Source organism: Pyrus communis, chromosome 14 (genome assembly GCF_041283825.1).
Source record: "Pyrus communis isolate YQ-2024b chromosome 14, ASM4128382v1, whole genome shotgun sequence".
Taxonomy (NCBI): Eukaryota; Viridiplantae; Streptophyta; class Magnoliopsida; order Rosales; family Rosaceae; genus Pyrus; species Pyrus communis.
In genome coordinates, this window is record NC_142578.1 from 19,601,718 (window position 1) to 19,666,124 (window position 64,407).

The 64,407-nt window shown below is 37.0% G+C and overlaps 4 protein-coding genes and 1 pseudogene across 5 annotated transcripts; 3 read left to right on the forward strand and 2 right to left on the reverse strand.

Annotated features, from left to right (window-relative positions):
• Positions 1–22,700: 22,700 nt before the first annotated feature.
• Positions 22,701–27,001, reverse strand: LOC137712628 (S-formylglutathione hydrolase). Its single transcript, XM_068451740.2, has 7 exons — positions 26,782–27,001; positions 25,916–26,033; positions 25,079–25,126; positions 23,989–24,185; positions 23,694–23,792; positions 23,541–23,609; positions 22,701–23,040 (listed from the first exon to the last, which is right to left on the reverse strand). The coding sequence occupies exons 1-7, from the start codon at positions 26,926–26,928 to the stop codon at positions 22,858–22,860; spliced, it is 861 nt and encodes a 286-aa protein (XP_068307841.2). The 5' UTR covers positions 26,929–27,001; the 3' UTR covers positions 22,701–22,857.
• A 6,154-nt stretch (positions 27,002–33,155) lies between these two features.
• On the reverse strand, positions 33,156–34,136 carry LOC148691352 (uncharacterized; annotated as a pseudogene).
• Positions 34,137–41,817: 7,681 nt separating this feature from the next.
• On the forward strand, positions 41,818–45,608 carry LOC137713186 (glycerol-3-phosphate dehydrogenase [NAD(+)] GPDHC1, cytosolic). Of its 2 annotated transcripts, none has more exons than XM_068452453.2 (6): positions 41,818–42,177; positions 42,668–43,325; positions 43,493–43,714; positions 44,393–44,640; positions 45,041–45,180; positions 45,305–45,608. In XM_068452453.2, exons 2-6 carry the CDS (start codon positions 42,668–42,670, stop codon positions 45,462–45,464), a joined length of 1,428 nt encoding a protein of 475 aa, XP_068308554.2. In that variant the 5' UTR covers positions 41,818–42,177; the 3' UTR covers positions 45,465–45,608. The 2 variants fall into 2 exon arrangements, with proteins under 2 accessions (XP_068308554.2, XP_068308555.2); XM_068452454.2 differs by lacking the exon at positions 41,818–42,177 and adding an exon at positions 42,347–42,526.
• A 986-nt stretch (positions 45,609–46,594) lies between these two features.
• Positions 46,595–47,107, forward strand: LOC137712153 (increased DNA methylation 2-like). Its single transcript, XM_088684127.1, has one exon. It carries the CDS (start codon positions 46,595–46,597, stop codon positions 47,105–47,107), a length of 513 nt encoding a protein of 170 aa, XP_088540253.1.
• Positions 47,108–47,720: 613 nt separating this feature from the next.
• Positions 47,721–50,725, forward strand: LOC137713874 (uncharacterized). The gene has a single exon (XM_068453227.2). The coding sequence runs from the start codon at positions 49,282–49,284 to the stop codon at positions 50,425–50,427; it is 1,146 nt and encodes a 381-aa protein (XP_068309328.2). The 5' UTR covers positions 47,721–49,281; the 3' UTR covers positions 50,428–50,725.
• Positions 50,726–64,407: the final 13,682 nt, after the last annotated feature.

A 64,407-nucleotide genomic window follows, 5' to 3' on the forward strand; every position in this document is an offset into this window, starting at 1 on the left:
CAAGCGCTCCGCGTGGGGCGCGTTCGTTAGTGAGCAAGCCGAGACTGGCCTTTGGGCCAGCGAGTCCAGTCGCGCGGGGGGGGGGGGGGGGGTGGGAAATCTGGGGGGTATTTGGCCCAACTTTAACATTTGGCATTTAGCCCAATGTTTTAGCATGAGTTGGAGATGGTTTGGGGGGGAAATTTGGCATTTAGCCCATTGTTGGAGATGGTCTGAGAAGGAAACAAAGCCACGTGCAAAACTATTTTTTTTTCTTTTCTTTCTAGCCAATGCCCCTGATTGCAGCCCCATTATGTCATTCCAATTTCATCAGAAAAACTTGTTATAAAAATAAGATCCTACAGCCACTTAATACTACGCTTTATTGGTATTCCTCTTTATTTGTAAGTAAGAAGTTTTAGGTTCAATTATCGCAAAGATAAATTTAAACCACATTATTACTAACTTATTGTAAGCTAAATCAACCATTTTTCTTTAGTATAGAAAATAGCAATTAATTTTTTCGTTCTCTCTGTCAACATCTACCTTCAATTTTTTTCTTATCCCTGCTGCATGCTAGCTTCGCTGTTACTAGCCTGTTTAGCAAGTGGCACAATTGGCATAATGTGCATGTACTTTGAATAATGAATTCCCCCCTTCATCGAATTTGTTTCCAAATAAAAGAATTGAAGACGCCATTATTTGTCTATTGAGATCACATTGAAGGCCATAGACTGACCATGTGAATAAATAGAAAACATATAAAATACAAATGCTGGTAAGACAATGGGTAGATATTGGACAAAGGGCATTGCTGATGAGACAGAGAGATCAGGGAAAAGGATTTCCTAGGATTTCAGGAGATTCCATAATCGTAATGATTTATTGTATATCATACAGTCAGTTTTCATTAGGTACTATTTATATTTAGTTTAAATTTTAAATTTCAAATAATTTCTAACCGCACGATGTACAATGAACGGTCATGATCACAGGATCTCTGAGATTCTTAGGAAAAGAATCCGGCGGATCCGTTTCCAGAGATCAGGTTCATGAATCAGTGAATCATACCAATATGAGTGCTCACGTAGATGTTAGCTTCATTATTATTATTATTATTATTTTTTTATTTTATTTTTTTTTGTATACTTATGAATATGTATGCAGTTATACGTACATTCTCATTCCTTTTAGAACCTTTTTTTTTAGAACTGAACACTATTATTATTTCTAAAATTGAATACCATTATTTCTAGAACTGAACACTGAATACTTTTAGAACTGAAAACTGATTATTTCTAGAACTGAACATTGGTTATTACTAGAACTGAACATTGACTATTTTAGAACTGAACATAGGTACTATACTATTTCTTAAACTAAACATGGGTACTATACTATTTTTTAAGCTGAATATTGATACTATACTATTCTCTAACTGAACACTAACACTATTTCTAGAATTGAACATTGTCAATACCAATTTTTCTGAAACTGAAAACCGCCATTATTTGTGAAACTGAACACTACCACTGTTTCCAGCACTAAATACAATACCACTATTTCTAAAACTGTACAATGTCACTATTTCTAAAACTGAACAACGCGGCTATTTCTAATCCTTCTATGTAAAATAAAGGCTAGATTTTAAATAAGTTGGAAAAAGAAATCCTAAAACATAAATAAAACAGATAATCAAATAGGAAATGGAAAACTAAATTAATATTTGGATATGACTGGGAGGTTAGGAATGCAGTCGACAAGAACGGTTATGTTCCTGTCATTTTTGGATTGTCACGGTGCAATGGAAACGATATTCAGATGGCATGGGACGCCGTGAAGTACAACAGCGATGATCCAAGGAGACGGAGAGAAACAGATGATGGATAGGTATTTTGCAATGTTTGCACTGATTGCACTTAAGGTACGGCGACAATGATCCAACTCTGCTAGATTTCTTCGACGGGAGGTAGATTCGACAAAAGCATGTCGTCTCGGTCGTACGACATCTCTGCTTCTTTCCAAAGCGAGACCTACGCCACTTTATCACATCCATCAGGATTTCCATCGCTATTTTCAGAGTTTGACGGTGAAGAAGATCAGATGATGGGCTGATGAAATGAGAAAGTTAAAGACACTTAGAGAGATTAATCTGAGGTTGTAGACCTTTTCTCTCTCCATCTGAAGCAAACAGACCAAATAAATGGCCAAGACTTAATGTTAGGGGTAAAATCGAAAGCTGGATAAATTATTTTTCTTGGGCCATTTTTATTGGCCTGGTTTGATGTTGAGTTTTACTCTAACCATTAAATAAAATTATTACATGAATTTTGGTTAAAATTTAACATTTCAAAATCCTTTTTATTAGTTTTCCTTTTAATTTAGTGCTATTTTTCTCAAGAGTAAATTGCTATTTGACCCTTTGAACTATTACCCCAATTAAAATTGACCTCCTGAACTACTTTTTTGGTAAATTAACCCCCTGAACTATTTGAAATTAGCCAATTAACCCCTTGTCGGTAGATTTCATCCACTATTTCGTCAAATTCAAGGGCAAATTAATCTTTTCATCATCAATTCTTACTTGTCAACTATAACCACCAATAAATTTATGACATATGGACACAAAATAATGTGTAATAACAATGTGAAATGGTCATTTATGTAAACGTTCGGTTTTTTTTATGTTTTCTTATTATGCTATATGTTTTACACATTATTTTGTGTTCATGTGTCATAATTTTATTGGTAGTTATCATTGACAAGTAACAATTGATAACGGAATGACTAATTTGCCCTTAAATTTGACGGAATGGTGGATTGGCCAATTTAAAATATTTCAGGGAGTTAATTTACCAAAAAAATAATTCAGGTGGTCAATTTCAATTAGAATAATAGTTCAGGGAGTTAAACAGCATTTTACCCTTTTTCAATATATACTATTTATTATAAAAACCCTTTTTGTCAACCATTTTCAAAACTTCAGGCTACATCCATACTCAAATTAAATCAAAGAACAACAAAACAAATAAAAGAAAATACCCTTAATAAATTTGCAAAATTGGGCTTAGAAGCTTAAGTGGAGCAATAAATTGTTTTGCCAAATTCTCTCAATTATATAAAATTGTTTGCAGGCCCTTTAGAACTTTTTTCTGCAGATGATGCTTCAAGTCAATATAGAGGAATCGAACACGAAATCTCAAGCAGAAGTGAAAGCTCAAGTGATCAACACAATATCAGCGATTTTGATTTATATTAGCTTTCTGCATGCCATTTTGTGAATGCAAAAAAGATTATAAGCCTTCATAATCTCAAATTCTTAATAGTCACGCAGTTTCCTCCACACGCCACCAATTGCTCACCGTATCAAGCTTTTTTCTTTTCTTCAGTTTGCTTGGATACCAGGAAAACCCAAGAAAGTCGAAAAAGAAACCTAGTGCAAAATCTAATTAGTTCTACTAGTTGTTGGATTAACAGAGCTCATCTCGAATAAATTCTCAATTTAAAATTCACATTGATAATCTTAAAACACTAAAAGTTCGATTCTTGATGGGGAAAATTAGTCTTAAACTTAATAGGCAAAGGATTTATGCAGTAGTCTTAAACTTAATAGGAAAATTAAGTATGCCGAAGTAGAATAAGGATTTCTTAATCCACAAGCATTAGGAATTCTAGGCTACTTTACCCTAGGTAGTGCAGGAGCTCAATTGGAATATCCCAGAGATGCATGAAGATGAAGTTCAATTCTGCAGGGTTTTGTTTGAGTGTTGAAGGTGTTAAATTTTGTAATCAGTGGTCAAGATTATATCATCTAACCGGTATGTAACTTACCAAGTGTGTAGTTTGTTAGAGTTTAAGTTGTTCGTGTGCCCTGCACGTGCCCATAGTCACGTTGCTTGTGTGGGCAACCGTTATAATGTTCGGCTTTCATGCCTTGAATTTTGTAATCGAATCCAACGTGAATCTAAGGAACAACGTACTCCATTTTTGGTTCTCTGTGTTCTTTGCAAAATCCCAGCTCACTGAGCTTTTCAATTTCTTGGTGAAATTCATACAAAAACTATACCAAGTTAACCCAAACATCACTGCAAACACTAATATGGCTTTAGAGCTTGGTTTAAGTTGAATAAAAGGGCGTGGATTTTTGAAAGGTTCTTTGAGTTTTGAATGAAGAACTCAAGTGAATCGAGCTGGAAGATGGCTGGATCTGGTGCTGAGTTTCGAGCTTCAGTCTTCAATGACATCAACTATGAGATTTGGTGCATCAAGATGAAGGCAATCTTTAAATCCTGCACTCAGTGGAAATTTTTTTGAAGAAGGATTTGTGCTTCCCTTAAATGAGAAGTTAATGAATGAGAAGCAACTGCTTGTTGCTTAAGATCTGGTTGTTTACGATCAAGGTTCTAAATGATACTAAGCGCTAGTTTGGCGGTATACTGGGGCCTAGCGCCTAGGTGGGGTCTAGGTGAACTAGGCCAGAGGGCCTAGGCAGACTAGACGAATTTAAATGTGTGTGTGTGAGTGTGTGTGTGTATTGTTAAAGGTTTAAATACATAATTATATAATATAGTGCAAGTCTTGAAAAGAAAAAGAATAATAAGACAATACAAAACTTAGATAAAAATATGAAAAGTTATGATGGGTTAAGAAAGAAAAGATATGAGGGAATATAAAAATGAATAAATGAAACGATAGCAGGACCATTTAAAAGAAACCGTGCAAAAACTAAAATAAGGATGGTGGGACCATCTTAAAAGAATTAAAGAAGTGGTCCATATAAAATGAAAAAGAAGATGGTGGGACTATGTCAGTCTATCTTCTTCCTCGTGCAAGCACAACTCTTCAACAACAGAAAAATTTCCAGATTTTGGGCTTCTTCACGTACGCCCGCCTAGCCTCCTCCTAACCACAACCAGCCTTGCCTAGTTTTGCCTAATCCCTCCTAATTCCACCCAGCGTCTGCCTAATCTGTTATTTGATTTCGTGACCAATTAGGAGTAAATCGGGTGGTCGATTATCGTCCAACACGTAGGGCTCGAGATTGATTCAAGGAGCTATGAGTGATGAGATCTTCCTAAGGATTGAAAATCAAGAAACTACAAAAGCTACTTGGGATGTATTGCAACAAGAACACGAAGGTGATCCTCAGGTAATGGTTGTTAAATTTCAAGGCATTTGTCGTGATTTTGAGTATGCTAGAATGAAATATGGTGGAGCATTATCTGATCACTTAACTAAGGTGTTTGGATTGATAAATCAAATGAAAATCAGTATGATATTATTGTTGTTGTGATTGAGGGAACTAATAAGAAGATAAGTGAAATTGAACCAAATGAAGTTGTTGCAACTCTGAAAGAATTTGAACAAAGACTAATGAGGCACTCAGAGGGCAATGATGTCATTGAGAGAGCCTTTAGTAGCCTGAGTTTATAGGGAAGAAACAACAATTAATCTGGTGGTTTTAAAGGCAAGAAGTCCTGGAAGAACAAAGATAAGAAACCATTTGTGAGAAATATTGTAGTCAAGGGTAATACTAGCAAAGATAGGTGCAAGATATTTGGAAACCTTCATTTTGGTGAGTGTTGGTTCAAGAGAAAACCTAAGTGTCACAAGTTTGATAAGCTTGGGCACATTGCCAGGTATTGTAGAAGTAAAATGGTAAAACAAGTGCATTATACTAAAGATGTAGGTGAAGAGACTTCCATGTTCTTTTCTGCCATTAAGCATCAGTGATTAAGGATGAGCATGTCTCGTTTATTGACAGTGGTTGCAACAACCACATGACTTCTCATGAGTTATTACTCAGCAATGTTGACAAAAACATACTAAATCAAAAAAGGAAATGGTTAACTTGTTCAAGTAGTTGGAAAGGGTACACTTGCAGTTGAAACAAAAATGGAACCAAATATATCAAAGAAATGATGTTGGTGCCACGATTGGATGAAAATTTGCCAAGTGTTGGGCAAATGGTGCAGCATGGATATTTTCTTCTATTTAGAGATGATGAGGTTGCAATCTTTGAAGATAGTATGCTTGAAAATCATGTTGTTACAGTACAAATGACAGGGAATAGATGTTTTCCCCTAATAATGGAAGATATGAAGCTCAATGTGCTGAAAGCCACTGTGGAAGACAGTGCTTAGGATTGGCACAGAAGGCTCGGACATTTGAATTTCAAAGTCTGCAGTTGCTTGTCGGTAAAGAAATGGTACTAGGATTAATGCCAAAGTTAAAGCAAACATAAGGAATGTGTGAAGGTTGTGTAGTTGGAAAACCAGGAATTAAGCACCTCAAGGTGTTTGGATGCATCTATTACTCTCACATTTCCAGTTCAGTTGAGACAAAGAATAGATGAGAACTCTGTTAAGGGTATTTTTGTGGGATATGGAAAAGCTGAAAAGGGATACAAAATATTCAATCTTGAAACTCATAAGATAATTCTTTCCAGAAGCGTAATATTTGATGAAAATTAAACTTGGAATTGGCACTCTGTGAAGAATGCTGCATTGAGCTTTCCTGTGAATTTGAATGTCTAAGATTAATGGCGATGCAGAAAGGTTACGAGAGATCACTGAGGAAGATCATCAGTTGGAATGATGTTGAACAATACCATGTCAATAGTATACCGTGTCGAATGTCAATAGTATACCATGTCGAATGAAGTTGATTAATACCATGAAAAAATAAATGAGCTTTTATCATATCAAAAGTATATATGTAAAGCACAATTCTTTTAAGGAATGTAGAACCTGAAATCCCCAAACCAAATCAAAATATAGAGATGTAAAGCAATCAAATTTCAAAAGCACATATTTATAATATACTCACTCAAATCTATGTATCATCCCATTAAAAGAGATCGGACAGCTTGGCGCATCATCCCTATTTTTTATTTAGCTAAAATGGAGATGCCTCTCTTTAATGGGGCCTGATACACATGCGCGCGCGCGCACACACACATATATATATATATATAGATATATATATATATATATGTATAGATATATATATATATATGTATGTATATATGTATATATAGGAAGCCTTTAAGGGAATGGATCCCCATTTTTCAAAAAAAACGGGGACATCCTCTTAACCGTTAGATTTGGCTTTAATGAAATCCTGTGGTTGAGATTCTGTGGCCTATGATTTAATCTCAGCCACAAAATTTCATTAAAGTCAAATCTAATGGTCAATAGGGTGTCCCCATTTTTTTTTTTTTTGAAAAATGGGGATCCCTTCCCTTAAAAGGCTTGGTATAGTTTTCATGTGCATCATCACAACTATTTCTTTAACTTTTTACCAAACTGCAATAAAAGCAGTTTGGCAGTGTCCAAGTCATAGATGTGATAAAATGGTAATATGAGAGAATCTCTAATTGTGATGAGGATAAGAAATGTTAGATAAAAGCCGCAGTAGAATAATTAAGAATTTCTGAATCCACAAGGATTTCTCTACCCTAGTTAGTCCATGGAGCTCAACTGGGATATCCTTGCATCAGTTGGCAGCCAAACCCCACAAAAAAATCATTGTACGTGATTGTAACATGGAGTGGGGTTTTGACATGGTGACCATCACTACGTAGAATATCAACATTATGTTAAGAATTTACTTAAATTATAACAAGTTTGACTCACACATAAGAATTTTGTATGATTCAACTGCTAGTAGTAACTTTTCGAATGTTTTTTCGAAGCTCTCAACCTCGACCCATGTATTGTCCGACCATATATATTCAAAAGCATGCCAATCATGACATTCTAGCCGAGCAACCAAATAGACCTTACTATAAGGAACTTCAACCAAATAGTAACATAATTGGGAGTTATCGTGGTGGTGAATCCAACTGCATTCCCTACGCATGCACCTGATCTTATTTGCAAAGACAGAGCAATTCTTCACGTGCCAAGCTTCAAGTGCAACATTAAAGACTCCCAATAAAGTGGTGTTCGATGAGTTTGAATGAAAAGTACAAAAATAAATTTCATCCATGTAGGCCAACTCTTTTGCCTTCACCTCAAGAACGTCATCAGCAGGAAGAATACGGTTAGTTATATAGATAACTCTCCATGTTCTATCCACGAGTTTATATGTTCTCAGGACATAAACATGATTATATCATTTAAAGATCACAAAAATAGCACAATCACCGTGTTAGAATACCTAATATCTAAGTATGGGTTAACATGGGTTATAGTAGTTAGGGTCATGATGTAAAGTAGCTAGGACTTAAACTGTGCAAAGCATGGGTCTAAGAATGGTGTGTGATGTCTTCCATGTGACTCACAACACCTATTCTCTTGTGTATATTTCATGTCCTTGTAATTTCTTACACACAATCAATTTACAAATCTTCCAAATTATCACATGGTATCAGAGCAAGCTTCCTAAAGAACATGTTCTTTGAAATCTTTTGAAATGGAAGAAGAAAATATCTTTGCTGCTTCATCCGAGAACACCCTTGTTCCATCATCAGCCTCCTCAAATGAAGCTAATGGAAATCCCAATCAACGCCTTTTCTCCGTACTTCTAACTGAGTTTAATTATCTTCCTTGATCAAGAATTGTTACTTTAGCTCTTGGAGGAAGATCTAAGCTCAGTTTCATCAATGAAATTGTCGTAGCTTTCGAGGTTGGTGATCCCAATTATGAAGAGTGGTTGTGCAAAGATCAGCTTGTCATGTCCTAGTTGCTCAACTTGTTGGGCTTAAAGGTATCAGAAATCTTCAGCTTCTTAGAATCAACCTTTGATTTATGGAAGGCTATCAAGGAGATGTATGGAAATCAAAACAATGCAACCAGGATATTTCAGCTGCAGAAGAGTCTTTTTGTTCTAAATCAAGATGGAAAGTCTTTTAATGAGCACTTAGGAAGACTGAAGTCTATGTGGAATGAGTTGAATCTTTATCATCTTCACACCACAGATCCAGCAGTCCTCCTTAAGCGAGCTGAAGAAGACAAGATCTTTCAGCTCCTGTCCAGTCTTGACTCTACCTATAAAGACATGCGAAGCCATATATTGATGAGTGTTGAATTCAGTCTCTCAATATTGTATACAATATTATCCAGTGAGAAGAAGTAAGAAGAAAAGTTATAAGTACTAAGGTTAGTAACCCTGAGTCCAAAGCCTTCGTTGCAAGTGATAGAAGGTTCAAAGGAAAAAACTTAAAAGGAAAGAAATGAGAGATGCAATGCAACCATTGTGGGCAGAAGAATTATCTCAAAAACACTTGGGTTTTGTATCCACATCTTAAACCTAACTTTGCCAAGCAAACCAAGTCTGGCCGCAATGCAAGTTAAGTCTCTCGCTCACAGACTGCCTCAACTACTAAGACCTTCACATCTAATCCCTTGGCTCTCTTGAGTGAGTTCATTTCCTTCATTCAGGAGAAGGATGGAAAGAATCCTCATAAGGGAAACAGTGAAGTTAGCACTGCTGATTTATTTGGACAGTTCACAAAATTTCTTCAGACAAAGGCATCATCTTCCGTTGATATGTCAGGTATTCTAAACTCATTTAGTACTGCACTTGCATCCAGAAATCTTGCAAATGTTTGGATAGTAGACTCTGGAGCAACTAACCACATGACAAATATAAAAAGAGATATGCATAAGTTTAAAGATGCAGTTATTCCACAGTTTGTTTTTGTTGCTAATGGAACTAGTGTGTCATGGGTGAAGGAAAAGTTAAGATATTTGATATAAATGTTGAATCGACTGCTCTATATGTGCCTTCTTTTCCATTCCAGCTTCTGTCAGTTGGAAAGTTGACCAATTCTTTAAACAATGATGTTATTTTCTCGCCATTTAATTTGGTTTTCTAGGATCTTATCACGAAGAAGAAGATTGGTGAAGGCATTTATAAAGATGCCCTCTATATGCTCTCATTGCAACCGATTAAAGCTAGAGGTCTTCAAGTTGGATTTTTGCAAAATCATCTATTATGGCATAGATGATTAAGGTATTCTTCTAATCTTGTGCAATCATATCTCTTCGGAACTTCAGGGAATGTGATGACTTAAGATTGTGAAGTTTGCCATTTTTCAAAACAGATGAGGTTACCTTTTGATTCCTCATCAACCAAGTCATGTAAACCTTTTAAGATTGTGCACTCTGATGTTTGGAGGCCTGCACCCTTGGATTCTTTTGATGGTTTTAAATATTTTGTCACTTTTGTTGATGATTTCTCAAGATGTACTTGGTTGTATTTGTTGAAATCCAAAAAATGAAGTTATTTTTGTTTTCCAAGAATTTCATAGTCTTGTTACAAATCAATTCTCAACCCAACTTAAAGTCCTAAGGTCGGATAATGGACAATGGTACTGAGTATATGCCCAATGCCTTTACTCAATATCTAACTTGCCATGGAATAATTCATCAAACAAGCTGTGTTGGTATTCCATAACAAAACGGAGTGGCAGAAAGGAAGAACTTTGATCTTCTGGAAAAAAAACTCAGTCACTTATGCTTCAGATGAGTGTAACCAAGAAATTCTGGTCCCATGGGATTCTTACTGTTGCATATGTGATTAATAGACTTCCAATAAAGTTCTCAAGTTCAAGTCACCTCTTGAAATACTTAAGGGGTAGGAAAATCAACTTGTCTCATCTTCAAGTGTTTGGATGTGTTTGTTTTGTTCATATTCAAAGCTTGCATCGAGATAAATTGGATCCTAGAGCTGCAAAGTATGTGTTCTTAGGATACTCATTTATTCAAAAGGGATACAAGTGCTATGATATAAAATGCAGAATACTCATTATGTCTACATATGTGAATTTTGATGAGAAAGTTCATTTCTTTGCAGGTACCAGGGATGGAGATTTTCTGGGGGAGGATTATTTTGGCCAAATTTCCATGCCAATTGTGGAAACCAACATTCAACTTCATCACCCTTTAGTTTCAGACCTACCAAGCAATAATGAAACTTGAATTGCTTCAGTAGAGTGTGATCAACCATCTGGCATACTCGTTGATAATGAATTAGCTGAAGGCACTGACCAGAATCACATTTCATCCGAAAAGAATCTTGCTATACTCCTAAATTGAACATTCTAAGGAGAAACCTTAGTAGAAATCAAGGTAAGCCAGCTTGGTTTAAAGATTATGTAAGTTACACTTCAAGATATCATATAGAAAAGTATCTTGAATACTCAAGTGTATCTCCATCTCATGTTGCTTTCCTAAGCAAAATATCAACCTCATCTGAACCAAGCTTATTCCAAGAAGCTAATTCCCAATTGATCTGGCAAACAGCGATGAATTAGGAACTTAATGCTCTAAATGAAAGCAAAACTTGGAGTATCACTAAGCTACCTAAAGGGATAAAGTTTTTGGGTGTAGATGGGTGTACAAGACCAATTTCAAGAGTAATGGTTCAGTGGAGAGACACAAAGCTAGACTGGTGAAGAGGTTTTACTCAAACCTATGGTGTAGGGGAAACCTTTGCTTATGTGGCAAAGATGAACTCTGTGAGAGTACTTCTCTCAGTTGTTGTCAACCATGATTGGCCTTTATTCCAAATGGATGTTAAGAATGCCTTCCTGCATGGAGAACTTAAAGAAAATGTGTACATGTATTTGCCTCCACGACATCCACAAGAAGGAAATAGCATGGTTTACAAATTACACAAGGCTATATATGGCCTCAAGTAATCTCCTCGAGCTTGGTATGCCAATCTAAGCTCTATGTTAGAAGGCATTGGATTTAAAATGAGCAATGCAGATTCCTCACTATTTGTGAGAGATAGTTCAGCAAGTAAACTTGTCATTCTCATCTATGTTGATGATCTTATTGTGACTGGTGATAGTTTGACAGAAATTCAGAGGCTTAAGGGTCTTCTCCACAGAAAGTTTGCAATCAAGGATCTAGGAACTTTGAAGTACTTTCTAGGAATTGAAATTGCTTCATCTAGTAAAGGCTTGCTCTTGAATCAACGCAAGTACATACTAGATTTACTCCAAGAATTAAAAATGCTTGAAGCAAAACCAGTGGCAACTCCAATTGCTTGCAAAAAGAAACTAGGATTAGATGGAGATTTGTTAACAAATGTTTATATCAGAGATTGGTAGGGAATCTTATTTACCTTACCATTACTCGTCCTGATATTATGCATGATGTGAGCCTAGTTAGTCAATTCATGCATTCTCCTCAATCAGTTCATTTACAAGCTGTTTGAAGGATCTTGCGTTACTTGAAGGGTACCATTGGGATTGGGATTGTGATGAAAAAGGTTGGAAATGCTCACATCGTTGCCTATACAAATGCGTATTGGGGTGGCTCCAAAATTGATCAAAGGTCTACTACTGGATATTGTACATTTGCTGGGGGGAAATTTGGTGACATGGAAAAGAAAAAAAAATATGGTAACTTGGTCAAGTGCAGAAGTTGAATACGGTGTCATGGCCTCTACTATCTGTGAGTTGATTTGGCTACAAGGTTTGCTCAACAACTTACGGTTGAAGACAACACAGCCTGTGCCTCTTTTCTGTGATAATCAAGCTGCTATTGACATTGCATCAAATTATGTTTTCCATGAAATAACCAAACACATTGAAATGGACTATCATTTTGTTCAAGAAAAAACCAATCCAATGTCATTCAACCTGTGTTTGTTCGAAGCAAAGATCAACTAACAGACATCTTCACCAAAGGATTGTCTTTTGTTCAGTTTAATACTCTTTTTGGTCCAACTTGGCTTGATGAATATCCTAGCCTTCGTTTGAGGGGGGGGTTGTTAGGTATCATGATGTAAAGTAGCTAGGACTTAGACTATGCAAAGCATGGGTCTAAGCATGGTGTGTGATGTCTTCCGTGTGACTCACAACACCTCTTTTCTTGTATATATTTCATGTCCTTGTAATTTCTTACACACAATCAATATACAAATCTTCCAAATTATCACACACCGAAAGAAGTAGTTGGAGAAGCCGTGAATGTTCCTTTATGTTGGGCGATTTTATTGCTAAAAACTAATGGAGATTATAGTTCAATAACCTTATTCTGAAAAGGATTATAGAAAAAGAAAGCAGTCGAACTACCATCTTCTACTTTTACCTTTTTTGAAAAAAGTAGCTAGCCAAATCTTGAAGCGCAAGGTTCCGCATCGACGAATAATTCTCTTACTTTTTGCATTATGATATGTACTAGACAGTAACTTTGGTTGGTCCAAAGATCAGAGAGCTCCAGTATAAGATTTCTCCTCGAATGTTGAAGTAGGCATACTTCATTAGCCATGTACTATTGTTTTCACGACAAACTTGAACCCCATCGAGAAAAGCATGCTGCCAAGTCTTGCATACCGCACTGAAGCGAACATAATCACGGTAAGAAAGACATTCACCGATTAGGTTTAAGATTGATAACATTGCTAAGAAATGCAGAAAAAACTTAGATATGAAGAAAGAAAGAGAATATCATAGAGATTTAGAGAAAGAAGAAGAATCTTTTTCAACTGATTTTCTACTTCTGTTAAACTAATCAATACAATGTAGTATTGCTATTTATACTCATACAAATCATAACAAAACTCATCCCCCACTAATACAAGGACAAGTGGCATTCTCTACATAACTTAAATGACTTATATTCTAACATTCCCCCTCAATCTTATGTTGGGAAGCCCCAAGCATAAGATTGGAACAATGATGGCCAAACAAAGGAGAACATAACCCTTTAGTAAGTATATCTACATATTGATCAGTAAAGGATACAAACTGCAGAGAAATAACTCCTTGTTGAACCTGTTCTCTAACAAAGTGACAGTCCACTTCAATATGTTTAGCTTTGGAATGAAGAACTGGATTGGTTGCCAATGTCATAGCTAATATATTATCACAATGCAGCATAGGAGGCATTGAATTTGGAATATGCAAGTCCTTGATGAGTTCTTGTAGCCAAACAATCTCAGTTGTAGTAGTGGCCATGGCTCAAAATTCTACTTCAGTTGAAGAATGGCTCACTGTATGTTGCTTCTTGGAACTCCAAGAAATCGGATTTGAACCAAGAAATACCACAAAACCAGTGCTAGATCTTCAATCATTGGGACCACCAGCCCAATCCACATCTGTGTAGGCTTAAATATCTAATAATCTATGTCTAAAACAAACCCCCCCCCCAGTCGATAGTCTCTCTGATATATCTCAATATTCGTTTAACAGCAACAAAATAAGATTCCAATGGGGTGTGCATGAACTGACAAACCTGATTAATTGAATAAGCAATGTCACGTCTTGTAAATGTTAAGTATTGAAAAGCCCCAACAATACTTCTGTAATTTGTAGGATTAGAATATAGGGGACTGTCGTGATTGAGTAATTTCTGATTCGGGTGACATGGAGTAGTGTAAGGTTTGCAATGAACCATATCTGTTTTCTACTTTAAATCCCAGAGAAAGCATAAAAGAGGTAAACCTGTCATTCCAAGCTTTTGGAGCTTGTTTAAGACCATATAGAGATCTTTGTACTTGCAAACATATTCAGGGTGATTATTATCAACAAATCCCTGAGGTTGAGACATATACACTTCCTCCTCAAGAAAGCCATGTAAAAAAGCATTCTTGACATCAAGTTGCTTCAATTTCCAACCTTTAGTTGCTGCCAAAGATAACATCAGTCTCACTGTGGTTGGCTTAACCACATGACTAAATGTTTCATAATAATTGAGTCCTCCTTCTTGAGAAAACCCCTTGGCCACCAATCTGGCCTTGTGCCTAGCAACAGACCCATCTGGATGTCTCTTAATCTTATAGATCCACTTGCAGCCTACACGATTTTTATTTCAAGGTAGAGGAACAAGGGACCAAGTCTTCTGTTGAATTAATGCATCCATTTCATCTTGCATGGCATGTTTCCACTCAACAGATTTGGAAGCTACAGCAAAAGTTTTTGGGTCTGTGTTAACATGAGATTGAATTTTGGCATTGAAACATTGTTTCTTCTTAAAAATGCCAGACTTGGATCTGGTCTGCATAGAATGACCATTCTGGGCAAAAAGAATCACAGGTTGTAAATCTAAAACCTGAGACGTGGTAGTGTCTGGATGTAACGCTAATATAAAAGGAGAATCAGAGTTACCATTGACTATTGTAGGAGCACTAGCGGAGACAAGATCACCAAGTGAAAGAGAACTAGACTGAGTAACATAAGGTGATGCAGCGGCTGTCTGAAACACAGTTGGTAATGGGATAAGGATAATAGGGTACTGTTGAAAAGTATTGGAATGAACAATATGTGGTGGTGAGGGACAAAAGTTTGATGAATAAGATGGCTTGGCAAAACTAGAAGACAATATGGGATACTGAGTTTCATCAAATAGCATATGTCTGGAAACTATCAATTTGTGTTTGGAAACATCAAAACAAATGTAACCTTTATACTGTGCACCGTAACCTAAGAAAATGCATTGTGTGGTCCTCAGATCAAGCTTATTAGTCCTATAAGGTTTTAAAGAAGGATAACAGGCACATCCAAAAACCCTTAAATGGTCTAGCCTATGTGGAGAGTGAAACAAGACTTCAAATGGAGATTTCATGGTAAGACTAGGTGTAGGCATTTTATTGATAAGATAGGTTGCAGTAGCACCTGCATGATACCAAAACTAAGTTGGTAAGGAAGCTTGCTGAAGAAAAGTAATAGATGTTTCAACAACATGCCTATTCTTTCTTTCAGCTAAGCCATTTTGCTCAGGTGTGTATGGGTAGGAAATCTAATGAAGTATGCCTTTGGATTTAAGAAAAGATTGAAAATGAGTACTGAGATACTCTCCACCACCATCACTTTGCAGAATTTTAATAGTTTAGCAAAGAAATTGACCACATAAGCTTGAAACTGAACAAATAAACCAAACACAGCATCTTTATTGTTAAGAGGAAATATCCATGTATACCTAATACATTTATCTATGAATGATACATAGTACTTAAACCGTTCTAGAGACATTTCAGGAGCAGAGCCCCATACATCTGTGTGTATCACTTCAAAAGGAATGGAAGACTTAGAAACATGTATAGGAAATGGCAGCTTGGTGAATTTTCCTTTTAAACAAGAAATACTAATCTGATGGTTTAAGGTACTATGATATGGAATGGAAGACTTACTAAGGGTAGTTTGTACAATATTATTGGTAGGGTGTCCCAATCTACAATGCCATAGGGTAGAACTAACTTTTTGTCCAAGAAACGCTGTTAGAAGACCTGTTGAAGGTTTAAGCATAGGAATAGGCTAAACTGCATTTTTACTCAATCCGTTGAACAATGTTCTCTTAGTAACCTTGTCCTGTACATAGACAGAAAATTCATCAACAATACATATGCAGTTATTATCTTTACACAAGTGATGCATAAACAAGAAATGTTGAGACAATTAAGGAATATGCAAGACATAATTCAATCTGAAATTGTGAGACTTAGTGTGAAGATTAGAACTGCCAAAATTAGCAATGGTTAAACCTTCACCATTTGCACCAGTGACAGTATTAGTAGCAGGATAAGGAGCTGCAACTTGAAAATTTGACAGATCACTGGTCATATGATTGGTTTCCCCTAAGTCTATAAGCCAATACTCCTGTTATGGTGTAGAAGGTGATACTTGAGTCCAAGTATTCATGGCAACAGAAGGGTTGTGATGTGAACTTCCAGGATGAGGAAAGAACTGAGGAGACATTGGAGAAACTGAATTGTATGAAATATGAGCTGATCCAGGATTTGGAGCTTGAGACTGCACTGAATGTTAATGTTGCTATGGATAGGCATTGAAGAATTGTGAGGAATTGATTGATGGATTTGGAGCTTGATTCCTGTCAAAACATGTAGCTGCAGTGTGCCCGACACGATGACAAATTTGACAGCCATTTTGGAAACAAGTGAGTGCAAAGTGACATTTCCTATCACATATCTGACACACTTGTTGAGGATTCTGAGAATACTATGTGACTTGAGGCTAAAATGAGGACTGTGAGAAATGATTGGCACTATAAGAGGACTGTTGATTATGTGAAGACTAAACCCCAGAGAAGAATTTCTTTCCTTTCCCTTTGGATTTGAAGTTGTTCCCCCTAAAATTATTGTAAGTACTGGAGCCATATTGAGAAACAAAAGCATGTGGTCCAAGAAATGGAAATTGTGAAAACTGAGGCGTGAATGACATTGAAGCAAATTGCTGTGGAAATGGCATTGGAGCAAACTGCTGTGGAAATGGCAACACAAATCCAGATGACTGGCCAAGATTAGAACGTGAAGAATAAGGCTTTGTGCCCAAAGAACCACAAACATCAAATGTAGCACCAGTGGTTTGAGCATGCATGGCAGACATGAGAGGAATATGTCTAGTGGTCTCATCTAATGTAGATTCTTTAGCCCTCAGTTGGGATCTAAGTTCTTTAAGAGACACCAGATTCTCACCACCACGAACCACTGCTTTAATGGTATTATACTCAGGGGGTAGGCCTCTCAATGCAACAATAACAATGTCCTCATCAGATATGAACACCCCAACTGCCAATTGATCCCTAGCATCTTTGATTCTTTGCAAGTATGCATCAATATTCTCATAACCCTTCTTAATATTTTGAAGATCAATTTTCATTTGGACAATGCTAGTCCTAGTCATATTGGCAAACCGTTCACGAAGACAAGTCCACATGAATCTTCCAAACCGTTCATATTGGCAAACTATTCACGAAGACAACCAATCACACGAGACAATGTAGCAGTGGACAAAGTAGCAGTGATAAGTGTCATCAAAGCCTTATCATGAATCTTCCAAACTTTATATGCATCAATTAAAGTTTGTTCATTCACCACGATGTCATTATCAGAATCAGAATCATCAAAACATATAGGACAAAGAATTGATCCATCAAGAAAGCCTTTAATTCCATTGCCATCCAACAACAATTCCAATTGAAAAATTCCAAGTAACATAATTAGAATCATCAAGTTTAACCGTAACAATATTGCTGACACTAGGAATCAGTGAGGAAATTGGAGATTATGTAAGAGCCAATTGCACAGTGGTAACCATGTTTGGACAAATCACACTCAACAAATCTTGAATCACAAGAAATTATACCACAGATATTCTCAAAGTACCAAGAATCAAGTAGTAATAATGTCACAACAGAAGGAGGATGAACAAAAAAAATCAACAATCCTCAACAATTCCAAAAATTAGGGTTTCAGTAGAGAAAACAGAGATCTTCCACAATTAACAGGGATACAACTTTAACACAAAAGAGATGTCACCTCAGCAACTGACGACGATGAACAACTCAAGAACACCAAAAAATCCCCTAATTCTAGGGTTTTGCAGAGCACCGACTTCAAACAATAGCGACAGAAATCAGAAACCACCAACTTCGAACAACAGCGACTGAGATCAGAAACCACAACCTGAACACCGACGACGATCGACAAATCACAGCAACAATCCGAGAAAGAGAAAGTGAGAGCGGAAGCAAGAAGGATTGTCAACCGAAGGTTTTAACTGTATCGACGAAGATACCATGATAACATTGCTAAGAAATGCAGAAAAACTTAGCTATGAAGAAAGAGAGAGACTATCACAGAGATTTAGAGAGAAGAAGAATCTTTTTCAACTGATTTTCTATTTCTGTGAACTTAATCAATACAATGCAATCTTGCTATTTATACTCATACAAATCATAACAAAACTCAACAGCCACTAATACAAGGACAAGTGGCATTCTCTACATAACTCAAATGACTTATATTCTAACAAAGATTGGAATTGAAAGATTGGACAATAATTATTTTCCATGATGTTTGAGAAGGGATTCACAATGATCAATCAAATTAAAAAAAGACTATAATATAAAGGAAAACTAATGAAAGGGACTTGAAAATTTTGAGTTTTAATGATAAGGACAAAATAAAGGGTAAAGTGAATAGTACCAGGATTGACTTTTTAGTGTAAAAATGTGGTTTTTCATTAAAATGAATAGTGCTAGGAGCTTTTCGTTAAAGTTCTCATTATATAAAGGCAGTTACTTAACCCTAATCCTTATTGTATTGCCAAAAACCCCCTAACCTAACCCTAATTCTTTCATTTGTTAATGTTGGGCTCCATAGGACTCCCCCGAATCCCAAAAGAGCACACAGCCCATTAAAAGAAGAGAATTGACTCAACCAAAACCAAATGAGATTACGTCAAGGAGGATAATTTATGCACACATGTTCTGTTAGAATATGTAATAACTGTAACTAGCGATTCCCTTCATCATTAGGTTTCCCAGATTTCCTATAATTGATTGTAAATAGAGTTCTAATCGTATGAATATAGACGGATCGTTGAAATACTGAGCCTCGCAAAAACATGTACAAAAAATTGTGTAAAAAAATGGTCACACAGATTCATCCTATATACATATATATATATATATATATATATATATATAAGTGTATATATACCTCTTCATAAGAATAATACAATTAAACGAAGTATTTCAACATGCTCTCCTTATGTACAACCAATTATGGAATTCAAGCATTTGATTTGTTGGCGGTGTTTCAATAATTTTCAACCGTCCTTTTCATTTTATTTAATTTCAAACGTTTATAATAGTGTTCCTTTTATATCTTCTTATCAGTTTCATACAATTAATTAGCCTTGGGGTCCAAATTGGTGATGGAACTTCCAATTCTGTAATTAAAAAATTTCGGCCCGTATCCCTTTTTTTTTTTTTTTAATAATATTGGAAAGCATTTAAAAATTGCGAAAGTCCAAAATTTTTATTCGAATTTTCTGAAATATTCCAATTTCAAGTCATTGTTTAACTGTATTTAAGAAAAATTGCAGTGGGTGCTTTTTCATCTTCAATCGCCATCTGATGGTCGGATACAATTCATATTAGTAGACCATATTTGATTGTCGAAATGATGATTGTATTAAATATATGTTAAGTATTGTAGTCAATTTCTAAAAGTAGAGAACTTATGAGAAAGTCCACTTTACATATTTTTTAGGATAAATTACATTTTACCCCTTCAGGTTTGGGATCGATTTCAATTCCATACAACATCTTTAAAACATTTCAATCTCATACATTTACTTATCATTTTATTTCAATTTCATACATCCGTTAGAAAATTTATTAAGTAAACCGGTAAGTGATGACTTAGCAAATAAGGGGTCCTCATTTGTATTGACGTGGCTGCCACATTTATGCTATGCGGCTAACCACTTAATAAAAAAATTTAAAAATTAAAATAATTAATTAAAAAAAGCAAAAAAGAAAAAGCCAAAACCCAGTTCGTCTTCACCACCCCTTCTCCCCACCCGAGCACACCCCTTCTCCCCACCCACAACCCCAAACAACCCTCCCTCCTTTCTCTCTCCACGACCGATGCCCCCGCAACCCCCCACACCATCTCGAACCTGGCGGACGAGATCTGGGCGATCGTCTTGCGGTTCAACGAGATTTGGGTTTCCTTGTAGACCCGCGGAGTGCCCAAGATCTTCTTGGAGAATGTGATCCGTGATGCCTTGACCTACACTGAGCACACCAGGAGGAAGACCGTGTCGATGATGGACAGGGAAGATAGGTGAGGATATCATATGGGGATGGTGGACGGAGAAGATGGTTTCGATGGAGAAGGGAGAAAGGGTGATGGGTGTGTAGGAGGGGGGGGGGAGGGGGAGGAGCACCATAGGAGGGAGGTGGAGATGGAGGAAGAGAGGAAGGAGTTGCAGAGAGGTGAGGGGGAAGGAAGAGGATCTGGGCATGCATTTGGGTTTTGTTTTTTTTTTTTAATTTTTTTAATAGGGTAAATTATTATAATATTTTAAATGCATAAAAAAAATTATTTTTTTGCCACGTGGCACAAATTTGGTAGGTACGTCAGCACAAACATGATAACCACATCAACTCTTAACGGACCAATAGATAGAAAATGTAACGGATGTATTATATTGAAATAAAATAGTACTTGAGGTATGAAAGTGAAATGTTTTGAAGATATTGTATGAAATTGTAATAGACTTCAAACTTGAGGTGGTAAAATGTAATTAATCCTATTTTTAATAGTCGATGTTGCCCAATGACATTGACACTGAAAAGTTTGATCCGCTAGTTGCCAAAAAAAGTTGCCTGGCCGCAAAACGTTGTATGATTGAGTGTCAATCATATAATTATTTAGAATTATAGTAGCATCTATATAAAAAATAATAATAATTGTTGAATTTTTCATTGCCACCTATACTAAAAATAAGGTATTTTAGCTAAAAGCTTCATAGAAATAATATTTAAACTAAAAGATCACCAAAAATAATTATATTTATACACAACCATATACCAAATAGTACCCCAAAAAAACTCTAAATTACATATATAAAAAAGTTCAAAATTTTCTAAATGGGAACTGTTATTAGCACTGCAAAAATCTCATTCTACACTCCTCACAAGTATATTTTTCTTTCTAATTATAAAATATTCAGAATGCAAAATGTGATTTTTGAAGTGCCAATAACAATTCCCTTTCCAAAAAAACTTGTAAAATATATGACTCTTCGAATTATTTTTCAAAATTCCGAGATTATTCCGATCTCAAAAATTCTGAATGTGAAATTTTGATTCAATTAGAAATTTTTGAAATGGAAATTGGAAACCTTGTTTCTGATCCTATCCATCTAAAAAAATCAACCCTAAACTTGACGTTTAGCACATGTGTGATAGTTCACCATATTTCATAGCCATATATTCTCACAATGGAACCAAAAAAAAAAAAAAAAAAAACAGGAAAAAAAAAAAAATCTTAACAGTACAACAATACAAAACTAGCCCAATACATTGTTGGACTTTCTACGGTGAACTCATTTGTTGAGTTCCAATAGAACCACCTCTTAGTTTAGGCAGCCAGATACACATTAAGGAAATAATTTATATGCACATGTAAGTAATAGGTTTTAGGTTCAATTCTCGTCAAAAGTAAGGTTGAACCACATTATTATGGCAAGCTCATTATAAGGGTTAGCCCACTCCCATACCCCTTTAGTGTAAATAATATCGTTTGTTATAAAAATAAAATAAAATAAAATAAAAGGTTCTTACGTGTAGAAAAAAGTAGATTGTTAGAGCAATTGCAAGAACAATAGCTATAATTTTGTTAATTCCTTTCGATTTAGCATCTCCAACTACACTATGTAAATAACCGCGAACGTTTTATTGTTATTTTTTAACATGGCATGTAGGGAAAAGAGTGCAAAAAGCGAGTTTTAATATTATTTGATGTTTAATTTTGGGTTAATATCAGTACTACCGTTTAGTATCTCTCCACTTGTAAATGGGAAATTTTAGGCTCAAATATCATGGATGGCAAGTTCAAAAGCCCATTGTGTGGTTTAATCCAAATCCCACCATCCGTAGTGTGAATCTAAAAACAAATGGGTTAAATTCGCTCTCGGCTAAATTTTACTAGGCCTCTAATTAGAGCATTAATTTTCACGCACCATAAGTTTCTTCTTTTTACTCACACAACAATGCATTATTGAACTAAAATGTTAAGGTGACGGTGAATTCATTCTATGTAAGTTGCTCTCCTGCATGTGAGCCCTATTCTATGGAAGGCTATTGTTATCTCATATAAAACATGACAAATTTCAGAATCAAGTGTTTAACAGTCATACTGCACAGAGTTTAGAAACAAGTTACCTGAAGTGCAACATCGGTTACTAGTTGGATCACTGGAAACTTGCACAAACACAGATCATGTCATAGAAGTTTATTTTATATATCCTAGGATCAACATGTTTACTGTGTCATAACACGAAAAACCGAAATTGAGAGCACATGGGACCAGATATGATGCCAAGTTCATACAACGTGCATTAAGGATTCTAAAGTTCTGGATTCACAAGCAACAGAATATTCACGGTAGATTAAGAGCTTGAGCATGGTGACGGATGTGATCGTCGATGAAGGTGGAAATGAAAAAGTATGAGTGATCATAACCGGGCTGCAGTCGCAAAAGGAGTGGAACTTTAGCACTCCGACATGCCTCTTCAAACTTGTGTGGCATCAACTGATCATGCAAGAATTTATCATCTTCCCCCTACACAACAGCAGCAGTAATTAACTACCGAACGCAAACAAAGGCAGTTAAAGTGTACGTGAGCGAACATGTTATAAATATTCACTGATTTATGATTAACATGCAACCCATATTACAGTTCATTCTCCACAAGTTTCTTCATACTAAATCAACAAGGATTTTCTGCACACCCCTATTCATTTTTGTCCCTTGATTCTTTCTTCCTTTGATTTATTCTAACCAAAGGCCATAAATAAACAGGGGCCGAGGGAGTTAGCAGAAATCATTTCCAATCAACAATGACGCTGAAACCTCTCAATTTATGATGAATTCCGTGTGTCGGGCAATCCAGTCATGGAGAGAGGACCAAAAAGAGAGTGGCCTATTAAAAAATAAAATAGTTGGGGCACATCCGATTCCTAACAAGCAACAACTCAAGCTTTCCAAAACAGTGGTAAACAACAAAACCTTAACAATTGTTACAACAACAAAGATAAAGATTTGATGGCATCAAATCTTACCTGATCAATTAAAATGGTAGCTGCTGACACATCGTTAAACTTCTTAATTAGGGAAGTGGCATCATATTCCTGCATTTTTGCATTCAATTTGTTACAAACTAGGAACCAAAAGAGTATGGATAAGAACTGAAACAATTAGATTTCTGATCTTACTTCCCAATCGGTTTTATTGCCACCTAGATAATTTGAGAAAGCTTTCTGGCCCCATGGACAGTTAGTAGGATTCACAATGGGTGCAAAGGCAGATACTGACTGGAAAATGAGTGAAATCATTACATAAAAGGAGTTAGATTCAACATAATTTCTCCTAAGAAGATCTAATCCAATAATTGCATAAAGCTCCCCCTGCAACCCAGTAACTTTTATAGAAAAACCAAACTTTCCATAGTTGTTAAATAAAAGTCAACTTCTTAAAAAAAAGCTAAAGTGTGGTTGAATATTTATATACCTTATATTTATCCAGGTTTTTCAGGTAGATTGTCAAAGCACCGTGCCCACCCATAGAATGACCAGATATAGATGCCCGTGATGTATCAAGCTGTGAAAAGTTTTCATTCAGAAGTTGTGGCAGCTCCTTGACAACATAATCATACATGCGCCAGTTCTTCCATTTCTCTACAGTAGCATTGAGATAAAACCCAGCACCTGTTTGAGGAGATAAATAGCAATATTTAGTTAGACTTGTGAACCCACATATGTAACACATCAGAACATAACAATTTTTTTTACGAAGCTCTGACAGCAGACCACATTGATTTGCTGCTCCCTATTCACGGACTATGTTGATTGACTTTCAATTTCAGATACCATTCTGCTGGGGTGGGATCAACTTCAAAGACCATTTTGTAATAAAAACCCACACACACACACACACACATATATATATATATATAAAACCTTTTGCACGGAAACTCTCAAGAAATCAGAAAATTTGCAGGAACAGAACTCGAAGTTCTCCCCCTTCAGAACCTATAATTTTTATATCCACCTTGTACATGAACAAACCATCTTAAAGATCCTACCCAATCTTATCCTCTAATATTTTTTAAGGAAAACTAATGAAAAGGGCTTGAAAACTTTGAGTTTTAACGATAAGGACAAAATAAAGGGTAACGTGAATAGTATCAGGATTGACTTCTTAGTGTAAAAATGTGGTTTTTCATTAAAGTGAACAGTACCGGAAGCTTTTCATTAAAGTTCCCAATTTTTTGTTGTTTTGATAAAACCTATCTTATCCTCAATTGAGAATACTCTATCTTGTAACGACTACCACATACTTTTCCAATATTACTGCTTATACACCTAAAAGGGATCCCTGTTTACTCTCCCTCCACCTTTAAAATACAGTTGACCATTCTATTTTCCCTTTCCGAATTATAAAACTATTAGTGACTCTGTCTGAACAATTTAAAATACAATTGCAAGGTTAAGGTTATCTGTCTTGAATAAAGTGATAGATTCACAAATTCCATACAATGTAAGGCAAATTTTGCTGTAATACTTCATAAAATGAAATATAAAAGTCCAATGTTGCATACCTACACCAAAATCCCAGCTATCCGCCTCTCCTTCTATAGACAAGCCTCCTATTAAGAGTTTACATGAACAAGTAGTGAGCACAATAAGAGCATAATAACACAAGATATACGGTGGTATAGAATGGAACATATAATTAAAAGGACACCCTATCATAAGAAAATGCATGAGTAACCATAAAGAAATAATGGGTTAGCTACTAACAGCAGATGTAGATGTTACTCCTTACTGAAATTTTTTATATTTACAAATAACCTACAATATCACCCCCAGTTTTTTGCATTTCACTGGTAGTGACAGTTGTTGATGTCATTTTTTATTTTGTTTATCCTTTGTGTTTCTGTGTCTGTGGGAAGTGGCTGTAATTAACTTATAGTGATTAGACAAAGTTGGATGACGTTTGGAGGAACTTTGGCTACTTGTCAGAACACACAACATGAAACAAGGTCCAGCCCTACTATATCTGCAACAAAAGGTGAACATTTATGATATAAAAAAGTTTAACGGTCGTTACTATCCATGGAAAACTAACAACAAAAAGTGCCATTAAACTCACAGCTCCAATCAATTCACATTATAAGCTAACAACTCATGTTATTTTTGGACGTCAACCGGTAAGAATGGCAAAATGCCATAGATATTAGATAGATTACTTGGTTATGTCACATTCTACAATATTTGAATACATGACCCAAACAGCTGCCGACATTGGTCACTAGACAAGTTGTTGGAAAGGTTACCAATAAACATCAGTCCTACTTCACAAAAAGCAATTAAAGCTAGCATCGGAGACACAATAATCACTTCGAAGTTAAAAGCAACAAGGGCTGCCCACTAACTTGGAGAAGTATCAGGGGCGATCAGAGCAACACCCTCACTTGAGGCAACACGTTGAGCTCCTGACTTGGTTATAAAATTTTCATCTGTGCAGGTCAGGCCAGAGAGCCAGTAAAGTACCTTCTCATCAAAAAAATTGATTATCACACATTGCAAGATACAAACTTTTATAGCATCGTATGGACAAAAGAAAATTGGAAAATCAAACCCAACAAGAAGAAGAAGCACGGGAAAGTAGTTTCAAAATGCTTAATAAACAATGCGACGAGAAAAGTTATGTGAATCGTTTCAACTATACAAGGTTCCAGCCAAAATGTTATGAAAACTTTTGAGCTTACAATTATTTGAGCCCAGGGCGAATGATGATGTAAAACTAACTCAAGTACTACTGCAAACATCAACCATTGTACCTACTTTTAATTCTCAGCAAGGCAAAAATCTCCTCATTCTCTCTGTTCATAGATTTTAAGACATTTATGCAAAACAATCGGTTCAAAAAATAAATCGAGGAAGCTTCCTTTTCCCCAACTTAAATTCTTTGTCTATGATAGTACTAGAAGATGACTGAGTTTGCAACTATAATGGTGTATGTGAGTACCATATAACTAATTCTATCAAGATCCGGGCTGTCGGGCCGATCAGCACACTGAATTGAGGGAAACTAAATTCCAAATTTCTCAAGCAAGTATAGCAAAACCCTCATCAATTAACGCCATATATTCACAAAAAGCAACAGATTTCAGCCACATATCCCTAGGATGTCCAAAATCAGATAAAACCCAGATAGCAATTTCACTGGGAAATGAAATTTCAAAAGAAGTTGCAAATAGGTAAGAGAGAGAGAGACAGAGAGAGAGAGAGGAGTTACAGGGAATCGGTGGGAAGGGGAAGGAGAAGGAGGGAAGTAGATGTGGAAGGTCATGGAGCAGCCGAGCGTAGGGCTGAAATGCTTGTACCTCTTGTTGTACCCTCCGAACATCTTCGAGCTGCTCACCTCACTTGGCTTCGTCTCCATCTCTCTCTCTCTAGCTTCTTTGCTCCTCAGCAGTGAGTCAAGTTTTTGTTCGGTCTCGAAGCTCCGAGTGTCAATTTTGTTGTTTTGATAATTGCATTTTACACCCTTATGTTTTTGTCTATGTAACTATTGGGTCCGTGTCTTTTAAAAATTTGTATTTTAGTACCTAAAGTCACAAAGTATTATGGCATAAACTTTGATATTGCTTTCTTCACCTAAAGTTTTCACTTTAATGTTAAGCAGTAAAAAGGCATATAATAAAAATAAAATATTCTGCTTATTTTAAAACAATGAAATAGCAGCTTTTAAAAATAACCATTTAGTTACTAGTATTGTTGTATAGTGGTAGCAAGGAGGCATTAACTTTGCCAAAAATGTGGATCCATTTACCAAGTCGATGACACAAAAGCACTCTCCGTCGACACCTGTAATGTGTGGGTTTAAGTCAATATACTCATTAATTGACTTTAGTGAAAAACTATTGGAATTATACCCTAGAAACTCAACGACTATACATGTTATACGTCATTCTATTTATGTTTTTCATGTATTAGGTTTGAAAATTGTCACGGAACATATTGAGAATAAATCTCACATTAATGAGGAGGGACATTACATGGGCTTATAAGAGCATCTCCAATGAGAGTCCCTAGTTAGGGACTCCCACCACTAACTTTGATGACTCATTTAAGGGCGTTAAATTAATATTTGAGTCTCTAAAAAAATTATTGACTATAAAAGAAAATCCTTAATTATAATCCATAAATATAGGGACTGAAAAAATTAAAAATCATTATTCATTTCGTTGGTGTTGTGGTCTATTTTATCTAACAAGGTTAAAAGAGGCCAGCGGTAGAGGGAGAGAGGTTGAGAGAGATGTGTTTGTAGAATTGTAGGGGAATGTGTGTTGTTATTCCTCCTACATTGTGTCTTTATTTATAGTAGTAAAAGGAGATAAGATATTCCTTCTTCCCCAATTAATACAAATTGTAATAGGAAAGGATAATTAAAATCTAATCTAATCTATGATTTACACAATCACACTTAAACTAGGAATGTTTACAACACTCCCCCTTGAGTGTGTAAATACTCAAGGTAGATTCTTCAGCATCATGCAGAAGTTGAGGAAGTTGACTCGTCGGCACTGATTCTAAGGAACAACGCTTATTCTCAATAAGGTAGGAACTTGCATAAGTAAATGAGTCTCACTAAAAAAACCCTAAGGCTATGGCAAAAATTTGAGTAAGGACAAAATCCATAGTCTAAGGAAAAATACGTGAGAAATGCAAAGTCAAAAGAAACGTCTATGAGACGTCATCAGGGATATGACCAGCCCAAGGTGGATGCCTCGTTAAAACCCAATTACGTAGCAAAAACCCAATGGGAAAAATGCTCCTAATCGTAAGGAAAAAGAGTACATTAAGATCAAGCAAATATCTTTAGAATACTCCCCCTGAGTTTGACACAGTTCCAAATAGAAATAGCAAAGTTACAATTCATAAAGTTTACGCATACCAATTCCATGAACAAGTTTCTAAAACATTGTCTTCGACAGTGATTGGGTGAAGAGGTCGGCCAGATTGTCTTGTGAACGGATTTGCGTGACTTCAATCTTCTGATGCTCTTGTTGTTGATGTGAAAAGAAGAACTTCAGTGCAATGTGCTTGGTGTTGTCTCATTTGATGTAACCCTTCTTGAGTTGTTCGATGCATGCTGCGTTGTCTTCAAAGATTGTCATCGACACATCAATTGCGGGATAAAGATCTCAGGAGTTTCGAATATGGCCCACTACTGCTCTCAACCAAAAGCATTCTCGAGTTGCTTCATGTAAGGCAAGAATTTCAGCATGGTTAGACAAAGTGGCAACTAAGGTCTGTTTAGTTGACCTCCAAGAGATTACGATGCCTTCAACGTTAAAGACATAACCCATTTAAGAATGCTCATTGTGCGGATCATATAAGTATCATGCATTAGCATAACCAACAAGGCGAGAATCGACTTGAGAAGTGAAGAGTGCGGCATTACTCGAGGATTTATAGGGATAGAACAAGCCCAAATCCGTAGTACCCTTAAGGTAACAGAAGATGTCTTTCATGCCAATCCAATGTCTGTGTGTAAGTGCATTACTGTATCTTGCCAAAAAATTAACAGTGAAGGAGATGTCAAGTTTAGTGCATTGAGCTAAGTACAATAAAGCGTGTATCGCACTTAGATAAGGAACTTCATGCTCCAAAATCTCTTCATCATCCTCCTTTGGATGGAAGGGATCTAGTTTTGCATCCAGCGAACGAATGACCATAGGAGTACTCAAAGGTTTCGCTTTATCCTCATTAAAGCGGCGCAACATCTTCTGGGTGTAGTTCGATTGATGTACTTGGGATTCCATCCAAACAATGCTCTATCTCAAAACCGAGACAGTATCGAGTCTTACCTAGATCTTTCATCTCAAATTCCTACTTCAAGTGTGCGGCAATTCTCGCGAGCTCTTTAGGAGTTCCAATAAGGTTCATGTCATCGACATATACTGCAACAATCGCAAATCCGGAATATGACTTCTTAATGAACACACAAAGGCATAGTTTGTGGTTCATATATCCCTGACTAGTCAAATACTCACTCAGACGGTTAGACCACATTCTTCCAGATTGCTTCAAATCATAGAATAAACGCCACAGCCTAATTGAGAGTGTGTTCTAGGGTTTGGAAATATTTGAACCAGTCAATGTAAGTCCTTCAGGAACTTTCATATAGATTTCCGTATCAAGATCCCCATAAATATACGCAATTACTACGTCCATCAGCTGCATACTCAGTTTTTCGGAAACTACCAAACTGATAAGGTAATGAAAAGTAATCACATCCATAACGGGTGAATAAGTTTTGTCATAGTCAATCCCAGGGCGTTGTGAGAAGACTTGCGCAATAAGACGAGCTTTGTAACGCACAATTTCATTTTTCTCATTACGATTCAGAACGAAAACCCATTTGTAACCAACGGGCTTCACATGTGGAGGAGTAGGAGCTACACGTCTAAACACATTACGTTTTGCAAGTGAATCGAGTTCAACTGGGATTGCTTGTTTTTAGTTTAACCAATCAGTTCTACATCGACATTCATCAATGGAACGCAGTTCAATGTCATCGCTCAACATAATTGAACGTCATAGCTTAATTGAGAGTAAGTCCTTCAGGAACTTTCATATAGATTTCCATATCAAGATCCCTATAGATATACACAATTACTACGTCTATCAGCTGCATACTCAGTTTTTTGGAAATTACCAAACTGATAAGGTAGCAAAAAGTAATCACATCCATAACGGGTGAATAAGTTTCGTCATAGTCAATCCCGGGGCGTTGTGAGAAGACTTGTGCAACAAGACGAGCTTTGTAACACACAATTTCATTATTCTCATTACGATTCAGAACGAAAACCCATTTGTAGCCAACGGGTTTCACATGTGGAGAAGTAAAAGCTACAAGTCTAAACACCTTATGTTTTGCAAGTGAATCAAGACGACTTGGATTGCTTGTTTCCAATTTAACCAATCAGTTATACATTGACATTCATCAATGGAACGCGGTTCAATGTCATCGCTCAACATAATTGAACGCCACAGCCTAATTAAGAGTAAGTCCTTCAGGAACTTTCATATAGATTTCCATATCAAGACCCTCATAGATATATACAATTACTACGTCCATCAGCTGCATACTCAGTTTTTCGGAAACTACCAAACTGATAAGGTAGCGAAAAGTAATCACATCCATAACGGGTGAATAAGTTTCATCATAGTCAATCCCGGGGCGTTGTGAGAAAACTTATGCAACAAGCCGAACTTTGTAACGCACAATTTCATTCTTCTCATTACAATTCATAACGAAAACCCATTTGTAGCCAACGGGCTTCACATGTGGAGAAGTAGGAGCTACAGGTCCAAACACCTTACGTTTTGCAAGTGAATCGAGTTCGACTTAGATTGCTTGTTTCCAGTTTAACCAATCAGTTCTACATCAACATTCATCAATGGAACGCTGTTCAATGTCATCGCTCAACATAATCTCAGTAGTTACTGCATATGCTAATACATCGTCGACAATCATCTCATTTCTACGCCACACAACATCTAAGCTAGCATAATAGACCGAAGTCTCACGATTCTCAGGAGGAAGATTCATCTCTTTAAGGATGCTTCCATAATCTAGAATTTCCTTATGAGTTGGATAGAATGAGTAAGCGATAGTTAGATTCACGATAGGTTCTTCAGGATCTTGTGTCGTGGGTTTCCTCTTAAGGGGGTGTGACTCATTTGAACCAAGAGGTCTGCCACACTTTTGTGTAGAAGCAAGATTGGCTAGCCACCAATGTACGTGAATCACCAATATTGGTGTCTTGGGCCTCTAAGAGGGAAATCCGTCATACATTTGGTACATTCATCTTTGCAAGCGTATTTGCAGCTAGAATATGTGATCTTGTCACGCACGCTAGATCGGTGAAAACATCTAGCATGCTTTGAGCTATCCTCTAAAGATCCAATATGTGCTGCACTTCAGTTTCAGACTGAGCAGTGCGGGGATCTACTGAGCAGTCCATGATAATTCGTGTCGTTCTTCAAGAACGGTGATGTTCTTATCTCCCCCCAATAATGGGAAGATTGTCTTGTAGAAGTGACAATCCGCTAAACGAGCGATAAACAGATTGCTTGTCAAAGATTCTAAGTAACGAATAATCGAAGGAGAATCATATCCGACATAGATTCTCATCCTTCGCTGAGGCCCCATTTTTGTACGTAAGGGTGATGAAATTGGCACATATACCGCACAACCAAAAATGCGCAGATGCGATATGTCGGGTTCGTATCCGGTAACCAACTGAAAAACACTAAATGGTTGTGTCACAACAGGCCTCAGGCAGACCAACTTTGCTGCGTGCAATATTGTATTGCCCTAAGCAGGGATTGGGAGCTTGGTACATATGACCAATGATCGAGTAATCATTTGTAAGCGCTTGATGAAAACCTTTGCCTGGCCGTTCTGGGCGTGAACATGGGGTATAAGATGTTCAACTTCAACCCCAACGACATGCAATAGTCATCAAAAGTTGTAGATGTGAATTCGCCAGCATTATCCAATCAAATATATTTGATTGGATAATCAGGGTGGTGAGCCTTGAGCTTGATAACTTGAGCTAACAGTTTGGAAAATTCAACGTTCCTTGTGGACAACAAGCACACGTGTGACCAACGTGTGGAAGTGTTAACCAAAGCCATAAAGTATCTAAAGGGCTCGCATGGAGAGTGAATTGGTCCACAAATGTCCCCCTGAATCTGTTGTAGAAAAATGGGAGGTTTCAAACGAATCTTGTCATTAGAAGGCTTAGTAATAAGTTTTCCTATTGAACATGTTTGGCATGCGATTCCTTGGATCAAACCTAAACTTTGGGTTAGTGGATGCCCATGTGAAGATTTGAGGATACGGCGCATTGCTATTCGTCCAGGATGCCCCAAACGATTATGCCAAACTGTAATTTCGTGTGCGATCCCAGTAGTAGGGTCGGCCATATATTGGCATTCTATGAGGCATATGGTCATAGTATACAGACCACTCGAGATACGCTCCATCATTTCTAGAATATGCTTCTGGCCATATTCGTAGGAAGTTATGCACAGAAATTCAACTCTGTTTTCTACGTGGGTTTCAGCGTGGTAATTGTTATCTTTAATGTCCTTGAAACTCAACAATGTTCTTCCGGAATGTGGAGAATAAAGTGCCTTAGCAATGGTCAAGATTGTACCATTGGACAACATTATACGTGTCGTGCCGTACCGTATCCTTTTATCGGTTGGATGAGCCTGAGAAGGTTGTCAGAGGTGCATTCTTAGGTATAAAGTTAGTGAAATAGATGCGTTCATGCAAAACTGTGTGCGTGGTTGCACTATCTGCCAGACAACTAACTTTCCCACTAGTCATACCTAGAATGAAAAATTAATTTGAATTGGTCACATGCATAAAAGTTCTAAAAACAAATATCAATTCAAAATAATTTCATTTATTCAAGGATGGTAACGAATTAAAACTTAATATCCAAAAACAAATCACCAACAAATAATCCAAACATAAAGGAAAATTGTTCAAAAATCAACCAAAAACAAAGGAGGGGTTCGGCCACTAGGTGGAATTCAACCCTATTGTCTTATTTCATCTAAAAAATAAGTCTGTCTAAGATTCTAATCTTCCATAAGGATGGTATCTTTTTGAAAGCCAGAAACCTCCATCTTTGTAGTCTCCAGTTCATCCACTTGCACAAAGTTTGATTTAAACTTCTTACGATGAGAATGATATTCATCTACAACCTTCTTAGGAGCTCGGCATACACAGGACCAATAGTTCTTTGAACCATAATGATAGCACATGTCCACATCTATGGTTTTAGGTGCTTTGCCCTTATTCTTGAAGTTCGGGGCCTTGGGAACGAGGTTTGGGCGCTTCTGGGCTTTGTTTCCTCCCTTGGATGGGCCTTGACTCTGTTGACCTTGGTGGGATGGCTTTTGACCGTCCCTACCACGCCTCTTTTAGCGTTTTAGGCGTTGGTTTATTCTATAATGTGCTTCAAGCACAGCAGTCACCCCAGTAGGTCGAACTTGATGACTCTTCATCAACATCTAGTTCTGTTTTTCATCAAGAAGTAAAACAAAGATCAAATCCGAGAACTTAGTGAACTTCTGAGCTCTATATTGTTGTTGCATGACAATATTAGAAGCAGAGAAGGTCGAATAGGCTTTCTCTAGGAGATCCTCTTCGGTCAAAGTTTCGTTACAAAACTTGAGAATTGATCGGATTCGACAAACTTCATAATTATATTCATTCACAAACTTAAATTCTTGGAAACGCAAATGCTGCCAGTCATGTCTTGCTTCAGGCAAGAATATATCTTTTTGGTGATCAAAATGATCAGCCAAAGTGACCCATAGTGCACATGGATCCTCCTTATCAAGATACTCAGTTTGCAAATCGTCATGCATATGCCTTCGGATGAAGATCATAGTGGTGGCTTTTTCAACTTCGCCAATAGGGTTGTCCGTCTTTTCTTCAATAGCGGGATGCAAGTTCTTTGTAGTGAGGTGAAGCTTCACATCTTGGACCCACTTAAGGTAGTTCTTTCCAGAGACCTCTAAAGTAGTGAAGTCGAGTTTGTTCAAATTCAACATGTTCCTATCACAAAATAGATGGACAAGATGTGGTTAGTGTAATGGAGAAAAATCAATCCATTCACATATGAGTAGAACATACAGGTTCTAATAGACATGTATTGGTTTAATTTTTCCTGAAAAACTTCAGGTTTCAAAATAATTATAAACTTCAGGTTTCAAAATAATTATAAACTTCAGGTTTCAAAATAATTATAAACTTCAGGTTCATATATTCCTGCAGGCAAACACAAATATATACAGAAACATGCAACAAGAATGTGCAAAATATAATTTTAGGTCTATAATTATAATTGAATTAATTATTTGGACTTCGGGGCAAATTAAAGTGTGGGTGAAAAAAATATAAAACCCATTAGGCCTAAAATAATTAGGCAAATAAAATTCAGGGCCAAAAATGGTGTCGTGGATCCTAGGCCCTAGGGTAGGCTGGGTTTGGTCTTGGGGGTGGGGTTGTAAGCCCAGACAACGAGGAAAAAGGGGTTGGGCCACTGAAAGCGAGCCCTCCAAAAAATTGCACACGGCCCGCTTTAGGCAAGCCAAATTTTTTTTTTTTTTTTTTGCATAGGCCGCTTCAAGCATGCTGGGTGTGCTTTACCAAGGAAGAATGCCATAATTAGTTTACGGCGCCGTGTCAGACGACGTTTCCAAATCAGGGCAAGCCATGGTTCCTCAGAGAACCGAGTGTTTGTCGACGAAGATGAGATCTCAACGTCGGGGGAAAGAGAATCAATGGAATTCAATCCAATTCGAACAAAAAAAACCCATGAAATTCTTCTAGAATTTCTAGAAATCGTTGGTGAAAACGATGAGTTTTGTCCAATTTACATGACTACCGGTCGTGTTTCGTCAGAAAAGTCGACGGGAGGACATGGGCTTTTAGGCCATGGGTCAGGACAGGGTGCTTCAAACGCACCGTTTTGGTTCAAACTTGCGGCTAGGATTCAATTTTTGGGCTGGGCTTGGCAAGTCGTCGCAGGCTACTAGCCAGGTGCTGGTGGCTTGCACGATATGGCCCATCGCCATGGATGGAGCAGTGTAGGGCGATGGTTCGAAGAACCCTAGTTTTCTCAATTCCAATTTTTTTTTTTTTTTCTCAATTCATTTATTTAATTGCATATTCAATTCAGTAATATTTTAATGCATGTACATATATTTGATGCAATTCATGGCAAATATCAAATTCACATAATTCAAACGAGAAGTTGAAAAAAAAAAAATGAGAAGTTGTCTCATGTGGGTGGGTTCAAAAAACAAAGAAAAAAGCGGCACCATTCCCACTCAAAAATAAAAATTAATATGGAGTCCACTCTTTGAGTTCCTATATATAGTCTCTATATTTGAGAATTTCTTTAAAGTATCCGGCGAGTCTCTATAAATAGAGATACTTTGAGGACTTCAATTCCGGCTCATTGGAATCCTTATGTCCCTATATTTAGGAATTATACGGTTGTATGAACTTCATTTATGGTCTCTATTGGAGATGCTCTAAGTAATTGAGCTACTTTTTATATTGCCAAATAGTTATATGGTGGAACTTCAACTATTTTTCCAAATAAACCCCCTTTAAGGTCTTTAATCCTGGGGTCATTGTACTTATTTGTTTCAAGGATCAAAGTAGAAGAAATCTAAATGTTACTTATCCTTGGAGCGTGCTTTAAATCCAATTTAACAACACCAACTCCTTTCAAAGCTTGAAACCACCTCGTATAGCTCCTCCTCTTAGAGCAACTCCAGCGTTGGAGCCCTCCCCCTTGGCAATACACTATTCAATCCACCTAATGAACAGTAATTGCCCTTAATGAACAGTAAGTAGCCCTGGCAATAGAATTTGCATCTCCACCGTTACACTTCAATAGCCCTGGCAATAGGCAATAAAATATTAGTATTTTTTTTATTTTTTATAAATAAAACAAAATAATTTTAATTGTAATATCGGATAAGATTTTTAATCGTTCTCGTTGCGCCACGTGTCATTATCCGAAGTATTATTAAATAATACAAAATAATACAATTATTGGTGATGGATTTCTGATAAGATTATTAACCAATCACGCCGCGCCACGTGTCATAATCGGTTCACAATCTTTGAGGATAGATTTCCATCAGATTTTTAACGAATGACGGCATGCCACGTGTCATAATCCGTTCATAATCTTTGAGGATAGATTTCCATCAGATTTGTAACGAATGACGGCATGCCACGTGGCATTATGCAGAACCTAATCATTTCTGAATCCTCTATATAATCCACCATCCATCCTCACAAATCTCACACCAAAATTCTCAAGATCTCTATCGTTATTCATAGTTTCTGCTTCCTTATTCACAAAAATTTGTATCATTATTCATAGTTTCTGTTTCTTTCTTTCAATGTCGTCTTCTTCTTCCTCAAGGATGATGTGGGAATACAATCAGGAAGAGGAAGAATTGTTTAACGAATCTGAAGCAATCTTCAATCAGCAGAGGGTAAGAAATGAGAGGGAAGAGGATGAGGAGCGTCAAATGAGAAATGACGAAGTAAGAAGGGGCAGAGCCTCACATTCCCGTCGAGTCATCCAAGCTGCGGCTCAGATCTGCAGGCCCAGCCGTTCCGGAAACCTTGATAGAAGCAGGCAACGACGAGGTATGGAACTCTTGGATGATTATTTTGTTCCTAATAGTGCATTCCCTGATACGTACTTTAGACGTCGTTTTAGAATGGAACGACATTTGTTCAACAAAATCATGATTGCTGTTTGCAACCATGATTCTTATTTTGTGCAAAAAAAAGATGCTTTTGGTGCTATGGGTCTACTGCCTGAGCAAAAAATTACTGCTGCCTTGCGGATGCTTGCATATGGAGCATCTGCAGACCAAGTGGATGAGATAACGAGGATGGGGCAATCAACCATTCTTGAGTCCCTGATGAGGTTTTGCGGAGCAATCGAATCTATCTACACCGCTGAGTACCTCCGCAAACCTACACACATGGACTTGGAGCGGCTGTTGAAGAAGGCGGAGATGCGTGGCTTTCCGGGGATGATTGGAAGCATTGATTGTATGCACTGGACGTGGAAAAACTGTCCAAGTGCATGGCAAGGCGCTTACGGGGACAGAAAAGGAGCAAAAAGTATCATTCTGGAGGCGGTGGCATCTTTTGATACATGGATTTGGCACGCCTTTTTCGGGGTCCCGGGAGCTCAAAATGACATCAACATCCTTGCCCAATCCCCAGTGTTCAACGATGTCCTGCAAGGAAAGGTACCAAAAGTTACGTATGAGGTCAACGGACGTATGTACGACGGGCCATACTACCTAGCTGACGGCATCTACCCGCGCTGGTCAACCTTTGTCAAAATAGTGCCACGTCCACGGAGTGCAAAGGAAAAACACTTTGCAAGCTGTCAAGAGGGGTGCAGGAAGGATGTGGAGCGTTGTTTCGGTATCCTCCAAGCTCGCTGGGCGATCGTCAGGGGTGCTGCCAGATTGTTTGATGTAGAGTCGCTTCGATCCATCATGATGACGTGCATCATTCTTCATAACATGATTGTGGAAGATGAGTACGATTATGAAGCCGTTGATGAATATGAGCCAGACCCGATGAACAATTCAAGAACACGTATATATTGTGCTCATGACGCCACCGATGAGCCCGTGCAACATGAGCCATTACAAAGGGATGGACGTTACAATGAAAGGCTCATTCAACGATATACTGCATTTCAAATGCCAGACATGCACAATGCCCGACAAATTGACTTGATAGAGCACCAGTGGGCATTGAAACAAGCTGAAGATATTTAAGTTCATTTAGTGTGTTTTTTTTTAATTTGGTATGTTTATGTTATTTTATTTGGTGTGTTTTATTATTTGGTATGTTTATGTAATTTTTTTATGTTTATGTTTATGTAATTCTTAGTATATGTAATTCTTAGTATGTTTATGTTTATGTTTATGTAATTTTGTTATGTTTATGTTTATGTAATTCTTAGTATGTTTATGTTTATGTTTATGTAAAGGACTTTTAATTAGAACGATGGACTTTTAATTAGAACGATGGACTTTTAGTTATTTTATACAAGGACTTTTAATTTGAACAATGGACTTTTAATAAATAACTTACCAAATTAATTTGAATAAATATTCAAGAAATTGGAAACAACATAAATAATACAAACAATAAATAATAAATTACAACCCAAAGTGATTGGAAAATTATGGGCTCCGATTACAAAAAGTACTCTATTCATCATCACTTAACCAATTTGTGGTGCTAGGATGATCTTCTCTTGCGGTGCTAGAACCACCTTGGCTTGCTATTGCTTCTCTTGCACGCCTCCTTCGCACAACGTCCGCTTTCTCTGACTTCCAAAAAAATTTAGAATTTGGAGACTTCCCTTCTAAAGACATGTTCATAATCTCACGATCTTGTTGAGCCCGTCTTTCTTCTCTAACATGTTCCCTTTCTTGCCTAAGTAGCTCTCTTTCTCTCTCATTAGCATAAAATTCTCTCTCAACAGCTGCTTGTTTTGATGCCTCTCTAGCCTTATCAGCCTCATCTTTCGCCAGGTCCCTCGCCAAAGTCAATTCACCTTGGCGAGTAAGTTCTTCCATGAACTTTGCATAATCGTTCTTGGAAGCACTCCCTTTTCTCTTTGAAGCCTTCTTACCTTCAGGCCTAATTGGAAAACGGGTCGAACCCAACGCGCGTTCAGGGAGGGGCGTTTCGGGCACTTCTTCTGCATCATCTTCATGAACATGATCGGGTGTAGAGTGTAGAGGGGTGTTGTTCATGTGCACTTCTGGACCGACTGGCACAACTCTAAATTTAGGACAATCTTTGACAATATTCCAACATTCCCACCGGTTGAATGATTTATTTTTGCTTTTGGTTTTGGCAGCGTACCAAGCTTGTACTTGAAGTTCCTACACAATAAAAATAAGTAACAAATAAATAATTATAATGAAAATAAGTAACTAGCAAATATATACATATATATATAAGTAACAAATATAATGAAAATAAGTAAGAAGGCTTCAAGTTAGTAAATAATGAAAATAAGTAACAAATAAATAATTATAATGAAAATAAGTAACTAGCAAATATATACATATATATATATAAGTAACAAATATAATGAAAATAAGTAAGAAGGCTTCAAGTTAGTAAATAATGAAAATAAGTAACAAATAAATAATTATAATGAAAATAAGTAACTAGCAAATATATACATATATATATATAAGTAACAAATATAATGAAAATAAGTAAGAAGGCTTCAAGTTAGTAAATAATGAAAATAAGTAACAAATAAATAATTATAATGAAAATAAGTAACTAGCAAATATATACATATATATATATATAAAGTAACAAATATAATGAAAATAAGTAAGAAGGCTTCAAGTTTAGTAAATAATGAAAATAAGTAACAAATAAATAATTATAATGAAAATAAGTAACTAGCAAATATATACATATATATATATATAAAGTAACAAATATAATGAAAATAAGTAAGAAGGCTTCAAGTTTAGTAAATAATGAAAATAAGTAACAAATAAATAAATATATATATATATGTCATGTTAATCATAACATGGGGCTAGAGTTCCAAGTTTAGTAAATAAATAATACAAACAAACAAATAAATAAATAATACAAACAACATAATTATAATGTAACAAATAAGTAACAATAAATAATAAATTTTGTACGTAACAAATAAATAATACAAACAAATAATTATAATGTAAGTATGTAACAAATAAATAATACAAACAAATAATTATAATGTAAATTTGGGTATCAAATAAATAATATATTGTTACCTGATCCGAGTAATTTTCCCCACTTCGAATATTACTACTAGCTTGTGCTAAAGCGTCTCTCCACGTACTAAACGATTGGCTAAGTAATTTCCAACGACTGGACATCGATTCTTTGGTTCTTTTCCCACCAATTTTCTCAAGAAAATTGGTATGAATAAGACTCCACATTTCTCGCAACTGCATCTCATTACCCGTAAGCGAACTATGAGTAACTTTAACCCAGCTAGTACACAACGCAACATCTTCAATAAGCGACCAATTCGTACCTGCACCAGTGGTCATTTTGTTGAAAAAAAATGGATTCAAACTTTGACACAAAGAAAGGAATGTGATTGAAAGTAGTTGAGAAATTATGAAATTGTTGTGTAAGGTAGATGATAATGAGAAGGTATTTATAGAAAAGTAAAAACAATTTTTTTTACAATTTTTTCAGATTTTTCAGATATTTTTTTGAATTTTTTTGAATTTTTTACAATTTTTTTTTAAATTTTTATTCAATTAATTAATCTCTGCCGTTAGATATAAAAAAATTTGAATTCCAACGCTCCAGATTGTGCCACGTGTCACAACGGTAACTTTTCAAATTTTTAAAACTATTTTTTCATTTATTTTGTAATTTATAAAGCATTTTAATATCCACCGTTGATCTCAGATCGAACGGTGGATATTAAATCTGACTTTTTTTTTTTTTTTACCGTTGAGATCTAACGGTCCACATTAAGTGACCGTTAGGATCTAACGCACCGTGGGAAGCCACGTGGCTTCCCAACGGTAACTGACAATTGCCTTTTTTTATTTTTTTTGTGTCGGCGACACGCCCCCACGCGCGGGTGGGGTGCACGCGCCTGACACAAAAAAATAAAATATTACGCTGACGCCACCCTGGCGTCAGCCTTGCGTCAGCCCCACCTCGGGCTCAAGGCCTGGCAATCCCTCACGGGCCTGGCCCTCGGGCCTCCCCCTGCCTTCGGCCTCCCGCACGCTGGAGCTTCTCCACCGGCCCTCGGGCCTTTGTTTTGGAGCCAGACCCCCGAGCAAAACCCCACGCTGGGGATGCTCTTAGGCTCAATGAAAAAGCCCTCGAAGTTTTGACACATTCTTGGCTTTGGGTGAGTGTAGGAAGAGAGCACGTGTAAGGTGGTGGTTGTAATGTTTTTTTTCTCTTTTATGAAAAGAGAGACAAGTGGTGGTAAATCACGGTTATTTATTTTTTCTTGACTCAAAGAAGGCTAGTAAGAATAGCACCTTACCCATGATCGCCATCAAACAGATTCACGGTTACAACCGGTGGTTGTAGCATTTTGTTTTCTCTATCTTGAATGTATAACTATTTTCTTTCCAAGAAAAAAAACTTCTCTACTAAGATGAGTCATGAGTACTATTTCTTTTCTCTAAATTTTCTCTCTATCAGAGGTCTTTGACGATAAATTTCCAAATATTTCTCTTCACTTGTAAGTAAGGTCGTAAGTCCGATTTTCGTAAAGGCGAATTTGAACCACCTTATTACTAGCACATTGTGAGGTTTAGCCCACTCTCCACTTTTCACTCCCCTAATGTAGATTATATCGTTTGTTCAAAAGAAAAGAAAAAAAAAAAGAAAAAAAAGGGAAGTGTCAGCATGTGGATTTTATGTGTATTGGTCAAATAATCTAGACTCTTATTTTCACACTTGAGTTTAGTTCATCTTTTGCTACAAATATTATGGGAACTATTATTAACACTTTAAAAATCTCATTCTACGTTCTTCACAAATGTAGTTTTCTTACTACTTATAGAAAGTTTAAAGTTCAAAATGAGATTTTTGAAGTATTAATAACAATTCCTAATATTACATGTTACAAAGGGGTTTTAGCACCTGTGATCAAACACCGACCAAAATTATCCAATATTAATGCCCGTTGGGGAAGTTGGCAGAATCTAAAACCCATTAATGACTTTGGCACCCAACTCAACCTCAACTGCACCCATTAATGCCTTTTATGGCTTTTTTTGTTCCTCCTCAGCCTTCCTTCTCTGTTGTCACGCTTTCTCCCTTCAATGATTCAGAGCTTCTTCATGTTAGTTACATTTTTGTCACCTCCATCGCACTTTTTGGTGTCTTTCCGTCCGGCTTCAATTTTCCAGCATTATATCCACCGCCAGTGTGGGCGGGTCTCTGAGCTGACAGGAATTTGAGTGAACAACCCAACACAACTTTGACCAAGAAAGCTTTGTAATTTCCGGCAAGGTTGGTATTTTTTTGTTGATTTTTTCTTTTTCTTGTTGTTTAATTTCTGAGCTTTCACAAAGTGTTTTTCAAGTTTATGGTTGGTAGATGAACAACTTCAGGCGGAGATAACAATATAATTTGAATATTTGGGTTTTATTTTTTTGGCATACTCTTTGGAACTCTTAAATAAAAAGGAAGAGACTTGCATTGCATGCATAGGATGAAATCCTGTCCTTTTTCTTGTTTGTATCGGTTTCTGCCGGATTTGTTTACCAACAAATCTTGATTGGTGGGTCGTAAAATCTGATTAAAAATATCATACATTTCAATATTGTGTATTGGGAGAGCGATCATATAAATATTAAAGGTGAATTGTTCTTAAATTCTGACTTGGTTAGAAACTTTCAAGATCTGTTGGAATTATAGAAAAACCTGCATAAGCAAGTAGTTTGCGATTTTTTTCAGTTTTGTGTGTTATTGTTGATGGTCTTATTTTGCTTGGATTTAGATGGTGGGGAGCATTGAAGCTATGGATCGTAATTTGTATTCGAACGGGTCTGTTCACAACTTTAATGCATTGGAGGAGAAGCTTGACGAGCTCCGGAGCCGCCTTGGAAAGGCTAATGGTGACCCTTTGAGAATTGTTGGTGTCGGGGCGGGTGCTTGGGGCAGTGTTTTTGCTGCTGTGTTGCAAGATAGCTATGGTCAATTTCGAGACAAGGTTCAAATAAGGATATGGAGAAGACCGGGAAGAGCTGTTGATAGAGCCACCGCTGAACATATTTTTGAAGTGATCAATTCGAGGGAAGATGTGTTGAGGAGGTTGATCAGGCGATGCGCATATTTGAAATATGTGGAGGCAAGGCTTGGGGATCGAACACTTTATGCCGATGAGATTTTGAAAGATGGGTTTTGTTTGAACATGGTTGAGACGCCGCTGTGCCCTTTGAAGGTTGTGACTAGTTTGCAGGAGGCTGTTTGGGATGCTGATATTGTGGTGAATGGCTTGCCATCAACGGAAACAAAAGACGTGTTTGAAGAGATTAGTAATTATTGGAATGAAAGAATCACACATCCTATTATCATCTCTTTGGCAAAAGGTATCGAGGCTGCACTTGAGCCTCTCCCGCATATCATAACTCCCACGCAAATGATTCATCAAGCAAGTATGTTTCTCTTCTTTTAATTTGACTGTGAACCTTCAGTATGTTGGGTTTTAACTTTAAAGTTCAATTAGAAATATGCTACTGAAGTGAGTAAAGCTAAAGCAACCGTAGTATATTGTTATTGCCACTTCTCAATTTCTGTTCATTCTTTTCTTTATGACTCGCAGCCGGTGTACCTATAGAGAACATACTTTATCTGGGTGGCCCAAACATTGCCTCAGAAATCTACAACAAAGAATATGCTAATGCTCGAATATGCGGAGCTGAAAAGTGGAGAAAACCTCTCGCGAAGTTCTTAAGGCAACCCCATTTTATTGTCTGGGACAATAGCGATCTTGTTACACATGAAGTCATGGGTGGCTTAAAGAATGTCTATGCCATTGGAGCAGGTAAATCTGAAGTTCATTCTGACAGACATATCTCGTATGATAAGGGTGGACTCCAGTTAAAAGAATTGAACTTTTAGGTGTTCAAGAATTTAATTACAAGGAACAACTTCGGATACCAATCATCTTGATTTCCGATGTCCTTTTTCATAAACATGAAAAGGGAATACAGTGAATGAGAAATCAAGTTTTCTGCTTGGTTATTGTTGTTCACCTTCATTTAAGTACTAGTAATTTTTGTTCCGCTTCATTAAATTTCTAAGCTACGTACACCTGATACCGTGTTAATGAGGACAGATTTGAAGAGAAGTATATGATGCTTTTATATAATTTAGAGTCCTGTTTTTACGAAAACACTACTCTTCAATTCTGTCCTCAAGGTATCAGATGTATGAAGCTCCGAACCATGCTAAGAGGGATATGTTTTCATTAAAATGAGAGGCTATCCTGTTCCCTTATTTACGAGCTGACATTACTGTTTCAAATGGAATAATTCACAACTGACTGTTCAGGAACTGTCAGAAAATTCCTGCCTTGACAAACTTGAAATTTGTTGTATACGAGCTGTAGTTTCCCGGCATTGCTTAGGGAAGCTTCTCAGAAGAATGGAAAACCAATTCAGTTCTATAGCTATAAATATTGGATGATGTAATGGCCATTTTTCCTTTTTAATTTTCTCAGGGATGGTAGCAGCCCTCACAAAGGAGAGTGCTACCAGCAAATCCGTATACTTTGCACATTGTACCTCAGAGATGATATTTATCACTCATTTGTTGACGGAAGAGCCCGAGAAACTTGCAGGGCCTTTGTTGGCCGACACATATGTAACCCTGTTGAAAGGTCGCAATGCGTGGTATGGGCAAATGTTAGCCAAAGGGGAACTAAACCGGGATATGGGTGAAAACATCAGTGGCAAAGGAATGATTCAGGTATTAGTTGTTATTTACTTTGGTTTTCAATCCCTTACAAGATATATTCATTTCAATTCACAATTATACCTCAGTAATTAATTTAAAAGAGAAATGATTGACTGGTAAAAGTATGTGCAATCAAGTAAACATTTTAGTTATCCAATCATCAGACAAGGCACATCTAAATAAAGATTGAAGATGTGTGACATTGTATAAGTGTAAGAAGAATGTGTGAAGAATATGATTACTCCTCCATAACAGTACTAGCAAGGATCTGGTCCCGCTAAAACGTGCCCTTGTCATTCCATTGAGGATTTTTTTTGCTTCTAGGGGTGTCCAGCTAAAACGTGCCCTTGTAATCCATTTCTTCTAACTTGTTACCAATCTATATATAATGCTCTGACCCCTTTGCTTCTAGGGTGTCTCTGCAGTCAAAGCATTTTATGAACTTCTCAGTCAGTCGAGCCTAAATGTGTTGCATCCTGAAGAAAACAAGCCTGTTGCTCCTGTAGAGCTCTGCCCCATCTTGAAGACGCTATATAAAATATTGATAACACGGTAATTTCCCGTAAACTTATAATTCGAAAGATCATATTTAGTACGACCTGAATCATATTTGGCATTACTTTGTATAATTGGAATGTATATCAATTCTTTGCCATGTGTATTGTTTTATCCCCAGGAAGCAATCATCGCAAGCTATTCTTCAAGCGTTGAGGGATGAAAACTTGAACGATCCCAGGGAACGCATTGAGATTGCACACAGCCATGTCTTCTATAGGCCTTCCCTCCTCGGACAGCCTTTGACTAGTTTCCGACTGCAAGATAAAGTGGTGATATAAGGGTTTAAAACTATTTGTGATTTGTGTGAAATGTGCATTATCTTTGGATCGAGAAATTGGTCATTAAAGGAAATATGTAGCCATCTGGCACCGCTTGTATTTGGTTAATCTTAGTAATAAAACACCCTATCGATTCTGTTCAAACAATCATTTGTCCTGTTTCACAATTTTTAGGTGATCTGATCTAGCAATTTAATTCAATTTCCATGATTCCGGAATGGCTGGAGACCAATTGGGTTTAATAATTCCTGGGTTTTATTTCGATAATTTGTTTACTTGGTTAAAAACAAGTTGCTTTTGCTGCGGTTCGGTGAAAAGTTAAGGAAATTGTTGTGATGGTTTTGCATGTGAAAACATGATAAGTGTTTGATGAATTGTGTATATGCAACTCTGTATATCTTGCCGCTCTTCCTGCACCGGCTTAGCCTGAAATGAAATGCTGCTTTGGGATCTGCATGTAGGTTTCTTCATTCTTTATATATGATGTAGAAATTCACTGTCAGGTTTTTCACTGATGCTTTTCAGAAGCCACTCAAACAAATGCATGTTGAATCCGGTGTCCTTTTATCGTTTCCTTTCTTTCGTTTCTCAATCAGATTTCCCTTTTCCCTCGCAATATTAGCGGTTAGAAGACAATCTATGTAATCTATATGTGAATTCTGTTAATCATGGTCTTCTATGCTTACTACATTGTCATTTCTTGGGCTTCATCTGCTTTGTGTGTGAGAAATAGAGAGAATCTTCAAGAACAACTGTTTGTTAAGAGTATGCTTATGGTGAGTTGAGAAAAAGGGATTTGCTTGCTTGTAGTAACTTTTCAAATGTCTCATACAGCGTTCTTCTGTGTAAGTGGGTTGGTTGCTGGCTATGCGGAGAAAGAATGAGAGCCAAACCACGCGTGGAAAGATTGGTTGGTGTGGAACAAGGATGCCACCATATTCATTTGTTTCACAAAGAAATAAAACTTAAAATTTTTTTTTCACTGTCGGAGTAATTGCTGCTTATATGATCCTAATACATTTGAACTTGTTGCAAAATTCTAAATTTTAATCTCCAGCAGTGATGGATGGCTTATCTCAGGCGACGGGAATCCTGCCACAGGGTTAGAATTTAACAACTTGCAAAGCAGGATGGCGAATGATGATCAGAGCTTTCTCTTGTACTTCATTATTGGTACCTACTTTGGGCCCGATCTTAAAGGTGAGCGGCCGCCAAAGTCAGTGTTGCAGAGAAGAGCTGAGCGACTTCTACCATATACTATTGAGCAACTAGGTGTCTCCCACCTGGAAGTGGCGGAGGTAGAGCAGGTGTACTATTATGTTCTTCGAAAGGCTGGCCAATCTGTCATTGTTAAATTACCATTGTTACGCCAGTTCTTCCATGGTAACCTCCTTACCCGTAGAGAAGACCCGACAGCCAATTACCCTCAGTTTCCCAATCTCTTTCATCTCCTACTCTGTCTCCATTTACAGTTCAATAACAAAGATGATATCTTTGAGAACATTGTATTTATTCATAACCTAGAAATATACTATGTTAAGCCAAAGGATATTGAACAATTTAAGAGGCTTACTGGTCTGGAGGATTTTCTTCTGGACAGAGATGCTGCAAGGCTGCATACTGTTCATGATGGAAGTGTTTAACATAATGTGTCGGAGCAGGAGCCGAAGTCCAATGGTGAGTCACCTCCCGCTAGTTCTTGCCAATCCATTTAGAGGATCTCATGGAATTGAAGGATCCTTTGAAAGTTGAAACCTATGCATGTTGAGGCACCTATCAGTACTGTTCCAGATAGTTGTACTCCTATGCTGCATTGTTATAGATCCCCGCAGATGAATAAAAACGACTCTGCTCCTGTGGAGAAACTTGATCGTGCTATGATTTTTCTTGACTGGGAGTGCGGCAATGGCGAAGGTGAGACCAACAATAGGGCTCATTGACATTGGAGAATGTGACGAGTCCTACCTGTTTCGTGTATCTCTTCCTGGAGTGAGAAGAGATGAAATTAAGTTTCTCTATACAACCACCTGTATTGCCCCTTGATACTACCCCTTTTATAAGAATCAAATGATACAGACTGATGATTTCGTTTTCCACCGCAGGGGAATTCAGCTGTGAATTGTTGAAAATGAGGGCCAAGTATTGATAAGAGGAATGACAGTAACAGGCGAGAAGATGGTCTACAGGTACACTCAGATGTTTGAAATGCAAACACAGAATCTTTGCCCTTCAGGGCAGTTTTCTATCTCATTTCAGCTACCTGGTCCAGTTAATCCTCAGCAGTTTTCTGGTAATTTTGGGACGGATGGAATTCTGGAGGTAATTGAAATGATGTCAAGTAGTAAGTAGGCTTAGCTAAAATTTAGTCAGCCAATGTGTATTTGTTAGGAACACTGACATAAGTTCTGTTCTTGCCAAATTCCACTGCGTGATATTGTCGTTGAATTGATGCATGGTGAAGGTCAAAATACAAGATGAACGTTTCACATGCATGCCTGGAAAATGCTACTGTTGGAGGGAAAATGTTACTTTTGATACTGATTTGCTGCAGAAAAAGCTTGCAGCTGCTGCTACTGGTGGTGGATATACATACTGCTAAGCAAAGTCTGTGATGTGCAATCGACTGATGTGGTAATCAATCTAAACCCAATATGTTATAATTGAGTGAACTATTAACACCAAATCGGTATCTGAGCGTTGGTCACTATCGGTTCCATGCCGTGTTACCATCACGCACAATAATTTTTCGTGGCATATGGCTGCCAACGACAAGTACGCATATGGTGGGTATATGCCAATTGAGCTCCATACACGACCTACTATCCCATCGGTTGAGCTATCTTCATACTTGTTTTTATATGTATGATTATGTCACTTAGTACTACGGTTTAGTGGTATTCCTTTTCACTTGTAAGTAAGCGATCTTAGGTTCGATTCTCGGCAAATGTAAATTTGAAACACATTATTGCTAGCCTATTGTGAGATTAAACTCATCCTCTCTCCCTTTAGACCAACTCCAATGGTGGGTTAAAAGCCAAATTACCCCCTAAATTTCCCCCCAAACCCACTCCAACCTAAGGGGAAATTTTGGTCTAAATGCTAAATGCTAAACCAATGCCAAATTCCCCTCAAAATTTAGTCTAGAAATCGGAGTGGACTCTACCTAATATTTATCGGAATTTAAATTTTTTAGATTAAAATGTTCATAAAATTAATTTACGATAGTCTACATATTTATTTTTTTTTAAATTTAATTTAACAAAAAAAAAAGCCTAAGTTCATTCTTTAATAATTCCAAGCTAACATTTTAGGCTAGAATGGTTGGAGTAGAAAAATAGTTTCTAGGCTAAAAGCTAAATTTTCCGGGCTAAAAAATTTAGCTTTTAGCCCAACCATTAGAGATGATCTTAGTGTAGCCCAATCATTTATTAAAAAAAAAAAAAACAAAAGTATGATTATTTGCAAAAATCTAACGATGTTTTAATTTAATACTACAAAGTTCTTTTTGGTAATTATAATACTGTTACATATTAATTACCGATTTTGTGGTTAGCATACACTATACTAAATGATAGTGAGTAAAAATGCTCTCCCGATTTTTTGGGGCACTGTGGGTATCCTGTGCATCAAAATTCAGAGAGCCATTTTCAACGGGTCAATTAGATATTTGACCCGAATCGGCACTCATTCCCTAGTTTTGGGAACTAATTAGCTTGAAGCCCAAGCTCTCTCTCTCTCTATCGCGCTCAGACAGAGAAGGAAAAGGGTTCCAAAACCCTGAAACCCCTTTTCAGTTCTTGGTCATTTTGTTACGTCGATGGCTTCTCCACTCGCTTCTTTCAATCTCTCAAGAAAAAGAGCAGAAGAAGAGAAGATGATTGTGGGGTTTCTGACGATGGAGGACTTCAAAGGCATGGACTTTAATGACGATTTTCATCGTTCTTTGTCCTCCATCGATCGTCTGTGCGAGGTTCTTTGCGTTCGTATTCGAAAAAACGAGCAAGAGAAACAACTGAAGGATGGCTTTGCCGGAAAAAGGATCAAACCCTCAAGTTCAACACCAACAGATGTTGCTTCTTCTTCTTGTTCAAATGCTGCCCCTTTTCAGCTCCCTGGCATACTGCCGCAGGGCAAATATTTCAATCTGGGTTTTGATCATAAGAAGCAACTGAAGAACGAGATCCGACAGCCCAGTTTCAATTCCAATTGGGCGCTGCAGGGTAACCCTAAGAAACCAAGGTCAAAATCTAGTTTTGGGCAAAACCCTGCTACCGCTACTGCTACTCATGAATATGATGATCTGAAGAGTAATATTGATTCGAAGTTGAAAAGAAAATATGAAGGGGATGAAGATTGGTCTGCTTCCGAGAAGAAGACGAAGACGAAGAAGAGGGTGTACACCAAGAACAACAAGACTAGTTATCTCTGTCCTCCGCCTGATTTGCCGGAAGAATACAAGAAATTGATCATCGGCAAGATGAACGGGACAGAGTTGACACTGCTCGTACAGAAGAAGTTGTACCCCACTGACGTCAACCCCAACCATAACAGGTTGTCTTTGCCTCCGCTTCAAGTCTTGTCCGGCAGCTTCCTCACATCTAATGAGATTGAAACCCTTAATCCGAAGCACAGTCGGAGAAGTCGTGATCTGGGTTTCCTTAATATTCCATTTATCGATCCAAGTCTCAAGCTTAAAGAAAAGAAAGGGATCAACTTGAGCCTGTGGACGCTGTCAAACTCAAACAGAAAATCCTATGTGTTGAAAACTAGTTGGGGTAAGGTTGTTAAGAAGAACAAGCTGGTTGCTGGTGATGTAATCCAGGTTTGGTCATTCAGGGCTAATGGCAATCAACTTCACTTGGCAATTGTTTTGGTTCAAAGAGCGACGGAATGCAGCAATCAGAGTGGAGGGAGCAGCCATGTTTTTTGTGGTGATCATGGATTTGAGTGGGGTGGAATGTAGCACAAGTGCAAGTACTGATGAAGTTGTGGACACCTACAGTGATCGTTCATTTGTCACACGAGTGAAGATGATGTTTTAAGGCTCGACTGTAATTATGGTAGTTCCACAATTTCAGTTTGTAGAGTTTATATTTTTACGAGCTTTTTTTATAGTTCAGGCTTGATTTGTTTGCAATTGTAAATGCTTAATCAGCCTTGGCCATGTTTGTTGTCGATGAGTCAACTGTTCAATGTTGCAAGCATGTGCATAAACTCTGTGCATATAATTTTTTGATGAAATATAATCAGATTTTTGTAAATCGTTATAAATATGATCTTTCCTTTTGTTGCTCAGTTTTTATAATATTGATTTCTAAGCTTGATTTTATGAACCGATTCAGAATAACTACATCAGTTAATACTTATTTGCAAATGCTGGTCTGCAGGGTCAATGCTGCAGTTGTTGCCTGTTATTAGGTTATTTGGTTTTGGGTCATGACTGACAGTTTTATGTACTGCTCTGCTCTGCAGCTGCTAGAGATGAGAAGAATTTGTCAAAATGTTAGTTGTTCTGGCGGCGGAGGAAGGTTAAAAGTATCACTAGTTTTCTGTTTTCACATATTGGCATCCTCGTCTGTTAATTTCTTTGTCCTATGGGTGTTGGAGGCCTTCTGTATCCAATATATGTCAATTGTCATATGAAGAGCACCTTGTTCTTCTTCAGTGCAGGTGTAGGTCTTCTGTTTTCGTGCAATCAAATTATTTCAAATTTTTCACCAATGCGAAAACTGGAATTCTCCTCCTGTGAATGTGATGCATAATGTTTGTTCAAATAGGTGTTATGCTCAGACACTTGACACAAAAGAGACTTAACAGATGAGGTTTTGTTTAAACAAGATATATGAATGTTAGCATTGAACATTCAGCTATGCCAGTTCAGATGGCTAATATGGATGATGATTGCCGCCGAGGGTGTTTATGTTGATGCAATAAATGTGAGGGAGAATAGGTAACACTTACATTATTCATATACATCTATATAAGAAATTGCTGCAATCGGTCGGTGTTTAAACTACTTCCCAATCGTTTGCTTCTGACACCGAATTTCCCGGGTTTTACAATGGAGTAATATTTTAAACATCTTGCGTGAATTTAGTTGCAAGAGCATCTGTCGAGTATTTTCTTGTCACATAGAGAGATACAGAGGGAGATACACACACATTCCGAAATATTACTGCAGTCATGCTACATTGTATGAGTTTCACCTGCTCATATTTCTTTGGGAAATATTTTTGCATAAGAGCCTTCAGTATCTCTTGTATATTCTCTGCAGGTTCTCTCCGCGTAAGTAACTGAACCGCGATATTGTTCATATCTTTACTTTTCAAACTCCTTATTGAAGTGTCGATGCAAGCAATCTTTGCTCTCAATGCACTACAACATATTTCGGACCATTCTTCATGCTCAGCCCAGAATAGTTCACTTTGAAGAGACATCAAATCTTTTTCAAGTTCATCAATTTCAGTATCTGCCTTTTTTTATCAATATCTTCAACACATGTACGCACCATTTCTCATTTTCCGCTTCTTCAAACGGATCTATGTATAACCATGAGAAAAAGAAAAAAGAAAAAAAAAAAGCGCGAATATTAAAGTACAAACTGACATGATGAGGAACAATGACTCGAATGAAGAAGAAACGAGATGTATTACACCACGACCATAACCAAAGTGGAAGTCACACTGCCATCCTGATTCGACGCCGTAACTCCCAGGTGCAACTGAAATGCAAGTATCCAATTACAGTTCAGTAGAATAAGGATAATATTTCTACAACCAAATATCTCTGATAAGATCTATAACAATGTAGTTTTGAATGTTGGTTGTAAAAACTAGCTAGCCAGCATGGTGTAAGAGAGGTTTGGTGAGCTGATGAACCCGAAACATCCCAATAAACATATGGTGAACTCCAAAAATCCCAAGAATCAGCCATGAATTGCAAGAGTATGCTCACCACCCCTTCCAATGCTTGCCACGTGTAATCCACACTAACCCTAGTTAAGTCTAATTTTTTTAATTTTTTTTCTCTAATTAAGAGGAGAGAGAATCCTACTTTTACTCAATTACTTCCATATTTATTCTTTATTCTTTTTATATTTTATTAGACTGTCTCCAAATAAGATGTCAAATCCTAAGTAGAATGTCATGTAATTAAATTTGAAGGTAAGAGCAAGCTCCAAACGGATTGACATACGAGTTTTTATATGTCAAATTTGACATATGAAAAAAAAATTAATAAAAAGGGCTTGAAAACTTTGAGTTTTAATCAAAAGGACAAAAAAGTGTTGTAAGTAAATAATATCAGAAGTGACTTTTTAAAGTAAAAATGTCATTTTCGTTAAAAGTAAATAGTATTGTTTCGTTAAAACTCCCTGTGAAAAAATGTGATGTCAAATAATTTTTAGTTATTTTATTGTATGGGTGCCATTAATGTTATAGATCTTGAAAATTTATGTTAATTGATTTTTTTTTTAAATAGCTCCTATAAATAACATTTATAACAAAAAAACACACCAGTTGGAAAAAGAGGAAATCTGACATTGCCACGTCAATCATCAAATTAACATTTGAAATTTATTATCTTTTGACATCTCATTTGGAAATACTCTTAAAACTATGTTTTTTTTTTTTTTAATACAAACAAACAACTCGCACGAATCTTATGAGTTTTTCATTCTTCTTGTTGAAACCTACTCTAACAGATTAGAAGAACCTGCTATTTTTCTCTGACTATCAAAAGTCATCCCAGTGAAATATCACCAACTTTGCTTGTAAAATCTCATTTTTCATCATTTTGATCCAAGACTTCTAAGGTTTCGGAATCTAAATCTAAGTAGTGTATACAATCAACTAGTTCTTTGCATCACTGGAAGATGGAGTATGAAACTCATCATGTTGGTATTCTATTTGTATAAGCATCAAATTAGTTAATATTGTATTAAATTGACATCCTATAATAATCCAAAAAAGCATATATATGGAAACCCTAATAATCCTAAAAAGCAAAAAAAAGGGAGATGCATACCCTTTCTAGTTGGAGAAAATGAGTAGGTTCATGTCTACCATTTCTTATGTCGATTAGGAATGTCATTTCCATGCAAGCGTTTTAGAAGCCATTAGCAAGAATGCCCGCGTTTTGCTGCGGGTTTTCAAACCATGAATAATCTTCACATCACAGGAATTAATCACAATCCTCTGTTTTTCTAAGTGCAAATAGAAAAACGGAATCAAAGTATTCAACCCAAAATCTTCACATTAGCTCAAAAACTATATTGTTTCCAGAGCTTTCCAATTTTCCAACACTGAACGACAAACATAATAGCACTAAAATATATAATTGAAAAAAAAAAATAACAATTCCAAGAAACTAAATGCAAAGTTCGGCAGATCTGCATAGTAACACAAACCCATTACTTGAAATTAAGAGCATTGCGGCTCACCTTGAAAGCACCCATTTTCCGATAAGGGAGAGAAAGGCCGTTGTTCTGGCTACTGAGTGCTTCTGGCTCCAAAGCAGTTTATCTTCCAAAACTTTATAAGAGCAAGTCACCCTTTCAAAGCCACCATAAATCGCCAGTTTACATCATTTTGCTTGCCTAAAAAATGCAAACAAAAAAAGAAAAAAGAAATAGAAAGTATAAGATTCAAACATGTTTACAATTACAAACACTTTATAATGCATGTAAAAATTAAACGTTCTCAAGCACCCACGTCTCCGATTCAAGGCTAAAACTCAATTCCACAAAAGAAATCAACAATTTTGATCAAAACAGAAAAGCCAACAGATCCAAAAGCCCACAATACAGTTACACACATCCTTAGCTTCCATGGAAATCAACAATTCCACATAAGTACACAAAAGATTTTCTTACACCTAATTTCGCAGCTTAGAGAGCAATAGTTATACTAAAACAACAATTAATTGAAACCATTGAAGGGGAAAAATGCAAAAGTGGATAAAAACTTAGAATTCAACAAAGATTGTGTTCCCAATCTAAATACATTATAAACTCCAGCACAGAATAAAAACCAGGTCTCTTTTAAGCACTAAAGCTCAGTTTCATGTGGATTTTGGGAAAAAAAAGGTCCAAAACTTAACAATCCAGATTAGGGGAAACAATTAAATTGTAAAATTAACAACAACTAAACAAATTAACGAACTGAAAACCCACAAAAAAAAACCCAAAAAAAAAAAAAACAACTGACCTTAAAACAAAGAACAAATAGACAGAATCGAGAGTGAATCCCCAAAATAAGAGAAAATGAAACAAATAAGGGAATAAAGAGAGAGATGAATCCCTCAAAACCGGACCTAACGTACTAAAAAAATTGAAAATCTAATCTAATATTAAAGAATCCACCTATGTATTGTATTAAACCTCAAAGACACCTCCACCTTTTAACTGAAAAGCTTAGTCAACATACCACCTCTTAATATAAACACTTGCTTATAAATATGACTCATAAATAGTTTTGATCTTAAACAAAAGAATGGATGTATCCCTTCCCTTCTTTTTTTTGGCCTGAACGTATCCTTTCCCTTTAAAGGTTGCACTGTCCTAGAAGTAAACTCATTATGATAAAAGTAAATGATTTCACATAAATATAAAATTATCATGATTCATACTTCTGCGCCGATATGAAATTTTATAAACTGGACAAAGGGAACCCGATTTCATTGACTTCACAGTGCAAGTGCTGTAAAAAAATAAGCAAACACTGGCAATATGATCACACACATTCCAAGTATTAATACATCCAACTGCAAAACAAATGGCAATATGATCAACCACATTCCAAGTATTAATACATCTAACAATGAAGGTAGAGATTAATTGCAGAAGAGATGATTGCAATTAAGTGAATCCGTAGAACTCAGTAGACTCAAACTGCAAAACAAATGGGGAAAAATCAAACCCTTTAACAGAGTGGAGAGAAATTTTAAATCTTTAAACGAATTCTAGACAAAATCATGTAAGGGAATTAAATGTTGCAGATTATAAATTAAGAAATTAAAAAAAATAACCATTTGAATTTGTTTACTTGCCGACTTCCTATCTGGTTGTAGAGGCTGCAGATAATGTTGTCTTCCTCTTTAGTGAAGCTTCCATGTTTGATGTCTGGCCTCTTCCCGCACCACCTCAAACCTACAAAGTGTAGAAAAATTAATAAAGTTGAGAACTCTTGCAGAGATTGGCAAAGAAAATAAAACCCTTTTCTCATTTCTCCTAGAACAGCATGGAGTGCGTCCCATGATTACTTATTGTGTACCCTCACTCACTTCCTAAGGAGCAACCAGACACAGACACAGATAGCAACTAAATTGCAATTTCAAAACAAAGGTAACTTTTGTTCTTCAAACCAAGAACCACATATGCATACCAAAATGATGACGCTGCGTGGGAGTCCAACTAAACAGCCAAAAAATAGAGAGAATAAGAGTAAGAATTCGAACAGAGTTCATGCATTTATATTGTATAAATGACTCTTAGCTTGTTTTGCTTCTTGCAGGCTTATGAGTTTCAGGAAAAATGTGTTAATTAGTTCCTCTCGTGGAACTAAAGAGGTGTTTTCTAGAGACCTAGAATATATGGAATCTCTACCCAGCAATAAAAACAGAGAATATCACATAGGCAACATAAGCCGAATAGAAATCCCACATTTCACAACCAAATCATCATATCAGTTCGAAACATTAAACTATAAGAACTAAAAATAATAATAACAGTACCTTGAACCCTTAGGTCAAAACCTCCTGCTTTGCAACCTGAAACGAACGAAAGAAATTAAAACCCACGAACCCACAATCAGATAAAAACAATTTTTTAGGAAAAACAAAACCAAGATTGGTATACAAAAAATCATCAGATCTATAACCTGGAAAAATAAATAAAAAGCCACACAAAAAAAACCCAATAAAAAAAAAGAAGCAAACGACCTTAAAACAGAGAACAAACAGACAGAAAGAGAGATGAATGTCTAAAATGAGAGAAAACAAAACAAATAAGGGAAATTAATATCTCTGATGAATCCCCTAAAACCTGACCTAACACACTAAAAAAATCGAAAATAATCCACAATAAAAAGGCAGAAACGATGACAATCTAAGCTGACAGTAAAAAAATGAACTTATCCTTGGAAATCCAGGCATGCAGCGGCAGATCTGGACGACCCGTATGGTTTTCTCTAACCATCCCTGATAGGAGCATATTCATGCGACTTAAATGGCTTGTTCTCGTGCATTTACGTTATGTTTCTCTAGTTATTTTAGTCCTTTATGCTTCTTTTGTGTGTTTTCAGGTTCTAAGGGCAAGGTATGCAAAAGGATGCCTTTTGGAGCCTTTTGGAGCAAATTAGAGATTGGAATGGATATCATATGCTTGGAGCCAAGAGGATGGACGAAATTAAAGACTTGAAGTAGGAAAGTTAAATCCTAAAAGACCTCATGTTTAAGCATCATTGAAGACTCCTACGCATTTTAGAACACAAAAACAACATTCCTTGCAACCTTAGGACATTGTCGTGTGTTTCCTTGTGTCTCCCTTCCTTGCCATGCAAGGAAGGGCTTTGTTCCCTATTTTAAACACTTAAAGCATTCATTTATCATATCATTCACTTATTATAAGCATTCACTTATCATATCATTCACTTATCAAACCATTCACTTATCACTTCCATTCACTTATCACTTATCACTTCCATTCACTTATCACTCACCACATATCATTCATTTATCACTTAACATATCATTCATTTATCACTTAACATATCATACACTTATCATAATCATTCACTTATACACTTATCATAATCATTCACTTATTCTTTCATCATTCAACCACCAATTCAACACATGCATTTCAAACCTTTCAACACCCTTTAATCATCTCCCTTTAAGTTATGATTTTATTTCCTAACCCTACATGCATTATTTATTAGCATCTTCACATGCATTCACACACACTTCACACAAACAAACAACTCAAAACCGTGAGCTCCCATTCCCTTATGCCATTTTCAGATTTCCACCCACTAACCTAGTCATCAACACATGCATTCCCTTCACATTCACCCACATGCACTCCCACTCTTTAATCATATGCACTCCCATCATAATTCCACCACCAATTCAGCCACAAAACATTATCATTTCACCACATTCAACCACTCCACATCCTTCACCAAGAAACCATTCAACACACACATGCATCCTGAAATTCTTTGTCATGCAATCACATGCATTTCCCTTGACATTTTCAGCCATCACACTTCATCATTACACCACCATTCACTCTTTAACCCACACACACTTCACACAAACAACATTCACATGCATTCACATGCATTTCCAACACAAAACACACTCAAAACCGTGGCCACCTTTGCATTTCAGGATTCCCATTTGCATTTTCAGATTTCCAGCTTTCCCTTTTATTTTCCAGCTTTCATTCTTCATCATTGCAGCCATTCCACATGCAATTCTCCATCATTCCTCCACACAAACACCTTAAACAAATAGCCATATACATCTCCACTCCTCCTATAAATACCCTTGCATTCCCATCATTCAAAACATCTCATTTCATACACAACACACCACAAACACTTCCATTCCTTCTCTTTGCCGTGAGTCCCCTTAGAATCCAAAACCATCTTTCCATTTCCACCACTTCCCAACCCTCCAAACCACTCCTCTACCATTTCCATAATCCCCCAAACCTCACCTTAGACCTTGTGCTACAACAACGAGGAAGATAAGAGGGCCTAAACGTTCATACAATTCAAGTTTGAGTTGTTGGAATGTTTAGGTGTTTCTTTGATTTCAAAGTTTAAATTCAATTCTCTTTGTTTTGTACGTATGAGGAATGGAAGAGAAGAGTGCCTAAACGTTCATACAATTCAAGTTTGAGTTGTTGGAATGTTTAGGTGTTTCTTTAATTTCAAAGTTATGAGGAAATAAACCCCCCTTTAGCTAGGGGGTGATTTGAAACTATGTTTATATTTGCAATATGAATTGATTAACTTTCGTTGGAATTTCATAAGTTGTGGATTCAATTCGTTTAACTGTTTGATTGATAACTTATTTATGTATGTTCATTGAGATTGCAAGCTTAATTTTCATGCATGAATATGACGCTAGAATATAAGTGAGTTTCACCTAAACGTTACGAACTTATATTCACAAGTAGTGGAGGTTGCTCATAAACAATCGCGTTAAACGAATTCTTGGCATAAGTTTCATGCGTATTCCATAGTAACGAATGCCTCGTCGATGTTTATGATTTCCGTTGAACTTAATGATCTTTGTTGAATGTCTCTATCATGCGTATTCCATAGTTAGGGACTTTGATTAAGAATAATTTGGTTGTAATGCGTATTCCATTCAATCCAACGAATCTAGGGAAATCTGAAAGTTAATTTAAGCGAACCTAATTAACTTGGAGCATTGAGTTTCATAATTTATCGAAAGACCAACTGAGAATCAATCTTGTATGCAAGTGTAACATGTATGGAGATGAACCCCTTAGCTAGCATTCATCCATAAACTTCATATTTACATTCTGTCTAGTTTATTAACTTGTTTCGTTATTTCAATTTTCGTAAAAACCTCAATCCCCCTTTTGCTTTAATGTTCATTTTAGTTAGAATTCAATTTAGTTTGTGTTTTTAAAGCATTTTGAGTTTTTGGTTTGTCTTAGTATTTTAAATTTTAATTTTGCATTCTTTGAGTCTAGTTTAGTGTTTTAAACTTTATTTTACGTTTTTGAGTCAGTTTCCAAGAGATTTGCAATCCCTCCTAATCCCCGGTCCAGAACGATCCCTACTTGCACTTATACTACAAATCGTCAAAAAGAGGGTTTAATTTGTGTGTTTAATTATTTTCGCATCAAATTTTGGCGCCGTTGCCGGGGATTAGCAACTTTGCTAATCCCTTAGTTCTTTTCTTTTTTTTTGGTTTAGTTGTTTTCGTTTTAGTTTCTAACTTAGTGTTGTTTTCTTTGTTTGTTGTTACTTTTGATTTTTGATTTAGTTCTCTTTCTTTTTAGGTACTAGAGAAGTAAGTTATGGATTTTGCTAGCATTCAAGCTCAATTGGCAAATCTTACTTCTAAATTGTCGCCGTATGCCGAAAGGACCACAATGCAGAGTGTCCCTACATTTGGTGCTTCATATAGGCAAGGATTTCAAGCCAATCAATGTCCACAAAGAGATTGGAGGGATCATTCAAACTCTATATGGTGGGAAGATCAACAAGTTCAATGTGAAGCATATTGGCAACCATATGAGGAGTTCTATTCAAGACCTATGCAGCCACCACAACTTCATATGCAATATGCTCAATTAAATTCAAGTTCGCCAGTAGATTATATTCAAATTCTTAATGAAATAAATTCTTTGGCGCAGGGGTCACAAAATCAAGCCAAGGAGGCTCAACAAGAAGCATATTGGCAACCATATGAGGAGTTCAATACAACACCTATGCAGCCACCACAACCTCCCCCACAACAATTCCAATCAAGTTCAAGTATGTCCATGGATAATGATAAAAATTTTCAATTACTAACCTCTTTGACGCAGGACGAACAAAATCAAGACAAGAAGTTGGGTAAATTGGACGAGCAATTTGGGCAGATTATGGAGTTCATGAAACAAATTCAAGAGCAAAGTGAACTTTCCAACTCAACTATTGAAAACTCGAAGGAAGATTTTGAAATCCATAATGCTATCACTTTGGGAAGTGCTATGGAGGTTGGAGCAGACCTAAAAATGTCCAAACATAGCCTAGAAGTGGATGAAGAGCTGCTAATTGAGGAGGAGGAAGAAGACATGCACACGGCAAGGGTAGAACAACCCTTGCCGCAGCCCCCTAAGCCCTCTAAACCACCCACCACCAGTAAGGACGTCCCAATTTCATGTTATTCTGATGTTATTCCACCCAATGTCCCTTTTCCTAGCAGGTTTTTGATTCCCAACCAAGAAGAGAGTAAAAAGGACATCGTGGAAGCCTTCCCAAAGGTGCAAAATGCTATTCAAATTCTTGGTGCAACACAGCAAGTTTTAGATGGTGTTGAATTCTTCAAAGGACTTTGTACACCAAGAAGAATGATTCAAGAGAAGGTAGTGGCTGGAGAAGATGTAGAAGGCATCAAAGAGGACAAATTTGAAACCACAATTCCCAAGGAAGTTGGATTTTATGACACGGGACAAGTCATAACTTTCGAAGGGGTGTTTATTCTGGAGTTCATTTTGGAGCACACAGGTAAGCCGCCTCCCCGAATTTCAATTTTCTTTTATATTAACATGTGGTTAATGATTCAGGCACCCAAAATGGAATTTAAACTATTACGGGATCATTTCAAGTATCACCGCCCATTCAAAGATAAATTCCATGCCGTTTGATTTTATTTATGTTAATAAAAAAAAAAAAAAAAAAAAAAAAAAAAAATAAAAAAAAAAAAAAATTTGAAAGAAAGATACTAAACATGGAGAAAGGTGGAGCTTCACAAAGGTTGTTTACGTGAAGCCCCACTACGAGGCGCAGAAGCGGAAGGCGCAGAAGCGGGAGGCATAGAAGCGGGAGGCATCGGAGCGGAAGCCATCGGAGCGGGAGGCATCGGAGCTAGAGCATTCCAGGCCTCAATACTTGGCCAAGCGCTGGATGACCCAGGAAAAAGGTGCCTCTGGAGATAAGACGCAAGCCTTTGACGGTCACTGTGAATTCGACCCTCAGATTCTTGCAGCTCATCAAGCTTCCTCTTCATCCCCGACGAATAGTTATTTGCAAGCACATGCAAACTTCTATTCTCGTACTTAAGCTGCTGGATCTCTTGCTTAAGTCTTTCCACCTCTGCCATCAACGATTCCACCTGACGGGAGCGGGCAAGCAGGCGTAGGCCCATGTTGGACACAGAGCTCGCACACTGAACACTAAGTGCGAGGGACTCTTGAACGGCCAACTCATCGGACCGTCCTGACAGCAGCCTACTATCTTTTGGAGTGAGGAGGTTTTTAGCTACTATTGTAGCTGTTGTGGCGTCCTGCATCACAGAGTCTTCACCTGAAAGAGGACCGTTAGAAGATAAAAAAGAAGGGCGCCATACATTACCTTGACGGGGCGCAACCGGATCGCTGCTGAGACTCAAATCTAAGCTAAGGTTCGATGAGTTTGCCATTTTTTTCAAAAGTGTTCAAAGAGAAGGGGTGGATGGAGTTAAAAATTTCACAAAGGGCCGGAGTCGAGTTTCAGGAATGGGAAATCTTCAGAGTGTGTATATTGGCGGTGATCGATAGCTCTATAAAATGCCAAGGCGACGCGTCCACCGATTCAAAGAGCCGGAATTTCCGGCGTAATTTAGGCGACGCGTTCTTGGCTTTTCAGAAGACGCGTTCAACTTTGGCAAAAGATTTCTGACAAAGCTGAAAACACGTGGAGGCCATCATCGCAACTACACATCTTTAGCCGACAAGCGCAAAGTTCGGCGACGCTTTCTCTGCTTTTCAGAAAACGCGTGCAGCTTTGTCAAAAGGAGCCGCATCTGCACTACCACGTGTCGTTCAGAAAGCGAAGGGGCGTCGTTCAGAAATCGAAGGGGCGCCTGCTCAGAAATCGAAGAGGCGTATTCAAAGATCGAAGAGGCGCCACTATTTCAAAAAGCCGGAATTGCGGGATCAAAACGTTTGTCGACAAGGGTAAAAAGTACCACCACTTGATATTATCTCTATATATGTCGACCTTCGTCTTTTATGGCAGGGCAAACCTGAAGAAATTGCCCAACTCTCCCTCACCTCTGAGGGCGCACTCCCAGCAAAGCCTTTCAAAATACTCAATTCTTTCTTCTTCCCCAAAGATGATACCAGATGCCTGGAGTACATATGACCCAGGAGGAAACGGCGGATTGAAGCTTGTGCTGATTCATTCACCGCTTCTTCAAAGCAAAGGTATCTCATATCATCAAGGTCAAAAGCAAAAGTATCTCATATCATGCTCTTTTCCTGTCTTTTTCTTTGTCCTTGTTCTTACTCGCATGGCAAAGTAAAAGAAGCAATCAGCCGGCACTTGGAGTCAATCTTCCGATCTGGAGCCAACTGCCTGGGATCTATTCCTGATTGCTTACCTAGCGTTGCTCTCGAGTAGTCATCTTCAACGGTTGATACACTTCCGGAGAAGGGACCACTTCTGCAAAGGGGAGCGAGTAAGGCAAGTGAAAATGATACATTGAAGCATGTGGAGACAAGCTTAGGCTGAGTTATCCTCCAACCCTTTTCAATACGAATTGGAAAGATTGAACAAAGAAACAGACCAAAGGAGTAAGCTCAGACCTTCGGGGGAGACCAAAAGAACCATCCTGTTGCCCAGTTCAAGAAGTAGCACAAAGGAAAATCAACGATGGGCAGAAACCAGTTCAAGAGTAAGCCTGTGGAATCACAAAGATCAAAAGCCTCAATGCAATTACCAAGGAGAAGATGGAATTTACACTTTATAACCAGATTTGCGTCTCTAAACTCTTCTCTTTGTTAATTACATTCTGCCATGTTTAGTATGTTTAGTTGTTGTTTGTGTGATTACTTATGTTTTGTGTGAATCTATGCTTAAAACATTGAGGACAATGTTTGATTTAAATGTGGGGGGGTAACTAATGTTGTTAATGCAAATTCGTGGGATTTTATCACCCATAACTTCAAATGTTGTTCCTTGCTGTTTTAAGGTGTTTTTAAGTTGTTTTAGAGTGTTTTAGTATGTTTTGTTTTTATAACTCCGAAAAGCACATAAAAATTTGAAAAATTGTTTTGAAAAGCCTAAAAAGAGTGTTTTGAGTCGTTTTTGTGAGTTTGTGTCTTAGGGTACCTTCCAACACAATGATAAGGATTTGGTTTGTAATTGCATGACTGTTAAAAAGAGTTATAAACATAGAGAAAAGTTTGATTTACTCTTGGTTTATGCTTAGTTATGGTTATAATGTATGACTTCACATGCAATCATAAAAGAAAAATTCGTTTTTGTAACATGCTTGAAGGAAGGAACTCAAACAAACGCTACAACCCTGTGAGACTCGAGCCATTACCTTCTTTGGAGAGTTATTTTCTGTGATTCTTTGTTTTCTAAAGTTGTTGAATGATCTCATTATTCCTTGCTTGGTTGCTACTTAGAATGCAATTGTATCATGATAGAACTAAATGCTAGAACTTATATCCGTTTCATTCAAAGCATGATATTGAGTTGCATAACATATATCAAGATGAAGTTGTGTAGTTGCCACCATAGCCAAATAGCCTTACTTCCCATATTTCGTATATATTGTAAGTCTTAACACCGTTGAGCCTCGTTTAACCTATTTTTTTGCTAACCATATCACCCCTTACCTAGCCTAGATTAGGACCATCCGTACCCTTGTTCTTAAAAGATAGTGAGCATGACTTAAATGAATTCCTTTTGAGTACATTTTGCAAGAAAATGAGTGTGGGGGAGTAAAAGTTTGTTCTTAAGTTTGTATGTTTTGAGAGTCAAAAGAAAAGAAGAAAAAAAAAATTTGTGAAAAACATATGAAAAAGAAAAAAAGAGAAAAGAAAGAAAGAAAAAAAAAAAAAAAAAAAAAAAAAAAAAAAAAAAAAAGAGCTTGTTCCCCCTTGTTGTTCAAAAGTTGAGTTTTCATTCAAAAGTGAATTCTACGTTAATTCAAATGCTTTGCTCGCTATTTCTTTAAGAACCTTTGTTTTCCATATACCTTCTTTGTTAGCCAAACACCTTTAGCCCCGTTACACCCCTTTGACTTCTATCTTGATCGTTATGTGTTCAATAATGTGGAGTTTGAAATTGATATGAGCTTATGGAATCACTGGTTCTCATTCTAAGTAGTAGCATTCCATTCATGAGATCATATTCATGTCATTATCGTAAATCCAGAAAATGCTTTCCTTGTTATAACATATGTGAGTGTTCGTCTA

Bases quoted from the DNA above. Each gene is read 5' to 3' on its own strand.
- LOC137712628 (XM_068451740.2), bottom strand. From the start codon at position 26,928: ATGGAGACGAAGCCAAGTGAGGTGAGCAGCTCGAAGATGTTCGGAGGG. The intron at 23,610-23,693 runs GTAAGATCAGAA...GCAAAAATGCAG, and splicing joins GCAATAAAACCGATTGGGAA to GAATATGATGCCACTTCCCT. The intron at 23,041-23,540 runs GTAAGATTTGAT...GCTGTTGTGTAG, and splicing joins CTACCATTTTAATTGATCAG to GGGGAAGATGATAAATTCTT.
- LOC137713186 (XM_068452453.2), top strand. From the start codon at position 42,668: ATGGTGGGGAGCATTGAAGCTATGGATCGTAATTTGTATTCGAACGGG. The intron at 43,326-43,492 runs GTATGTTTCTCT...TATGACTCGCAG, and splicing joins GCAAATGATTCATCAAGCAA to CCGGTGTACCTATAGAGAAC. The intron at 45,181-45,304 runs GTAATTTCCCGT...TTTTATCCCCAG, and splicing joins TATAAAATATTGATAACACG to GAAGCAATCATCGCAAGCTA.
- LOC137712153 (XM_088684127.1), top strand. From the start codon at position 46,595: ATGGCGAATGATGATCAGAGCTTTCTCTTGTACTTCATTATTGGTACC.
- LOC137713874 (XM_068453227.2), top strand. From the start codon at position 49,282: ATGGCTTCTCCACTCGCTTCTTTCAATCTCTCAAGAAAAAGAGCAGAA.